Raw genomic sequence first — 72,089 nt, 5'->3', positions numbered from 1 at the left:
GGGCACATTATAGTTTGATAAATATGGTCTTAATGGGCTCTTAATATATATGTTAGAGCTTCTTGAACCTTTGAAATTCCAGTTATAGACACATGCACACACATTCCTTCTTTTTTTTTTTAAATTTAGGTATAATTTACATATGCTTAAATGCACAGATCTTAAGTATACACTGAAATCAGTTTTGATAAATCTATATATCCATGTAACCCAAGTTTCTATGCAAAGTATAAAATGCTTCCATCACCAAGCAAAGATCCCCAATCCTTCAGGTGACTGCTACACTGACTTGTATTACTGAAACTTAATGTTGACTGTTGTACTACTTCATGTATGTGAAAATCATTCACTAGGTACTAATTTGTGCTACATTTTGTTCACCCAATATAATGTTTTTGAGATTTATGCAAATGTTGCATATATGAGTAGGTTGTTCATTTCTATTGCTCAACGTTATTCCATTGTATAAATATTAACATAATTTGTTTATCCATTTACCTGCATATGAGTACCTGGGCTTTTTCCAGTTATTGGCTGCTTTAAATATTCTTGTACAGCATGCTCTGTGCATAAATGTTTTCATTTCTCTTAGGTAAGTACCTAGGAATAGAATAACTTTGTCAGTGTAGAGGTATGTTTAATGTTTTCAATATGTTTTTATGAAAATATTCAAAGAGCAAATTTTAAAGAACTTTGAAACGACCATCCATACCTATCACTTAGATTCTACTGTTAATATTTGACTGCATTTGTTTTATCACATATCTATCCATTTAGTTATTTTTCTATCCTTGTATCAATCCATTTAAATTTTTAAGTGAATTTCAAGGTAATTTTCAGACATAAGTACAGTTCTCCCTTGATAGTCTAGCATGTATATTACTAGCTAGTGTTAAGTCTTTATTTACAGTTTTTTCTTTGGAAATAAAATTTGCATACAATAAAATGTTTATGTTGGCTGCCATTTGACATATACATGTACTTATGTAATCTAACTCTTGCCAAGACACACAACATTAATATTGTCCAGAAAGTTTTCTCATGCTTTTTTTAAATCAAGTCTTTTCTGAGCCCTAGCAAAGGCAACCACGTTTATAGTTTTTTTTTTCCAGCAATAATTAGTTTTTCTAGTTCCAAAAACTCATGTAATGGCTAGAACTTCCAGTACTATGTTGAATAGAAGTGGTGAGAGCGGGTATCCTTGTCTTGTTTCAATTCTAATGGAGGATGGTTATAGCTATTGCCTATTTGGTATGATGTTGGCTGCATGTCTGTCATCAATGGCTCTTATTATTTTTAGGATGTTCCTTTAGTGTCTAGTCTGTCAAGGATTTTTATTTTTTATCATGAAGGGGTGTTGGACTTTTTTAAAAGATTTTTCTGCATCTATTTGGATAATCATATGGCTTTCCTTTTAATTTTGTTAGAGCAATCAGGCAAAAGAAAGGAATAAAAGGCATCAAAATAGGTAAAGAAGTCAAACTATCTCTCTCTGTTGACAATATAATTCTATAGCTAGAAAACCCTAAAGACTCCACCAAAATGTTACTTCAACTTATGAACAAGTTTTGTAAGATTTCAGGATACAAGGTCAATGTAAAAAAATTAATAAAATGTCTATATATCAACTATGCCCAGAGTGAGAGTCAAATCAAGAATGCAATACCATTTACAATAGCCACAAATAAAATGAGATACTTAGGAATACAGCTAACCAAGTAGGTGAAAGATCTCTACAAGGATACCTACAAAACACTGATGAAAGAAATCACAGACACCATAGACAAATGGAAAATCATTCCATGCTCATATATTGGAAGAATCAGTACTATTAAAATGGCTATACTGCCCAAAGCAATTAGGGTTTCACTGTAATTCCTATCAAACTACCATGTCATTCTTCACAGAATTAATAAAAAGATTCTAACATTCATATCAAACCAAAAAAAGAGCCTGAATAATCAAGGCAATCCCAAGCTAAAAGAACAAAGCCAGAGACATCGCACTACCCAATTTCAAACTATACTATAAAGTTATCGTAACCGAAACAGCATAGTACTGTTACGAAAACAGACACATTACCAATGGGACAGAATAGAGAACCCAGAAACAAAGCTGTACATCTGCAGCCATCTGATTTTTGACCAAGTCAACAAAAATATGAAATGGGGAGAGGACTCCCTATTCAATAAGTGGTAATGAGATACCTGGATACCCATATGCAGAAGAATGAAACTAGACCTCTATTTTCACCATATATAAAAATTAACTCAAGATGGATTAAAGATCTAAATTTAATACCTCAAATTATAAAAATTGTAGATAAAAACTTGGAAAATACACTATGCAACATAGGCCTTTGCAAAGAATTTTTGGCCAAGCCCCGGGAGCAATTGCAACAAAAACAAAAGTTGACAAGCATGAGCCAATTAAATTAATGAGTTTCTGCACAACAAATGTACTATATTCAATAGTGAGAGTGGGTATCCTTGTCTTGTTGGAGTTCTAAAGGAGAATGATTCCAGCTTTTTTGCCTGTTCAGTATGATGCTGGCTGTGAGTTTGACATAGGTGGCTCTTACTATTTTTAGGTATGTTCCCTCGATGCCTAGTTTAGTGAAGGTTTTTAACGTGAAGAGATGTTGAATTTTATTGAAAGCTTTTTTGTGTGCCTATTGAGATAATAATATGGTTTTTAGTTTTAGTTCTTCTTATGTTTTTATGTCACATTTATTAATTTCTATATGTTGAAGCAACCTTGTATCCCAGGTCTAAAGGCCACTTGATGGTGGTGGATTAGCTTTTTAATGTGCTACGGGATTCAGTTTGCTAGTATTGTATTGATGATTTTTGGTTCTAGGTTAATCAGAGATACTAGCCTGAAGTTTCCTTTTCTGTTGTGTCTCTGCTAGGTTTTAATATCAGAAGGCTTCTGACCTCATAGAATTAGGGAGGAATCTCTCCTCCTCAATTTTTTGGAGTAGTTTTCATAGGAGTGGTACCAGCTCTTCTTCATATATCTTATAGAATTTGACTATGACTCTGTTGCATCCTGAGCTTCTTCTAGTTGGTAGGCTCTTTATTATCAACTCAATTCTGTAACTCATTATTGGTCTGTTCAGGGTTTCCATTTCTTCCTGTTTCAGTCTTAGATGGTTGTATGTTTCCAGGAGTTTGTTCATTTCTTCTAGGCTTTCTTGTCTGCATGCACAGAAGTGTTCATAATGGCCTCTGAGGGTTTTTTGTATTTCTGTGGGGTCGGTGGCAAATGTCTCCTTTGTTATTTCTGTCTGTGTTTATTTGAATCTTCTCTTTCTTTCTTCATTAGTATAGCTAGGGGTCTATTGCTCTTATTTATGTTTTCAAAAACAAAAGTCTAAATTTGTTTATCTTTTGTATGGCTTTTTACATCTCAATTTCATTCAATTCAGCTGGATTCTGGTCATGTTTTGTCTTCTGCTAGCTTTTGGGTTGCTTTGCCCTTGTTTTCCTGACTCCTCTAGTTGTGATGTTAGGATGTTAATTTGAGATCTTTCTAACTTTTTAATGTGAGTGTTTAGTGCTACAAACTTTCCTCTTAATACTGTGTTAGCTGTGTCCCAGGGATTCTGGTAAGTTTCATCTTTGTCTTCATTAGTTTAAAGGAATTTCTTGCTTTCTGCCCTAATTTTGTTATTTACCAAATAGTCATTCAGGAACAGATTGTTTAATTTCAATTTAATTGCATGGTTTTGAGAGATCATCTCGGTATTGATTTTTATTTTTTTGTGTGCGGTAGTTACAAGTGTGTGTGTGTTTTTTTAATTTGCTGGGAATTGCTTTATGATTGAATGTGTGGCAAATTTTAGAGTATGTGCCATATGCAGATAAGAATGCATACTCTCTTTTTGTTGGGAGGACTGTTCTGTAAATGTCTGTTAGGTTCATTTGGTCAAGAGTCAAGTTTAGGTCCTGAATATCTTTGTTAGCATTATGCCCTGATGATCTGTTCAATACTGTCAGTGGGGGTTGACATCTCCTAGGATTATTGTGTGGTTATTCAAGCTTTCATAAGTCTCTAAGAACTTGTTTTATTATCTGGTGTTCCAGTGTTAGACGCATATACACTGAAGATAGTTAAGTCTTCTTGTTGACGTTACCTTTATGTAATGTCCTTCTTTGTTTTTTTCAATGATTTTTTGTTTAAAGTTGGTTTTGTCTAAAATAAGAACATCCACCTCTGCTCTTTTTATTTTCCATTTGTTTCATTGATCTTTCTCCATCCCTTTACTTTGAGCCCATGAGTGTCCTTCCATGTGAGATGGGTCTCTTGAAGACAGCATAAAAATTACTCTTGCTTCTTTATCTAACCTGCCTCTCCATGCCTTTTAAGTTGGTACTTGTAATCTATTTACTTTCAAGGTTAATATTGATATGTGCAGATTTGATTCTGACATCATATTGTTAGCTGTTTGCTATTTAGACTTAATTTTGTATTTGCCTTATGGCATAGATGGTATATGCACTTGAGTGTATTTTTGTGGTGGTTGGTAATGGCGTTTAATTCCCATGTTTAGCACTCCCTTAAGGACCTTTTATAAGGCAGGCCTGGTGAGAATGAATTCCCTTAGATTTACTTGTCTGAAAAGGATTTTATTTTTCCTTCATTTGTGGAGCTTAATTTGGATGAATATGAAATTCTTTGTTGCAATTTTTCTGTACCTAAGGATGCTGAACATAGGCCCCCAATCTCTTCAGCTTTGTAGTTTCTGCTAAAATGTCTGCTGTTAGCCTAATGGGGTTCCATTTTGGGTGACCTGCCCCTTCTCTTTAGCTGCCTTTAATATTTTCTCTTTCATGTTGTTCTTGGATAATCTGATGAGTATGTGTCTTGGTGGCGGTCATCTTATATAATGTCTCAAAGGTGTTCTCTGAATTTTCTAAATTTATATGCCTACCTCTCTAGCAACATTGGGGAAATTTTCAGCCACAATATTATCAAATATGTTTTCTAAGTTGCTCACTCTCTATCCCTCTCTTTCACAGTCACCAATGAGTAGTAGATTTTGTCTCTACATATTCCCATATTTCACAAGGCTTTGTTCATTTTTCTTAAATTATTTTTTTTTCTTTATTTCTGGCTGACTGAGTTAGTTAGAAGAACCTGCCTTCCAGCTGTGAGATTTTTTCCTTAGCTTGGTCTATATTGCTGAACACCTCCAATTGTGTTAAGAATTCTGGCAGTGAGTTTTTCAATTTTATCTCTTGGTTTGGTTTGTTCTTAAAATGGATAATTCAGCTTTTATCTCTTGAATCATTTTCCTGGATAACTTAGATTCCTTGGAATGTGTTTCAGCTTTCTCCTGAGTCTTGATGATTGTTGTTGCCATCCAGATACTGAATTCTATGTCTGTTATTTCAGCCATTTCCTTCAGGTTAAGAGCTGTTTGCTGGGGAGCCAGTGCAGTGTTTGGAGGAAAAGCAAAACTCTGGCTTTTTGAGTTGCCAGAGTTTTTCACCAGTTCTTTCTCATTCATGTGGGCTGATGTTCCTTTAACTATGGTATAATTTGAGGATAGTCAGTTGTCTTCATTTCTGGATGTTTTCAGAGGGCTGAAACTTTGTACAGGATCTGTATTCGTCACTGAATTTTTGTCCTTGGTTTGATGGTGGGGGAGTACATTAGCAAAATATTTTTGGCGTTAATATTTGGGCTGTGATCCCATAGATGGTGCTTAAAGTTAATGGCTGATAGGTAGGCTCTTGCTCAGCCACTTGTTTCCTCTGTATTTTCTTGCATTTGCAGCTGTGCTCTCTCTCAGTACTCTGAGAGTGTGAGCTCCTCTCCCACTCAAATCATGGGCTGCACACCACAGCCTTGGGACAAGCTCAGGGTTTATGTTTCTTCCTTATCTTGCAGGCAGCAAGGGCGGGGATCTTGGAAGTGGCCATGGCAGAGGATCTTTCACTTGTCTTTTGGTGCTCCACTCCAAAGAAACACAGTTGGAATGATCAGCCTGAGTTGGGGCAGCTGTGTTGCAGGCCCAATCCAGGGAACCCTACATTGTGATGAGCAGATGGGGGGAGATCATAGGGAAGACAGACTGGCTCTTCTCTGTAGGGCAGCTGCAGAATGCTGGAGGTGCATGTAAAGCCATCATAATCTTTGTTCTTCCCCAATCTAAGGGCAGCAAGGGTGGTACTATGGCAGTGGCAGTGGCAGATGGAATTTCAATTGCCTCTGGGAGCTCCACCCCAGAGGAGCACAGAACAACTGCCAGTAGAAATGTTCAGGCAGGGAAGGGGTGGCTACGCTGTAGGGTCAAGCTGGAGCCCTGCCCGGTAAAGAGCAGTGGGCCGGGGTCTCCCAGGAAAGAGAGGCTGGGCTCCACTTCATACAGTCACTCTGGCATGCTGGAGGAGCAAGTAAAGCAATCACTCTTTGTTCCTTCCCCGGTCTGAGGGCAGCAAGAGAAGATCTATTGCAGCCGCAATGGCAGAGTGATTGTGTGTTGTCTCTGGAAGCCACCACTGACTGAAGTGTTCAGATAGAGGCAGGGTGGTTGTGCTGGAGGCCCAGGTTGAGAGGCCCTGTACAGTAAGGAGTAACAGAAGCAAGGACACACGTGGAAAACAGTCTGGCTGCTTTTTCATAAAGCAGCCGCACTGTTCTGAAAATCCACAGTAGTCCCTAAGCTCTTCACTCCCTCCTAAGCCTTACAGCAGCAGAGGCAGGGGCTGTGGAGTGGCAAAATGGCACTCCTACCTGTTACCTCTGGGAACTCTGCCCCAAGGAAGTGCAGAGCTGCTAGTGGCCCAAGAGCCCAGGCAGATGTGGGGTCGCTGGGGTCTGACATGAAGAGGTCCCACCCAATGAGGCATAGATGGAGCAGGGATAACTATGGAAAACCGTCTCTGCTTTTCCGTAAGGCAGTTGCATGATGCTGGAGGTTAATGATAGGCCTTAAGTGCTTTGCTCCCTCCTGAGCTTCAGGGCAGCAGGGGCAGGGATTGCAGAGCTTAAAAATGGTAGGCGTGCCTATTACCCCTGGAAGCTCTGTCACAGGAACAAGCTACAACTTCTTAAGGCACCAAACAGTATAATTATTCATAAATAATTTTGTAGACATTTTTGATGCTTAGAATTGCTTTGCTTTTTTCTTTGTTCTACAGAATATTTTGTTAAAATATGCCTCATGTCAGCTCCACTGTATTAATGCATATTTGAGTACAAAGATAGCTATTCTGACCCATTCATTGCGGCAGAGAGTATGGGGATTACCTTTACTTTTGTGCTTGATGTTAGTCAAATGCTTTTTAAATGTTCAGGCCCCAGACCAATTACTGGTCTCATATTCTCTTGGCAGTGTTCATGCCCTTTTTCTTTATTTCTTTCAAAAGTGATGATAATTTTTCCACCTTCATTTGGCAAGTTTATACTCATTATTCAAATATCTCCCCTTACATAATTCAGTCCCTTAGGGACTCAGGTACAATATGTTCCTCCATGGTTCTTTTGTATTTTTTATACAACTTCTCAGTTTTTAAAATAAGTAATCTATTTACTTGTGAGTTCCTAGACAGACTCTCAACACTTTGAAAAGCAAGCCCAATCTAGTTCAATTGGCAAGGCCCAGAAACAACCAGAGTTCATGACTTAAGCAGCAGCTCACTATATATAGGTTTTGATAGTGACATTGGGTTCTGAAACTATGCATGTCAATCATGATAAGTGTGTGAGAATAATAATAAGTGCATGAGAAGTCTATCAAGAAACTGAATTGAGACACAAACTACAGTGAGGTGCTATGGAGGATGAGTTAGGATTTAAACGTCTAGATATCATCACCCTCTTTTATATCTAATGTTACAGATATGAAGGGCTAGGTGAACTGCAATACTAAAATTCTCCTTATTCTGTAAAAACTCTAGTTTTTGAAATATAACTCTAAAATTGTTTCTTCTCTTGTTTCATCAATTTTTCTAGTTAGTGGCAAGAAAAACTTCTTATTTTACTTCATGTTCTGAATATGGAATTGAATAGACAAAGGATTTTGGAATTTGGAAAGAAAATGAGATTAGATATCATTTTACCTTCACTCCATTACATTATGAATTGCTGTGTTGGAAGTAATAGAAACAGGCCTGCTATTTATAAATGTGTATTTTATGAATGGTACTTGTTAAATTTAAAATTATTATTCACAACAATATTTAAAAATAATATTTTGACAGGGATTGCAAATGCACCACCTTCTGAACTGCAGAGAATGTACTTCAATTTTCATAAATATTCTAATTAGAATTATTATAATGGATTTAAGTCCTAGAAGAATTAGAAGTGAAATCTTGCCAACACTCCATCAGTCATGATTTTAACTTTAAGCCTGTAAAGTTCCCTTTAAAATACATAACAATGAGAATTTTTAGCTCTAGGTTGAAAATGAACTCTGGCTGTTAAGTCATACAACTTAAATTAAGAAAAAAGTTTAACCATAATTAGCAAATTCTAGATTTGTTTCAAAGCTATTTTGCATGACTTAAAGAAAAAGTCATTGTGTGCTTGCTATTTTCCTACCCAGATTGATTGCATAATTATCTTAGCCTCCACTTAATTGAGTCCTTATAGTCACTAAACAATAAACAATAAACAACCTAGCTATTTTCATTATGGCCTGCTTTTTGGGGTAGAGGTGCCTGTGAAGCAATGGACAAAATAAATATCGTTATCAGGAGAATGTTAGAAAAAATCAGAAATAATAGAATACTATGTTTAAAAACCATTGCATTTTTTCCTAGACTTTAATTTCGATATTATTAAAAATTTGAGACAAGTTTTTAATTTATGTGGATGGCTTGTCTTCATAATTTAATACTATGTATTGTCACTCTAGACATTTCAAATAGAAGAAAAAAGAAATGAGACATAATTCATGCCCCACGATACATATTTCAGAGAAGGAAACTTGTAATCAAGTAAATGCAGAGCAGAATGGCATGCTCTAGAATAAGAAGGTCAAATCTGGCACCTATAAATAGAGTAGAGGTAAAAAAAATTATAACTATGAAGGTAAGCTAAGCTTTCACAAAGTGAAATGAGAATTTAAATGAACAAAATGTGTTCAATTGTTTGTGGAAGGAGAGAGGTAGAATGAACAGCCTGTAAATCTTCAGAGATTAGCGACCAGAAAAACAACTGATTATTTTATAGGAAAACTATAGATGGTAACAAAGTTTTTATTTATTTATTTATTAGTTTTAGATTAAAATACTGGGAATGATATCTCTAAAGAATATCACTTAAAATATACAGAAATATTTATCTATGTATGGGTAAGAGTAACAAGTAGCTGGGATTAAAGGCACCTGCCACCACATCCAGATAATTTTTGTATTTTTAGTAGAGACAGAGTTTTACCATGTTGGTCAGGCTGGTCTCAAACTCCTGATCTCAGATGATCCACCAGCCTCAGCCTCCCAAATTGTTGGGATTACAGGTGTGAGCCACCACACCCAGCCTAACCTTCTGATTTCAGCCTTCATATGGTAAATGACTGTAATTTTGCCATCTATTTAGAAGTGTTGTTGAAATTTTTGTGTCTTTTGTCAGTCAATTTTCTGTTTAAAATGGCCCTAAAGAGTAGGGCTGAAGTGCTGTCTAGTGTTCCAAAGTGCAAGAAGACTATGATGTGCCTTACAGAGAAAATATGAGCATTAGATAGACTTTGTTCATGCATGAAGTGCAACGTTGTTGACGTGAGTTCAGTGTCAATAAATCAACAATAGCATATACCCAGAGATAAGAAGGGGAATTTCACTGATCTTTACCTGAGAATGCTCTGAAAAGTGCTAAAATAGCATCTACAGTGCACGATGAAACTATGAAAAAGATGGAAACTTCACTATATTTATGGGAGTCAGGAGCTGATGATTGGTGAAATCAACCTAGTGGATAGCACTGTTTTTAGGCCAAAAGCCAAAGAATGTCTTGGTCCTGTTACCCAGGGTCAGTAAAGTGTGAGACCCAGTTTGACTAATGTTTCCTTGTAAATATTGCACATAATGAGTTATTTGTAATATATATGTATATTTATATATAAAACATGTCATTATATATATATATATATATATTACATTAACCAATCCATATATATAATGAAGTGTCTTTAACAGAAGCTGATTTAAAACAAAATTATGTTGGATTGGTTGATGAAAACATGATGAGAGCTTCACAGCAACCTCACCCTATATTTCCCTTAGGACTGGTGGCTCAGTATTTGCTAAACTAGTATCTAAAGCAACTTTATAGAATATAACTACAGTAAAAAAAGATAATCTATTTATATAAAATGTAGTTAAACTCTTTTGTATGGATAGAGCACTCTAGTTTCTTTGCTAACTCTCCTCTCAATAATCAATAATCAAATATGAAAGAATCAGAAGTCATGTAATAGAAAAATGCCTGGTATGACATCAAAGATTTATCCAGATCTACAATATTCCATCCATAAAAAGTTTAATGATGATATACAGTGGATTATCTTTTTTTACAGTAGTTATATTCCATAAAGTTGCTTTGGATAGTAATTTGCCAAATACTGAGCCATTTCTCCTAAGAGAAATATAGGGTGAGGTTGCCGTGATGCTCTCATCACAATATTTTCATGAGTCAATACTTGTAAAAGTAAATTTTATTGAAGAAAATGCTACTTTTTATTTAGAGAAAATATACTTTGCAAAATGTATTTTTCTGTAATGGTATTCATAGTTGGTAGATGAGAAGATTTATCTGATTTAATAGTTTATTTCCCAACTCAATTAGAAAATTGAAAGAGGAATATAGCATAAAAATGACAAAATTAACTATATAAACATAAAACTAATAGAAAGGGTGAGTATTTGGGAGGCCGAGGCTGGTGGATCATCTGAGGTCAGGAGTTTGAGATCAGCCTGGCCAACATGGTGAAATACCGTCTCTACTAAAAATACGAAAATTAGCTGGATGTGGTGGCAGGCACCAATAATCCCAGCTACTCGGAAGGCTGAGGCAGGAGAGTCACTCAAAGCCAGGAGGTGGAGTTTGCAGTGAGCCAAGATCACAGCATTGCACTCCAGCCTGGGTGACAAGAGCGAGACGATGAGAAAGAAAAGAAAATAAAAGAAAAGAAAGAAAAGAAAAGAGAGAGAAAGGAGAGGATAGGGGAGGGGAGGGAAGGGGAGGGGAAGGGAGGAGGGGAGAGGAGAGGAGAGGAGAGGAGAGGAGAGGAGAGGAGAGGAGAGGGAGAGGAAAAAATACCTGTCTTTCCTACCGCATTTTCACAACACAGAATAACTCCGTGATCTCAGATGCGTAGGGCTATTTCTCCAAACACCAAGCAATCAATCAGTCCTTCAGCAAATACCAGCTCTGTGTCCTCTAATTAAATTTAGTTCCTACACTACCTACCTGAAGATAGCATCAGATCCACAGGTTGAGGGCTCAGACCCACAAAACTACCCCCACTTTGGGTACATATCACAAGCAGCAGGTTGTCATCTATACTTCTGACCCATTTACTATAAATTAGAGTTCCCAGTACCCCTTCCTTGGGTTTGATTAATTTGCTAGAATAGCTCATGGAACTCAGGAAAACACTTATGTTTGCCAGTTTATTATAAGTGATATTACAAAGGATACAGATGAACAGCCAGATAGGAGAGATGCCTAGTGTGAAACATGGGAGAAAGAGTTTCCATGCTCTCTATGGGTGTGCCACCCTCTAGGAAGCTTCATGTGTTCAGCTACCCATAATCCCTCAGAACTTAATCCTTTTGGGTTCCATGGAAGCTTCATTACCTAAGCATGACTGGTTAAATTATTGGCTATTGGCTTAATAATTCAACTTTTATCCTCTCTCTTCTCCTAGGAGGTGGGACCAAAAGTCCCAAACTTCTAATCACATAGCTGGTTTGCCTGACAACCAACTCCTCTTTTGAGGTTATAGAGGAACTCCAGCCACACGTCATTTTATTAGCATAAAAAAGACATTCTTAGCATTAAAAAAAAGACATTCTTATCATTCCAGAAATCTCAAGGAGTTTATGAGCTATATGTCAGAAAATAATGAGGAAGGCCACATGTATATTTCACAATATCAAAGAGGGATATAAAGGAATATACCCTAAAATAACAAACTATTATTTGAAATATCTAATTTAGATTAAAATGTTGAGAAAAGAAAAATAGCTCAGAGCAGTGTGAGTTATGTGAAGTAAGCAAAATTTATCAGGCCCAGAAAGACATGAATATGGGACCTCAGTGGTGCCCCTGGCCACCATGCTTTGGAGCCATTGTTTCAAGGCACTTTATTCTTTCTTAACTTCTTTGTAGTTTCCTGACTAGATGCCTCACCCATTTTCTTCGTGTTCCTAGAATTTGTGATAAAACAACAATGTGTAACCAATCCATATAGCTTTATGTTATTTTAATGTAAATTCTGGTAAACAACTTAGGAACTATCTCCTATTTTTCCTTTTAAAAACTCACTCTGCTAATCAGAGCATAGATGCAGGGCAACTTGAATCTATCCTCCTGGCTGCAGTCTTCAAACTTGGCCCAAATAAACTCTCTACATCTATTAATTTTTCCACCATGTTTCCTTTAGGTAGACAACATATATTTGTTTCAATGCATGAAAGCAAAAGTATTAACCTCTCTGATAACATGCATGTTGTACTTTTTAATGGCTCATATTTCAATGATACGTTGCATTCAGAAAACAAAATAAATGTGCATTCAATAATTACGTATTTGAAGGCAGCCACATCTTTTCCATCCAACTAATTTTTACCAATTTTTTTTTTTTTTCAAAATTAGTTCTTTGAATTCAACTGAAGTCTTTTGCAACCAATACCAAAGCTGGCACTCCTCACTGTATGATAGCCAAGAGGTTGAGAGACACGATGTTGGGGCAAAGAAGGTGACTTTTTTTGGAGAGCCAGAAAACAATGAAGGTGGAGGACTGGTGTCCCAAAGACTCATCTTAAACTACTAGAAATTTTGAGCTCCTTTGATGTCAGGGAAAGGAGAGAGAACAAGAGGGCTGAGGCCAATAGTGACAGATGGCCACAGACATCTAGAGAGCAGTAAGGGTAAACTTCTTTGTCCTTGGTCAGGTCACAATGCTCTTATAAATTTTTAACATAACATTGTTACTTGTGTGTATCCTCCTTATCTCCTGGGGGTTAGTTTTGGGAAAGGACTATTCACATCCTTGCTATAAAGTTAATCACCACTGGTCGTTAGAGAAATGCAAATCAAAGCCACAGTGAGATATCATCTCACACCAGTTAGAATGGTGATCATTAAAAAGTCTGGAAACAACAGACGCTGGAGAGAATGTGGAGAATTAAGAATGCTTTTACACTGTTGGTGGGAGTGTAAATTAGTTCATCCATTGTGGAAGACAGTGTGGCGATTCCTCAAGGATCTAGAACCAGAATTACCATTTGACCCAGCCATCCCATTACTGAGTATATAACAAAACATTATAAATCATTCTACTATAAAGACACATGCACACGTATGTTTATTGCAGCACTATTTACAATAGCAGATACTTGAAACCAACCCAAATTTCCATCAATGATAGACTGGATAAAGAAAATGTGGCACATATACACCCAGGAATATTATACAGACTTAAAAAATGAGTTTATGTCCTTTCCAGGAACATGGATGAAGCTGGAAACCATAATTCTCAGCAAACTAACACAAGAACAGAAAACCAAACACTGCATGTTCTCACTCATAAGTGGGAGTTGAACAATGAGAATACATGGACACAGTGAGGGGAACATCGCACACTGGGGCCTGTGGGTGGGTTAGGGGGAAGGGGAGGGAGAGCATTAGGACAAATACCTAATGCATGCGGGGCTTAAAACCTAGAGGACAGGTTGATGGGTGCAGCAAACCACCATGGCACATATATACCTATGTAACAAACCTGCACATTCTGCACATGTAGCCCAGGACTCAGAGTAAAATTTAAAAAGAAAATAAATAAAGTTAAACTATCAACCAAATTACTCCCATAATTAGCTTGGCCTACCTGCAGAGGTAAGCAAATGCAGTAAACCTATAAGAGATCATTGCAGGGGCGGGGAGATTAGGAGCAAAATGAAGTCAGTCATGCTAGGCTTCTTTTTCCCTGATACACTTTTAAAATAAGTGGAAAATGTTTGCTTTATTTTCAGGGGTATTGAATGCTCATTTGTATGAAGAATGTCAATTTATTTATAACTATTTCCAAGAAAGCACAAAAACCTAGACTAAAAACATTAACAAGCAATTGGAAAATATTGTCAAATATTATTTTAGGGAATACAGTGCATTTTTCTACTCTAACTCGTAATATGTTCTTCAACATATTTCTTTGGGTTCTGTTTCTTGTATGACATCTTGTAGAGATGAATAAAGGCGAATAACTTACTTGCTTTAAAAGAGTGACTCCTTTTTAAATTTCAAAGTATAAAGTTCTTTTCACAAAAATGTATAAAAATAATTTGTCCCCAGGCAGGGGAATAAAAGTCTAGATTTATCCATTATAAAAATTTTACTTTTGAGCTACAAACCTATAAAAAACTTATAAATTCTAGAATATGACAGACTTCATAAGTGAATCACAGGTGGTGGTGGTCTAACACAGCAGCCTTTTTAGAAGGTATCATAAATTAACTTACAAATGGATGTTATTTTCAGTAAATAAAATTTTAGCAGAAACCATATTCAAAATAATATTTCCAAATAATTTAAGTAAAAGACATATAGCTGAATTTTGTCACTCTCACAAAATCCTGAAAGAATTCATATTTACAGAAGTAATATCTATGAACATATCTATTATAGACTGTCATGATACACTAAATCTGAAGTCAAGTATGTTTCAAAACTCCACATATTTTAGTAAGTACAGTGTAAAACAGTCCTACATATATATATTATATATACATATATATTTTAATTTCAACTTAAATCAAACTTATTTCTGGGTCAGTCACCATAGCTCATGCCTATAATCCCAGCACTTTGCGAGCCTGAGGTGGGTGGATCACTTGAGGTCATGAGTTTGAGAACAGTCTGGCCAACATGGTGAAAGCCTATCTCCAGTAAAAATACAAACAAACAAAAAAATTAGCCGGGCATGGTGGCGGGTGCCTATAATCCCAGCTACTTGGGAGACTGAGGCGGCAGAATCACTTGAATCTTGGAGGTGGAAGTTGCAGTGAGCCGAGATCATACCACTGCACTCCAGCCTGAGAGACAGAGCGAGCCACTCATCTCAAAAACTATTTAGTGAAGAATTTTTTTGACTCTTAGTATGGTAATAAAGCTGATTATAAAGCTCCAAGATAGAAATAGTGTATTTATCTCACCACTCATTTATTTACACACAGAAACAGCGGGGTGTGTGTGTGTGTGTGTGTGGGTGTGTGTGAGAGTGTGTGTGTGAGAGTGTGTGTGTGTGAGAGTGTGTGTGTGTGTGTGTGTGTGTGTTATCTGGTACTTGGACTGCTGAATACACCCTGTAAAAATTTTTCATAAGAATATGAGAATTTTTCAAATGACCCCATACAAGTGTTTTATTTTGGATTCTTTTTGTGGAATATTCAAATTAAATATCTGAGGAAGTTAGGAAGTGTTTATTCACACAAAGAAATGTTTTTAGAAAAGTTTCTGTTGTAATTTCTTTCATAAAATTTTTATTTCTTTTATTAAAATAGAAAAATGAGAATATAGGTTATTGCTTTTGACTTAACTATTTTTCAGATATTTATACTTGTATACATTATATAAATGTGTCAGAATTAGTTTACTACTATATATGTAAGACCCTATACATTGGTAATACTATTTTTAATTTTATTTGGAGAAAAATTACATGTAAGAGCCTTCATTGCTATTGCTATTTTAAATTTTATTGGAGTGAGATTCCTGAGTTAGTGCTCAACTATTAAAGATATATCTTATATATACTAAATATATTACTGGATTCTCTTATACTTGATCTCAGATCAGGTTGAAGTCTATAGAATGGTTTGGTTTGGAGGTACAGTATCCAGGTGTCTGTAATACTAACCTAGAAATTAAGCTGTAGACTCTCATTACTGATAACTAACATTGAGCTCTATACATTAACATAGTTTCAACATTTAGAAAAAGGCTATTGTCTTTTAATAAAGATCTTCATGCAGCAAGAAGTGAGGATATTGATCACTATACAGAAGCCAGATTCTACCACAGGTAAGTTTTTCATACAATGATTTTGCAGACTCGCTTTTAAACATGCACGTCACCCGAGACCTAACTTCATTTATCTTTTTTAATACAATTGTTTTGGTACCCATATGACAGAGAGGACTGTGTTTTCATGTAAGAAAAAATAAAAAACCCAAAAATCAAACCAATTAAAAATATCTGGAAAAGAAAGCCGTTGCTCAGAGTAATGAGAGGAGAAAATAACAGAGGATCTGAGAAATGTCAAGAAAGTGGTTAAGGCGGCCAGGCGCGGTGGCTCACGCCCGTAATCCCAGCACTTTGGGAGGCCAAGGCGGGCGCATCATGAGGTCAGGATATCGAGACCATCCTGGCTAACACAATGAAACCCCGTCTCTACTAAAAAATACAAAAAAAAAAAAAAAAAAAAAAAAAAAACCGGGCATGGTGGCTGGCCTGTAACCACTAGAATGAGGCAGGAGAAGGCATGAACCGGAGGGACAGAGCAAGACTCTGTCTCAAAAAAAAAAAAAAAAAAAAAAAAAAAAGATGGTGGTTAAGGCAATAAAACACGAGGGTATTTATTATGAGTTGAATTTCTTAATAATTAGAATGTATAATATAAAATTTTGTTGACTGTTGGGAGACTAATCTCTTCACTCTCTTTCCAGCCTGCCTACTTAGTCAAGTTTTCTTTCAATAAAATTCAAAGGCAGATCAACAAGTGTCCTGCTTAGGCAAATGTCCCACTAGGTCATGTTATACCGATAGTCATTCATATAGGCATGGCCCACTTTCAGTAAGGGACTTTTGTAAACAGTCCTTTAGCACGGATAGGGAGGATCAAATAGACATCGCTTTCTTCCTCCAGTCTGAAGACTCTATTCCATGCCATTTCTCCTTGAATTTCTCTACTTCTCTTAAATAGACTTGGAATAAGCCAGAGGACAGTAAGGAAAAAAAATCGTAAGATAAACCTGTTCAGCACTCTCCTTGTAAGGGCTGTAGTAATTCCCTTTAGGGAGTATCAGGAACAAAATAAGTATTTTTTTTTTTTTTCAGCTTTAGAGCATTAGTCTCCATTCCAAGGCAACAGCACTGCTCTACCTTGCATGCAAAAAACATTAACTGATAATTTCCCTGTCATAAAACAAATACATGCTGTCATCTCACAGTGCATTAATATTTCAGTGGAAATTAGAAAGAGTATTAAATTTCAATTAAATTTCCAAAACTTAACAAGTCTCTCCTTATTCCCTCACTCATTCCCATAGTTATTTTTCTATATGAGGTAAATATCATAGTATACTTTTTAAGTAATTGAAGATTTTGTGACAGGAAGTATTTTTACAGTCTCCCAGGAACTATGAGACTTTCAAAAGAATTAACACAGAACTTTTGCTGCTCAGTTTACTCTGCAATCCAAACACTGTGCTTCCTGTCATAGGAAAATTGCATTTGTATTCAAGAGTTTTAAGATATATTTTCCTAAGAAACTGCCTTGGGAAGTTGCTTTAAAGGCAGCTTTTAAATAAATCAAATAACATTTGTAGAAGACTTTATTTGGAGAGCTGAGCCATCAACTGTTACTGAAATTCAAAATGTTGAATGATGTGGTCCTTTTTTTAATGAGAAAAATTAAATTCAGCATTCATTATAAATAATTTCCACACAAAATCTCTGAAAACTGTTATTTGTCAATTTGTTCTTTCGGGACAAATTTAGTCTATTAATCTCTACACTACTAAACTAGAAAAAAATACAGTGTACACAATATTTTAATATGATACTTAAATTGACTAATATTTTCAGGACATTATTTTATTTTACTAATTGTCATTAAAAAGTTACATATTGATATTGTCCACTCCAGTCATATACTAACTATAGTAACAATATTCACCATAACAAAATAAACATCTCATTAAACTCTCAAAGCACTGGCACTTAAGATTGTAAAATTGCTTAGGAGAAGATTTCTCAGTATTTCTTATTCTGTTAAGTTCACATGGACTTAGGCTTTTTTATAAGTGAATCAACTCACTATATGTCAGAATCGCTGTTGAATATAAAAAATTTTCAAGAAGATCCTTCTCATTCACACAGATGAGTACACAGTAAAAATAATACAAATAATAATACCAATAGATAATTCTAATAAATATATCAAATAAATACAAATTTTCTGTTATAAAATATACTATATATACATGTATATATATATATATTTAGTATATTGCAAAACTCAAGCCAAAAACACTGTTACAGTGCTTTAGCAAAAAGTGAAGTTTTTAAATTTAAAATAAATTTGGCTTGTCATTTTTATAACTAGAATACAAACAAATTTGACTCTGAATTTATTACCAGAGCATAGCCTGCTTGTTTTCAAGTTCATGTCCCTTAGGATAAAGTGGCAGTAAATGGATAATCCATGACTTGATTTCACACAGTTAGGCATCCCAGCATGCACCGGGATAGGGCAAATGAAAGAATTGGGACATTTATAACAAAGCTTCCTACAGACATATTATTGGCAGTGCCATGAACCATTGCAAACTATAGCCCTGGAAACACAAATGCATGCTGTGGTATACCACATTCATTGAAATATACCATAATGCATTTTCTAACTCTTTATATTTAACCTTCCATTTTTAAAAGTTAGAATAGTTGAGTTTCACACGTGGACAAAATTTAATTTATTATACTTTCCTAAACGAGCCTATCTGAACTCATGTAATATACACATATTAATAATTGAAACCTTAAAAGACCCTTTTTATTCTTCATAATGCCATAATATCTGGTACTTTTAGTCTCTAAAATCACATTTAATATAACATTTAGTGTTTTATTTTAAAAAGTCAAAGTAAAATATTAGAAAAATTTATTAAATAATAAAAATTACATAAAAATGATTCCTTTTCACAAGACCGTGTGATTACTGGCAATGTACAGAAAGTTGATCTAGAACAAAAACTTCGCTCCAATCTTGTTATGATGAGCAAATAATGTACATTTAATTATTTCACACCAGGAAAAATAATCTTAAAAAAAATTGAAAAGGGTTGTGGTACCAAAATTCTACTACTCATTTTGATGCATAAAAATCATAAATATTATGGAAATAGTGCATTGGGATTGAGCATTTTACAGTGTTAATCAGAACCAATACTATCCATGGTATCAAAAATTAAAGTTCAATATGATCAAGTCAATTTATGATTGTCCCCAAAATAAATTCGGAAGTCCAGAAAAAATCAAGAACTTTATTATCATAAGAAAATATAATTCAATAGGCTAGAGTCAATTTATGAAATAATCTTATTACCAAGAGATGTCAGATAGATTGTATTTGTCTGATCTCATGCCACTAATAAAGACATACCCAATACTGGGTAATTTATAAAGAAAAAGAAGTTTAATGGACTCACAGTTTCACGTGGCTGAGGAGGCCTCACAATCATGGTGGAAAGCGAATGAGGAGCAAAGTCATGTCTTACATGTCAGTAGGCAAAAGATGGCTTGTGCAGAAGAACTCCCATTTATAAAACCATCAGATCTCATGAGCCTTATTCACTACCACAAGAACAGTATGGAGAAAATTGCCCCCATGATTCAATTGTCTCCAACTGGCCCCATCTTTGACATGTGGGGATTATTACTATTTGCGCTGATCTTTGGTTGAGGACACAGCCAAACCATATCATAGATTATAGATTGGCAAGTAGATAAAACAATGATTGAATACAGGGGAGTGTAGATAGTCCATATGCCACTTTCTATAGCTTTTTATGGACATATCTCATATTCAATTAAGATTCTGAATTCACCATTGGTAAACTCAATGTGTCTTACTCAACTTTGCACCCATAAAATGCCTTGTACACTGCCAGATATTTATTAGAGAATTAATAAATATTTGTTGATTGAAAGAATATGAGTAAAAAAACATGAATCTGAATTCAAACTATAATACTCCTTTCATTGTTTAAACCTTGTGTTAAGAAGTTTAGATTTGATCAATTGTTTTTGTCAATTTGTCCTGTAATCTGGAATGCTTATATAAATCATTTTAATGTTAGTAATAATGATATCTGATGGAAAAATAATATTTTCATTGGTAGCTATAATGTAGCAGGCACAAACTTGGTACTTTTATGTAATCAGTTCATGACAGTATAATTTGATTTACTTTTTCATACAGTTCATAGTTTATAAGCCAAAGCGTGTTTACGTGATAACTGTTTTCATTTTCAAATCATTCTGTTAAGAAGGTTTAACAGACTTATGATAAGTAAAGGACATACTGGGACATGATAACAGATGCAGAATTATTGCCTAGAAGGTATTTAGAACATTATGAATTTCACTTCATGGAAAATGTGTGAAAAAGCATTTCCAACATTGAAAACAGTCATATACACAAAAATTTTCCCAGAGTCTAGATCATCAGTTGGCAGCATATGGCAAGCCTACCAAATATAGCTGGTGAAATAATTTTTAGTAAAGACTCTGTGGATAAATGCATTTATTAATTTCAAGAAAAAATATGTCAGCAAGCAATGCTGGATTTTGATGGCTTCTCTCAATTTCAACTAGTTATGTTCATTTTCTTTGTGTTCTTTTAGAGTCGTGTTTTTCTGACCTCTCTGCTTACACCTAGACATACTCTTAATCAGTTACCTTCTCTGAAATCCCTTCTAAGACTAAGCAGTAGCTAAGAATTCATCCTATTGATAAGCTATCTAGATTTAATCCATTCTAGGAGTGATAACTTTAAGATAAACTTTACTTAATTTTTATATGTTCAAAATATGTTGTATATTAAAAATGTACAAAGGATTAGGAACTAGATTTTACAATCTATTGCAATATATATATATATACTAAATATTTGCACATAAAGAAAATATATATGTATGCACATGTGTAATATATATACACACATATACTATAAATATATATATATTATTTCATAATGTCTTGATGGAATAAAAGTTTATTGGAATCCATTACAGAACAAGTTAAAATATCTTCTGATGGCCGGGCGCGGTGGCTCACGCCTGTAATCCCAGCACTTTGGGAGGCCGAGGCAGGCGGATCACGAGGTCAGGAGATCGAGACCATCCTGGCTAACACGATGAAACCCCGTCTCTACTAAAAAATAATAATAAAAAAATAGCCGGGCGTGGTGGCGGGTGCCTGTAATCCCAGCTAGGAAGCCGAGGCAGGAGAATGGCGTGAACCCCGGAAGCGGAGCTTGCAGTGAGCCGAGATTGCGCCACTGCACTCCAGCCTGGGGGACAGAGAGAGACTCTGTCTCAAAAAAAAAAAAAAAATCTTCTGATGGGGAGGAAAAACTGATTGGATTCTCCAACTTTACCTTTAATTTTCAAATGTAATGTTTGGTAGAATTATCATGTCTCCTGCAATCCTCCATTTAAGATTATATCTTTCCAGAAGAGGAAAGAGCCCCAGTAACATGAAGCTGTGTAGGTAAATAGTAAGCCACCTCTGTCAAGACAAAAGGTTGAAAAGTTTGTCTTGGCTAACTCCAAGATTTTCTTCAGAAAACGTCTGTGAATCCTTAAACTAAAGGGGAAGAAAATAGGCTATTTCATTTTTAAAAGATAGCCACAATACTTTTGGCATCAAAACTTTTTATGTTGTCCATGTGAGACACTTTGTATATCTCGTAGTTTATGATAAATGCTTAATTTCCTAATATTTTCTATACTATCAACACTTCATTCTGCCTAGGGTATTATTATTTAATTTGCATTTTGACTATCAATTTGCATGATTTTATATATCCTATGCAATCTTGACCTTTTTCAGAAAAATAGAATTAGAGAGATGTATACACTTTATAAAGAGCCATAGGGCACATGAAGCCATATTGGTAAGTTTCCTCACTAGATTTGTGTTTTTTACATTTATTGTATGTCTCATAGAAAAGATTTTGTGATTTCAGGGCAATAGGACATAAGTTTATTCTTTGAACATGTTACAATAATAAAAAGGAAGAATTAAAAAGTCCAAGTGAAACTAGAAATCTTTGCATACATAAGAAAATAAACACAAATGAAATGCACTGATCATGGAATTTAACAGTGTACCCTATAGGCTCTAGGCCAGAGCAGACATGACCTATCAGAATTGATTCCTACAAAGCACTCCAAGTAAGTTCGAAGACTAGGCTGGAGGCTGGACTGGACTGGGACCGCTTGCAGTATACCGCTCAATAGCCAAACATGTCTAATTGCTACTCTATCAGACCTCACAGCTACACAGAACTAAAAATTTCTAAAGAATTACTACCAAGAACAATGAGGATGAACCCAAAAAAGGTAGTTGAGTATAAGAAGCCAGAATCAAGAGAACTAACTCTGTATAATTATGTTTTTATGCATTTCAAAAAATGTCTTAGGTATTTTTACCTGTATGTCACTTAGCTGACATAATACATACAGCCCAATGCTATGATGCACCAGAGATAAAGTATATAATCGTGTGTGCACTGAAAGCTTTCCAATTCAAGCTTTCTGTTTTCCTGCCTGAAACTGACCAATTTCCAAAAAGGTAAAACTCATTATATAGTGATAGAAATCAGAATGTTAGCTATTTTAGGGGATAGAGCTAGATTAGGGGCTTCAGTGTTGCTAACAGATTTTATTTATTAATTTGGATGGTAATTACCATATTTTAATTTGTTGTGTAATAGATTCTAAAAAACTTTTATTCCATCAAGACATTCTAAATGAATTACAGTCATTTATATATGGGTGGAAATTACCATCCATATATAAAATGAGTGTGTTTACTTAGTGATAACCATTTTGTTGTGTATCTATGAGAGATGTAATTTGAAACGTGTAAGTTACAATTCAACTTTTAAAAGAAACAAGAAAAAGAAGCAGTTCCTCCATGAAATAAATATTTCTTGGAGGAATAACAATAGATTATTGGATGTATTTGACTACATAGGGATAAGTAGCATTAGGAATATAGTTGAGAAGAATTTTCAGGAAGAAGGGAGAAAGTGGCAAAATCATAGACTAATCATGATTAAGTCCAGAAGAAATGAGTTTTTTTTTTTAAATCGCAAGAAATGAAATGGGAATATATATTCACTACTTAGATAGTAGTTACAATTATAGTGATTCAAATAATAAATATTAACTTAACAAAAATGTGTAATATGGTCAGGTGGGGTGACTGACCCCTCTGATCCCAGCACTTTGGGGCTGAGGTGGGTGGATCACATGAGGTCAGGAGTTCCAGGCCAGCCTGACCTATATGGTGAAACCCTGTCTCTACTAAAAATACAAAAATTAGCCAGGCATGGTGGTGGGCACCTGTAATCCCAGCTACTCAGAAGGCTGAGGCAGGAGAATTGCTTGAACCCAAGAGGTAGAGCTTGTAGTTAGCCAAGATCGCACCACTGCACTCCAGAGCCAGACTCCGTCTCAAAAAAAAAAAACCACTGTGATATATATATATATCTGTATATATATATGTATTTTGGAAGAAAGAATATCATGGAAGGTTTAATAATAATAATTAAAATATTTTAAAAATAAATTTATGTATTATAACATTATATAATAAGTAAATGTAAATATTTGTTTAAATTAAAAGTATAATCATAATTATTATAATTAATACTTGATAATAGAGCATTTATCACATACTGTCCTGATTTTACATTTTGCTGTTACAAGTCTTCTAAACCAAAAATAAAATTCTAAGCTCCCTGACTGGCTGAATGGACCCGATTTTTCACTAAAGTAAATCAGAAAAACTAATGTAGGACATGACTGGAAGTAGAAATTGAACATGCCACATTATACCATCTTCCCTTTGAAATTCAGGCACAACTGACCAACATTAATATTAAAACAGAGATCTTTAGACTGACAAAACAGACTCTTTGTAGCAATAAGATAGCAGATTCCAGCCTGACTCTAGCATAGCATCACATGACAGATAGCAGGCACTGAAAGAAATTGAAGTATTTTGCAACAAAATATATTTCTTTGACATATTTGAAACGTCCCTGAAAAGCTGTCTCTTGTGGGGAATAGCTACATTCCATAGAGAATCTCCTTCCAATTGCTAAATCAAGTTTAGCTTAAAGCTCCCTCCTTACATATTTTAAGTTCGGCCTAAAGGTTTCTCTGTAGTCAACTGTAACAAGTGGAGGTTCAAACAGACCACAGCCTACTCTTGTGCAAATCATAGAGTTTTGGCAAACCAAATGTGGCCAACTGTTCTAACCCTGTTCAAATAAGACAAATGCCAAGCTATAAACAACACAGCTGTTTCTGTATCTCACTTCCGTTTTCCCTTCGTCACTTTCCTTTCTCTGTCCATAAATTTTCTTCCACCACGGTACTGCACTGGAGACTCAGCCTATTCTGCCTGGGAAGGCTGCCTGATTCATGAATTGTTCTTTGCTCAGTTAAACTCTTTTAAATCTAATTCAGCTGAAATTTTCACTTTTAACACCTTTGCAGGTCTTTTCCTGATCCAGGAGAGATTAAACTATGAGTTCGGCCATTTTACCATCTGTTCTCTTTGAAGTCTGCTACCTGGAGGCTTCATTTGCATAGTAAGAATTTTGATCTCCACAATCCCTTATCTTAACCCAAATATTCCTTTGTCATGATTCTGGGTCTTTAGATAATAACTCTTTCAACCAATTGCCAGTCACAAAATCTTTGAATCCACCTGTGACCTAGAAGCCTCCAGCTTCAAGTTGTCCCACCCTCCCACATCAAACCAATGTACACCTTATGTGTATTGATTGATGTCTACCTATAACTTCTGTTCCCTTAAATTGTGTAAACTCAAGTTGCAACTCAACTATCTTGGGCATATGTCATCAGAACCTCCTGGAGCTGCATGATGGGCCTTGGCCACTTATATATGCCTCAGATTAGACCTCTTAAAAATGTGTTTTTTTGTTTGTTTGTCTTTCAGATGCAGTGTCACTCTGTTAACCCAGGCTGGAGTGCAGTGGTGCAATCTCGGCTCACTGCAACCTCCAGCTCCCAAAGTGCTGGGATTATAGGCATGAGCCCCCTGCGCCTGGTCTCTCTTTAAATATTTTTTAGAGTTCGTCTCTTTTCATTGACAGTCTAATGTTACATTACTTCCAGAAGTCCAGTGTCTTCTTTAATATTTCATTATTCAGAGGATTATGTGTTTTTTCAAGAGAAGCAATAAAAACGTGAAATTTACCAATTTTAAATCAATGCTTGGGAGAAAAAATAAAGATATGTCTGTGAAGATAATATACCCTTTTTCATGCCAGTTTTTGCTCCTTGTATAAAATTTTGAGAAATATGTAGCATCATATAGTCACTTAGTGGATGGGGGTCACTCAGGAGAAGGAGGTGGGGAAGTTTCTGGAGAAATCTACAAAGCTCAGGAAAAAGATATGTGAGATGTAAAAATCCAATAATGATCTGTTTATAAGTAGTTTTTAAAGTTCTACTCTTACATCCAGGTCATCTGAGACAATTTCATTGAGTTTGTTAAGTATCTGACTTCATGAAGGGAAGAGTTAACATAGCAAGGATATCATGTGCCATGACACACAGGCTCACACCCCTGCCGTGGCTTCCCAGTTTATTTCAAGTTCTAAACAACCTACCAGGAATTCCTTGCAGGATTCCCTCCCCTTCTGCCTTACCTCTGTCTGACCTTATCTCCCATTCCTCTGTCCCTCTCCCTGCTCTGGCCATGCTGGCATCGTTTTGCTTCTGGAATATACCAAGTATGCTGGACCTTAAAGTCTTCAAACTTGCCTCTCTCTGCTGGAATGTAGTGCCCCATAAGCTCATGCTCTTCAAATTTGTACTCGTGTGTCTCTTAGATTGCATAATCCCTGCACCCCAACACTGTGATGAGATAAAGTAGATGATCATCTGCTCACTGAATGCTTTCCACTTCAAGCTGTTTTTTCTGCCTGAAATATGTACCTCTATAGCCTTCTATCTCAGTTGTATGATTGAGACAAATTCATTAGTTGAAAAATTTCCATTTCCATTAGAAAATTTTCCAATTTCCATTGTAAATACTGATGAAAATGATTGCTCATTATCTTCTGCGTATTTCTGCATCCTTAGTTACCCTATTGGTTACAAACACTGCATCCCAATTCAACCAGCTTTTAAGTTCCTTGAGGGCAAGGAACACGACCATTTTTTTTTTCTTGCATGTACACGTAATCCACCTATTACCTTCTCTGTGATGGGACTCCAATACTTACCTGTGTGTATGTACGTTGAGTAGCCCAGTGCTTCTGGAGTCTTTTGGAAAGGTTATGTTTATTGAAAAGATTTCTGTTTAAAGTAAAGTTCTCAGCTCGAAAAGAATACTATGTAACATACAAAAGTGTAGGTCATATAGCTGTTAGTAAAGGCTTTAAGATTTCCTTATTTGATTAATATTTCTTTCGAAGTTTGCACATAAATATGTGGAGACAGAACCTTTGATTAAAGCTTGACTGCCCAAACTACTTTGTTTTAATCTGAAATCACTTGAGCATAGCTTTTATGCCTTTTAAAATTTTAGGTGCAATATACACAAAGAAGAAAATAAAAAGAACTCTGTACAGTTTTACATGAAAATGAAGTCAACTTAGGTGATCACTGATTAACTCAGATTCTGGTGAAATGAAGCACACTAGTATCCTAACAGAACTACTAAGACTTAATGCAAAGTATGTTTTTTGTTCAGAATTCAAAGACATTACATAAAAATGATATTTAAGCTGAGTTTTCTTCAGAAGTGTTAAAAAAAAAAAACAGATGCCAACATTCACTTTAAAAGGAATACATACACAAAAAACTAGGAAGCTTTGTCGTTCAGAATGACCTATTTTCAAAGAGTCTTGCTGCTTTAAGTACTATTCGTAACTTTTTGATAGGTGCTTCTTTTTTTCAGTATCTGTTTCTACAACATGGGAAAGAATCCCTCACATGTTTCTACCCTCATATCATAATCTTCATTGAAGGAGAGAATATTTCAAATACCTATGGCCTGGGCTGAGTAGAATAATCCTTAGTCGACTGTGTAATTGGGGATCTTCTAAGACCATCTCATTTTAAAATACGTAGTATCTGGTATGTTACAGAAACTCAAAATTGCTGAGACCTTAAAGATGAATAACATTGATGTCTCTCCTCTAGAGAATTCACCATACCAAAAAAGTTCACACTCATAAATAATGACAGCCTATAAAATATTAAGCTCTACCGTTGCACAAATGAGACAATGGCTGGAGGAGTCACTGGCATTCATGCAGAGGAGGAAATTCAAGAGGTGGATATTGAAGAATGAGTTTCCAGAAAAACAAAAGAAGAGCCGTCTTAGGCATAGGAAACAACAACAAGACTGCTAGATAATTCACTAGATGTATTATCTGTCATTGGCAGGTGTTACTTTCAGAATATTTTTTAAGTTACTGAATGCACAATATCTATAACATGTCTTAAAAGTCTTATTTTTTTATTTAATTCATAGCCATTTCCTTCTACCTCCTGAGAGGTGTTACAATTATCTTAAGCCATATCTGCATTTAATAAATAATCATGTAAATAGCAATACATAGTAAACAAAGAGATTAATTTTAAATTACTAGTTAATTTTATTTTCAAATTATTTCAAAAACTTTCAAAACACTGTTATGAAGGCAGCAACTATTTCCCCATGAATATTTTACAGATAAGAATATACTTTCAAAGCAGTTGATTTCAAGGTGAAATATATGATGGGCCCTTGCTAAAATTTAGATTTTGCTGCTTTAAACTATTAAGAAACTCCTAAAATCTCCTGGAAAGAACAATTAAAAATAAAGGAAGGACATTGATATACATTGAATATTTGATGCCCCTAAATAGAACTAGAGTTCTTGCTCTATTAGTTTACGCCGAAGCTGGTAGTTTAAAAGAGTGTGGCCTCTCCCTCTTCTATCTCTTGCTCTCCCCCTTCTCTCTCTCTTGCTCTCCCCCTTCTCTCTCTCTTGCTCTCCCCCTTCTCTCTCTCTTGCTCTCCCCTTTGCCATGTGACACACCAGCTCCCCTTGCCTTCTGCTATGACAAAAAGCTTCCTGAGGCTTCACCATGGTGCCAAGCTGGCACCATACTTCTTGCCCAGCATGCACAGCCATGAGCCAAATCAACCTCCTTTCGTTATAAACAACCCATTCTCAGTTACTCCTTTACAGCAACACAAAGCAGACTAACACTGCCCTGTTTGTTTTGTTTCTATTAGCCTCCTTTCCATTTTACTGGCAACGCAAGAATTAACTGGTAGACTGGAACATCCACAAACAAACCATATGACCTACCAAAATGTTTGGTTTAAAGATTCTTTTTGATCCTCTCCTTACTCTACATATGTACAGAAAAGTAACACAACAGAGGATAATATTTTGACAGAGTATGTATACAGTCATAACTTCTAAGGCGATGTCATTAATATGATTCATTAGAATTTTTGTTTGTTTGTTTTTTGTTTTTGTTTAAGACAGAGTCTCGCTCTGTAGCCCAGGCTGGAGTGCAGTGATGCGATCTCGGCTCACTGCAAGCTCTGCCTCCCAGGTTCGCCATTCTCCTGCCCCAGCCTCCCGAGTAGCTGGGACTACAGGCACCCGCCACAACACCCGGCTATTTTTTTTTGTATTTTTAGTAGAGACGGGGTTTCACCGTGTTAGCCAGGATGGTCTCGATCTCCTGACCTCCTGATCCGCCCACCTCAGCCTCCCAAAGTGCTGGGATTACAGGCGTGAGTCACCGTGCCCAGTGCCCAGCCAATGCATTAGAATGTTCTTAAAAAACTATATCTTCTATTTATTTTGAATAAATTGAAAATTCTTATAAAAATAGTTTTGTTGATAGGCAGGCATTGTCAGAAAAATAGAGGCAACTTCTATCTTTAAAAAATTTAGACTTTCAGGCGGGCGCAGTGGCTCACGCCTGTAATCCCTGCACTTTGGGAATCCCGGGAGGTGGAGGTTGCAGTGAGCCGAGATCGCGCCACTACACTGCAGCCTGGGCAACAAGAGCAAAACTCCATCTCAAAAAAAAAAAAAAAAAAAAAAAAAAGAAAAAAGAAAAAATTTAGAGTTCCAGAGGTGTTATAGAGGCTATTCTGAATTTTTTTCTAACTATGAGTTTATGTCTTCAAAGCTGGTATTTGACCATAAATAATAATTTATATTTGTTCAAAAAATGCACCATAGATAGTAATACTAGACATGAACAACTCTCAAGATAGCTGAGATGTATATCAATATTTCCACTGAATCGGCCGGGCGCGGTGGCTCACGCTTGTAATCCCAGCACTTTGGGAGGCCGAGGCGGGCGGATCCACGAGGTCAGGAGATCGAGACCACGGTGAAACCCCGTCTCTACTAAAAATACGAAAAATTAGCCGGGCGTGGTGGTGGGCGCCTGTAATCCCAGCTACTCCGAGAGGCTGAGGCAGGAGAATGGCGTGAACCCGGGAGGCGGAGCTTGCAGTGAGCCGAGATCGCGCCACTGCACTCCAGCCTGGGCGACAAGGCGAGACTCCGCCTCAAAAAAAAAAAAAAAAAAAATTTCCACTGAATCTCCCGAAGTTAGAGAAATGTATTTAAAATTCCATTAGTAATAATAAAGGGAAGGAGTGAAAGAGAGACAAGAGACGGGTGTAGTGGTTTGTCCAAATATCACCTCTTTCCCCAGTGTCAACATTTATAGCTAAATTTTGGAATGGACAACTTATCATTGTAATCATGAAACCATCAGTCAAACAGCTTTCCTGAGAGGTAACGTATCTCATTCAAACTGCTTTACAAACGTACTGACTGTTAAGAGATTTAGCTTATTAGTATAATAAATACTAGTTGTGAATACCACTTACCCTCAATTGTACCATATTTTATTTAGCAGTTTCACATTTGTTTTTCTGGGGAAATAAACCTGGCTTTTTAATTCATGCCTTCAAATTTCATAGTATCTGTGTAGAGACTTAAATGAAATGGGAGATTTTTCTTTAAGAATTCCACTGATATGAACAGTATTGATATCATCTTAGATAAATTTGATATAAATGCAGTTACTGGAATACTTGAGCTTAGATAAAACTTACCCACATTTAAAAAGATCCCCCCTTACTATCATCATAATTGTTTCTCATTCTGTCTTCATGATTATTTCTCATTTTTAGCAAAGTACAATAAAGTGCTGATTAAGTGTTTTTCTAACCATAACCATGTAGTTTAAGTAAAGAAAAAATCCTGGAGGCAAAAAAGCTATGGTGCAAACTATTAAAAGAAAGTAAGATATTTGCTCTGCACATACTAATATGATTACTATTATGAATAATAATAACAATAACAAAAACAATATTAATAATAGTGGCCAATAGCTATTGAGTTTTTATTTGTGCCAGGCATGTACATGTATTATCTCAAACAACTCTGTAAATGTGGCTGTTAAGCATGTAATAGTATTAACAAATTTTAATTGCATGAGAAAGTTAAGATAGTCAAGTGACTTGACTAAGATCATATAGCTTAGTAAGTTGGAGAGCTAGAATTCTTGTCCTATAGTTTGAATTTTAAGTGATAGAATCTTATATCCACAAATAAGACTTTCTCTCCCCCTGCAAAAGAAGACGTTAAATGTTTGTCATTTTTTTAAAAAAACTCATTTCCTGCATAGTGCTTCTCAACTACACTTGGTGATATGCCTGCATAATAAAGGTATATACAAAAGTTTCCCTAAATGACCAAATATCATTGTTGGCACATGATGTTTTGTAAAATAGCAAGTAGGTATAGATCTTTGTTTTATGGCATAGTTTCAACTTAGAAATAGCTCGCATACTCTATTTAAAGTAATCAATCTCTTACTAAGTAAATTCTTTCTTTTGTGACCAGAAATATGATTGATTTTTTTTTCTACTGCCAGGTAGACTCAATAAAATGGACAAGGACAGAACCTTACCTCTATAACTTGTTGTCTTTATACATGACATTAGAAGCTAAATTGTTATTTTGCAATCTCAAAATTTCATATTCAGTTTTGAGGTTCATTTCAAAGAATTGCCAAGATTTTTCAAATGCATTTGGAAATCTCTCCAGAGTTTCATGATTCTATTTTGGTTATGAAACAAGTCTCTTTACTGTGAGGTAGTGAACGTATTTAGATTATTAATAAATACTTTAAAATTAAATTAATACTTTAAAATTAATTAATGAATAATTTCTAACTTTATAGGCATAATCTAAGTATCCAATTTATAGATACAGTCCATGGCTATTACTTTATATTCTATTAATTTAAAAACATCTTCCCCAATTGTAAGTTCAAAATGATATGCATATATCTCATGTTTTACCCATTCGTGTAAATTAAATTGTATTATTATTTTAAGACAAATCAGATGCAATTTATAAAATCCACAGAATTGCACATATATGACTGGATGTTAAAAATATTACCAGGACTTATTTTAAGTGATTCTTGTTTATCCATTAATACGCTTAGCTATTTTTATCTCACATATTTTTATAGTAAGAAAACTATTTAAAAAATAAAAAGGGTTAAGAATTTTTCTTTTGTAAAGTAAGTAAATTGTTGTAAGGCTGTGTCTTCATATTTACATTTGATTATACAGTTTTGCCGGCTGGAGAATTTCTGTCTTCCTGCAGAGAAAAGAATAAAAAGACAGAAATAAAAAATGGCAACTTACATTATTCTTTAAAAAAATATGGGAAAACTAAAAAAAAAGATTGTCCTCAATCCCTTTGAGGAAAGCTTCCTATTCTAGAGGATGGTATAAAATAAAACATTTCTTCTTATTGACTGGTGTTCATTAGACTCTTTTTCCAATGGTTGTGATCTTCCTCACCTTATGCTATTGTAATAAAGAGAAATTGTTTTCCTTAATCCTGTTTAATCATTGCCTGGTAATACTTTAATATATATTGAAAGGCAAGAATCCACAATTGTTGTAAATAAAATTTAGAAATCCAAAGCATTTGGAAAAAGGAGTAGACTTAGGCTGAAAAAGTGGTGACACGTCTTATAAAGTGGTGGGTATGTGTGTGTAAGTAAAATTGTTGTCTTATATTATCTAAGATATCTTTGGATTTAGACAAGGTTATTTCTGTGCAAAATACTGAAAATGTGAGCTACTTGCTCTTTATCCCATATATTTAAGTACTCCAAAAAAAAAAAAAAAAGGAAGGAGAGATGAGCTTAGAAAAGAAGTAGGGAGGTTTACTGTTTTTTAACTTTTATTTTAGGTCCAGGGGTACATGTGAAGGTTTCTTATATAGGTAAATTTCATGTCGTGGGGGTTTGGCGTACAGATTATTTTGACACCCAGGTAACAAACGTAATATCTGACAAGGAGTTTTTCAGTTTTCACCCTGCTGTCATCCTCCACCCTCAAGCGTACATATCCTAGTGTCTATATTTCCCTTCTTTGTGTCTCTCTGTGTATTCAGTATTCAGCTCCCACTCATAAGTAAGAATATGTGGTATGTGGTTTTCTGTTCTTGCGTTAGTTCTTTTAGGATAATGGCATCCACCTCCACTTGTGTTGCTGCAAATGACATGATCTCACTCTTTTCTATGGCTGTGTAGTATTCCATGGGGTATATGTACATTTATCCAGTCTACCACTGATGAGCAGTTAGGTTGATTCCATGTCTTTGCTATTGTGAATAATGCTGTGATGAACGTGTGTGTGCATGTCTTCATGATGGAATAATTTACATGTTTTTGTTTATATACCCAACAACAGTATTGCTGGGTCAAATGGTAGTTCTGTTTTAAATTGTTTGAGAAATCACTAAACGGCTTTCTACAATGGCTGAACTAATTTACATTACCACCAGCAGTGTATAAGCATTCCCTTTTCTCTGCAACCATGCCAGCAGCTGCTTTTTTACTTTCTAATAATAGCCATTCTTACTAGGGTGAGATGGTATCTCATTGTGATTTTGATTTGTACTTCTCTAATGATTAGTGATGTTTTCATACGCTTGTTGGCTGCATGTACGTCTTCTTTTGAAAATTGTCTGTTCATGTCTTTTGCTCATTTTCTAATGGGGTTGTTTATTTTTTTCTTGTTAATTCGTGTAATTTCCTTATAGATTCTGGATATTAGACCTTTGTTGGATGAATGGTTTGCGAATATTTTCTCCTATTATTTAGGTTGTCTGTTTACTCTCTTGATAATTTCTTTTGTTATGTAGAAGCTCTTTAGTTTAATTAAGTCCCACTAGTCAATTTTTATTTTTTTGTAATTGGTATTGGCATCTTTGTCATGAAATATTTGCTAGGTCCTACATCCAGGATGGTATCTTCTATGTTGTATTCTAGGGTTCATCAGGAATACTGGCTTGAAGTTTTTGTTGTTGTTGTTGTTGTTGTATCTCTTCCAGGTTTTGGTATCAGAATGATGCTGGCTTCATAGGCTGAGTGAAAGAGGAATCCCTCCTCAATTTTTTGGAATAGTTAAAATAGGCATAGTACTAGGTCTTCTTTATGCATCTGGTAGAATTCAGCTGTGAATCTTTCTGATTTGGGGCTTTTTCTAGTTGGTAGGCTTTTTATTACTGATTCAATTTTAGAACTCTTTATTGGTTTGTTCAGGGTTTCAATTTCTTTCAGTTTGGTTCAATCTTAAGTGGTTGCATGTTTCTAGGAATTTTTCCTTTTGTTCTACATTTTATTTTCTTGTTTGTATGCATAGAGGTGTTCATAATAGTCTCTGAGGGGTTTTCTGTATTCCTGTGGGGTCAATGGTAGTGTTCTCTTTGTCATTTCTGATTGTATTTATCTGGATCTTCTCTTTTTTTTCTTTATTAGTACAGCTAACAATCTATCAATCTTATTTATTCTTTCAAAGAAACTTTTCCTCGATTCATTGATTTTCTGTACTTTTTTTTGCATCTCTATTTCATTCAGTTCATTGCTGATTCTGGTTATTTCTTGTCTTCTGCTAGCATTGTCATTGGTTTGCTCTTGTTTTTCAAGTTCCTTTAGGTGTGATGTTAGGGTGTTAATTTGAGATCTTTCTAACTTTTTGATGTGTTTCACACTATAAATTTCCTCTTAATACTGCTTTAGCTATGTCCCAGAGATTCTGGTATGTTGTATCTTTGTTTTCATTAGTTTCAAATAATTTCTTGCTTTCTGCCTTAATTTCATTGTTTACTTAAAAGTCAATAAGGAGCAAATTGTTTAATTTTTATTTAATTGTAAGGTTTTTTATTATTATACTTTAAGTTTCAGGGTACATGTGCACAACGTGCAGGTTAGTTACATATGTATACATGTGCCATGTTGGTGTGCTGCACCCATTAACTCGTCATTTAACATTAGGTATATCTCCTAATGCTATCCCTCCCCCATCCCCCCACCCCACAACAGGCCCCGGTGTGTGATGTTCCCCTTCCTGTGTCCTTGTGTTCTCATTGTTCAGTTCCCACCTAGGAGTGAGAACATGCGGTGTTTGGTTTTTTGTTCTTGCGATAGTTTGCTGAGAATGATGGTTTCCAGCTTCATCCATGTCCCTACAAAGGACATGAACTCATCGTTTTTTATGGCTGCATAGTATTCCATGGTGTATATGAGCCACATTTTCTTAATCCAGTCTATCATTGTTGGACATTTGACTTGATTTCAAGTCTTTGTTATTGTGAGTAGTGCTGCAATAAACATACATGTGCATGTGTCTTTATAGCAGCATGATTTATAGTCCTTTGAGTATATACCCAGTAATGGGATGGCTGGGTCAAATGGTATTTCTAGTTCTAGATCCCTGAGGAATCACCACACTGACTTCCACAATGGTTGAACTAGTTTACAGTCCCACCAACAGTGTAAAAGTGTTCTTATTTCTCCACATCCTCTCCAGCACCTGTTGTTTCCTGACTTTTTGATGATCGCCATTCTAACTGGTGTGAGATGGTATCTCATTGTGGTTTTGATTTGCATTTCTCTGATGGCTAGTGATGATGAGCATTTTTTCATGTGTCTTTTGGCTGCATAAATGTCTTCTTTTGAGAAGTATCTGTTCATATCCTTTGCCCAATTTTTGATGGGGTTGTTTGATTTTTTCTTGTAAATTTGTTTGAGTTCATTGTAGATTCTGGATATTAGCCCTTTGTCAGATAAGTAGATTGCAAAAATTTTCTCCCATTCTGTAGGTTGCCTGTTCACTCTGATGGTAGTTTCTTTTGCTGTGCAGAAGCTCTTTAGTTTAATTAGAAACCCCATCGTCTCAGCCCAAAATCTCCTTAAGCTGATAGGCAACTTCAGCAAAGTCTCAGGATACAAAATCAATGTGAAAAAATCACAAGCGTTCTTATACACCAATAACAGACAGAGAGCCAAATCATGAGTGAACTCCCATTCACAATTGCTTCACAGAGAATAAAATACCTGGGAATCCAACTTACAAGGGATGTGAAGCACCTCTTCAAGGAGAACTACAAACCACTGCTCAATGAAATAAAAGAGGATACAAACAAATAGAAAAACATTCCATGCTCATGGGTAGGAAGAATCAATATCGTGAAAATGGTCATACTGCCCAAGGTAATTTATAGATTCAATGCCATACCCGTCAAGCTACCAATGACTTTCTTCACAGAATTGGAAAAAACTACTTTAAAGTTCATATGGAACCAAAAAAGAGCCCTCACTGCCAAGTCAATCCTAAGCCAAAAGAACAAAGCTGGAGGTATCACGCTACCTTATTTCAAACTATACTACAAGGCTACAGTAACCCAAACAGCATGGTACTGGTACCAAAACAGATACATAGACCAATGGAATAGAACAGAGCCCTCAGAAATAATGCCGCATATCTGCAACCATCTGATATTTGACAAACCTGACAAAAACAAGAAATGGGGAAGGATTCCCTATTTAATAAATGGTGCTGGGAAAACTGGCTAGCCATATGTAGAAAGCTGAAACTGGATCCCTTCCTTACACCTTATACAAAAATTAATTCAAGATGGATTAAAGACTTACATGTTAGACCTAAAACCATAAAAACTCTGGAAGAAAACCTAGGCAATACCATTCAGGACATAGGCATGGGCAAGGGCTTCATGTCTAAAACACGAAAAGCAATGGCAGTTGTAAGGTTTTGAGAAATATTCTTGGTATTGATTTCTATTTTTATTGCACTGTGGTCTGACAGGATAGTTGGTATTATTTTGATTTTCTTGAAGTTATTGAGAATTGTTTTATGACCAGTTGTATTGTCAATTTTAGAGTATATGACATGTGCAGATGGAAAGAATGTATATTCTGTTGGTTTGGGGTGCAGAGCTCTGTAGATGTCTGTTAGGTCCATTTGGTCAACTGTTGAGTTCAGGTCCCAAATATCTTTGTTAGTATTCTGCATTGATGAGCTGTCTAATACTGTTAATGGACTGTTGAAGTCTCCTACTGTTATGCTGTGGTTATTTAAGTATCTCTGTAGGATCTTTTGTAAGGACTTGTTTTGCAAATCTGGATGCTTCTGTGTTGGGTGCCTATATATTTATGAAAATTAGGTCTTTTTGTTGAATTGAACCATTTATCGTCATATAATGCTCTTCTTTGCCTTTTTTGATCATTGTTTTTTTAAAGTCTGTTTTGTGTGAAATTAAAATAACAACCTTTATCTTTTCTATTTTCCATTTGCTTGGTGAATTTTTCTCCATTGCTTTACTTTGAACATGTGATTGTCTTTGCATGTGAGATGGATTGCTGGAAGACAGTGAAAAATTTGGATCTTTATTTGACCTGCCACTCTGTGCCTTTTAATTGGGGGAATTTAACTCACTTACATTCAAGGTTAATATTGATATATGTGGTTTTGAATCTGTCATCATATTGTTAACTGGTTATTTTGCAGAAGTGATGGTATAGTTGCTTTATAGTGTCAGTGGTCTTTGTAGTTAGTTGTGTTTTTGTGGTGGCTGGTAATAGTTATTCATTTCCATATTTACTACAACCTTAAAGTCCTCCTGTAAGGTAGGTATAGTGGTAGCAAACTCCCTTAACATTATTTTGACTGAAAAAGATCTTATTTCTCCTTTGCTTATGAAGCTTAATTTGGCTGAATATGAAAAAGCTTAATTTGGCTGGATATGAAATTCTTGTAAAATATTTATTTATTTAAGGATGCTGAATATAGGCCCATAATCTCTTCTGGCTTGCAGAGTTTCTGCTGAAAGGTCCACTGTTAGCCCAATAGAGTTCCCTTTGTAGGTGACCTGCTGCTTCTGTCTAGATGCCCTTAATATTTTTAATTTCATGTCAACCTTGGAGAATTTGCTAATTGTGTGTCTTAGGGGTAGTTATCTCGTATAGTATCTCATAGGGGTTCTATGTATTTCCTGAATTTGAATGTTGGTCTCTCTAGCAAGGTCGGGGTGATTTTCATTAATGATATTCTCAAATATGTTTTCCAAGTTGCTTGCTTTCTCTCTCTCTCTTTCATGGATGCACATGAGTTGTAGATTTGGTCTCTTTACGTAATCTCATATTTCTCGGAGATTTTATTATTCTTTTCTATTTTTTTTTTGCTTTATTTCTTTCTGACTGAGTTTATTTGGAGAACCAGTCTTCAGGCTCTGAGATTCTTCCCTCAGCCTGTTCAATTTTGCTGTTAATAATTTTGATCGCATTAGGATATTTTTGTAGTGAGCTTTTAAGCTCCATTGGATCACTTTGGCTCTTTCTTAAAATGGTCATTTCATCTTTCAGCTCCTGTATCATTTTATGGTACTCCTTAGATTCCTTAGATTGGGTTTCTACTTTGGTGATCTTTATTCCTATCCATATTCTGAATTCTGTGTCTGTTGTTTCAGTCATTTTGGCCTGGTTAAGAACCATTGCTGGGATCTAGTGTAGTCATTTGGTGGTAAGAAGATACTCTGGCTTTTTGAGTTGCCAGAGTTCTTGCACTGTCTCTTTCTCATCTGTGTCAGCTGACATTCCTTTAATCTTTGAAGTTGCTGTGGTTTGGATGGGTTTTTTTTTTTAATTTTTCATTGATAAACTTTAGGTTTAATTGGGTCCTAAAGTGGTCTCAGTCAACTGGTTCATTTTGGAAGGTTTTAGGGGGCCACAGCTCAGCTTAGCACTCCTGGGCTACATGTTTTATCTCTGGGGTGTTGGTACGGAGCCCCCAGGTTTATTCTCCGGCCCTTTGAGGTTAGGAACCTGTTCTTCAGGAGGGGTTGCACCACTGGCAGTGGTGGGACGGTGGGCTGCACACGCACACATATGCTGTTTGGGAGGGGAGTCAAGGTCCGTCACATGCATGTGCTGGTAAAGCAGTGGTGGGAGGCGCTGTGGTTGAAGGCATCCCGGGAAAGCAGCAGTAGGAGGCTGTGGTGGGGGAAGCTGCAAGTGGGCTGGGGCATGTTAATGTGGGCTGGTATATAGGAGTTCTCTGAAGATCACGCATGGTCCGCTGGCAAAGGAGCTATTATGAAGTCCCCCAGTAAGCACCCTATTTGAGATCTGAGTCTGTGATGCAAGTGGGCACAGCCAGGTTAGGGTATCAGGAAGGTACAGCAGACAGGGATCTTTCAGATCAGACTGTCCCCATCCCATGGGCATGAATGCCCTGCTCTGTCCAGGTGTGACAGTCACCTATAGGGTAAATCTTCCTAGAGGAGCAAGGCCAGCCTTGGAGAATGGGCCTGCGTGGCTGTGCTCACTGTAGCCATTCCTGCATCAAATCCTCTGGGCTTCACACAAGCTAGAGTCCTTCCTCTGCCACCTCTTTAAGCAGCTCTACTTATCAGCTCAACTGTCCATGGGAGTTTCCCACTGCTAAGATTCTTGAGGTTCCTGTTGAGAGCGGGCCACTTCTCACCTGTTAAACTCACTCCTTCCCCAGGAGTTGCTGGAGGCCAAGAATGAGTCTTGGTGCTCCACAGCCCCGTGCAGCATTCCCAGCTTCCCCTCCCTTCAGCCCAGCATCTGTATCTTCCTTCTATCCATTTACAATGCCTTCGCTTCGAAGATTTGCTCAGAATATTCCTGTCTTCCCAATGTCCCAGTCTTTCGGTGGGGTTATTCCTCCTGGCTGTGTTTAATCAGCCATCTTGGCTCACGTCTCTGAACTGGGGAATTTGTATTCAGAATTAGAGAGTTAGAACTTTCTAGGTGAGCCTTATTTAAACAGAAAATAAAGCTATTTTTTAATCTCCATTTTCTCCAGGCAACAATAGATTCTTGATTTAGGATACAACTCAAGGCTAAACCAAAATCTAGGTATGACATGGCTTCAGAATAAAGATCAAATATGTGATAAGGCTGTAACACCCTTTGTTAAGACCTCAGAAAGAAATATGGTCATGTGATCTAATAAAACCTTTAAGTTAGAAAAGTGTGATACAAAGCTAAAGGTAAAATACACATTGGTAACATAATATGCCCTAATAACCAGTAATTAAACATAGAAATTGGAGAATGTCTTAAATATGATTGGGGGTGTGTCTGGCTTTTAGCAGAGGGAGTTGCTATAGATGGGAATCAAATACATAGAAAGTCCACAAAATGAGAAAGTAGTATAAAATTGCAGGAAACTCAGACTATCCATAAAAAGACTTCGAGGTCACCAACTTTCCCAAGAGAGAAAATAAACAATGAGATTTGATCAGCTGCCAAAAATGCTGTGCAGCCTAATGCCCTTTTCTGAAATGGTCAGCTTAAATTGTGGAAGAAGAAGGTGGTACCACCACGTGGAACCAACAGCTGTGCAAACTATGAACTGGGGAACCACTCCCAGTGAGCAGAACCAGGACCCATTCAAATAAAAGTCTACTTGACAAGAAAATCTTTGCTACATTATCTATCCTCAAAGGAAAATGCAAGCCATCAATAAAATATTCTGACAAAATAATTGTAATAATCCTAAGAGGCTCATGTCATAGGTGTTATCCTGGCGGTAATATCTCTGCAATATATTCCTGATAGGAAAACTTCATTTCATTATCTTTGAAAAGGATTACCCAGAATCCTTTTCTCTCAAGAAAATAGGTATTATTCCTCCCATGAAAACATTTCCATTTCAGTGCCCTGAAAGAAGCATCATTTTTAACCTGGAATAGAAAGAACATGAATGAAGGATGGCTTGTCCCTCTGACTGCTGGAGACATTTTCCATATTTACCTAAAAAAAATTCAATCAAACCACAAACTCAGCTTGACATTTTGTAATATTATTGTTATATTAAAATATGAAATAAGCACACAAAATGAGAACTATATATATCTACCACTTTCAAGAGCTCAATCTGGTTTTGTATGGTAACATTCTAGATTTGTGGCCATATTTTACAAATATCATGTTTTGACAAGAAAGAAGATTCAGAATGGAAAGGGGATTAAGTGGAGGCAGGCGTACAATTTTCGTTTGCTACTGGAGTTTCATATGTACTGTCAAACACTTTTCTGTATAAATGCTAACATTATGTAATATTGTGACATAGCCCATGATCAGAAATCAATTAGACAAGATTCTAATTCTGGCTAAGCCTCATAATAACTGTGTGATTTTTGAAAAGTTAACTAAGAGATATGAATTAAATTTGTAAATTGAGTATAAGCAAACCCTTTCCCAGGAATCGATGAAAAATATCTCTAGATATCTCTAGATCAAAATACACATATTTGATCAACTATACACATATGTATAGTTCCGATCAAAAGCCTGATATTTAGTAGTATTTCTCAAAAAGTAGACACATTGTTAGTTTCCCTTAATATAGATTTATAAAATTAATGTGGAATCATATAAGAGAGCATGATGTGACATCTCCCAGACTCCCAACCTAATCCAACAGGAAATCTAAAAATCATATCAAAACTTCAGATGGCAGTGAAGAAAATCAAGTATTCTTTAATTTTTGTAGGGTATTTGGGCAGAATAACAAAAACATACACTAATCATATTCTATCTCATGTACCCAAATAGTATTTAGCTAAGAAAAATATTTTGAAACATCATGGGTTTCTGTTTTATCTTTGGGTTGATAGTTAGGGATAGTACTTCCCCAAAATCTAATAGGTCAAATAAATAATATAAATTTCTTTCAGAAGCAATGAGACCTGTGGTTTCTCTCTCAAATGCATTGACCCTGTTTTCTATTCTTTGTAAGTTTTGAACAATATATCCTCATTTAAAGGATATCCCACTGCACTTGGTCCTGGGAGACAGAACTAGACTGTCTCAATAAATAAATACATTAATTAATTAAATAAATAAATGTGTAGATTTTTTAAAACTCTAGGAAGGTAAATAGGGTTATTTCAATACATCAAATATATATATTAATACTATGATATATATGAATGTTATCACATATATATGTACTCCTTTAATAATTAAAAAATAAAAATAATGGGAAACATAATTACATTTATTTTAGAAAAAAATGTGTGTGGATAAATGATACATATGTAGATATTAAGATATAATAATTTATTAACAGGAATTTTTGCTTGAACAAATCATGCAATCATACTACTGGTAAGACATTTGAATGCTACAAAGAGAATCAATTAAAAATATCCATTGCCCATAGGATAATACGATAATAAATAGAATAAGAGCCTGACATTTCAAATGAATACATTACTCAGAAATATCAAGCCAAATGCTTAGTTTTTTTGTGTGTGTGTTTTCATATTTGGCTTAAGTTTTTTTTTATTTTCTTTTTACTTTCTTCTTTGACCCATTGGTTATTCAGGAGAGGGTTGATTAATTTCCACATATTTGTAACTTGCCCAATTTTCCTCAGAATCACTGTAGTTAGAAAATATGCTTGATATGATTTTAATCTTTTTAAATTTATTAAGTCTTGTGTTTTACCTAACATATATGATTTATCCTGGAGAAAGTCTCATGCGTACTTGAGAAAAATGTGTATTCTGTCGCTATCAGATGGAATGTTCTGTATAGGACTGTTAGGCCCATCTATTTGATCTATATTGTTGTTCAGGTTTGCTGTTTTCTTATTGATTTTCTGTCTGCATGGTCTATAGATTGCTGAAACTGGGCTATTGAAGTTTCCTACCATTATTGTTTTGCTATCTATTTCTTCCTTCAGTTCTTTTAATATTTATAGATTTAGCTGCTCCAAAGTTGGTGCATGTATGTTTACAATTAGTATATCTTCTTGATGAATTAACCCTTTATCATTATATAATGACTTTCTTTGTCTCTGTCATATTTTTTGACTTTCAATCTATTTTGTCTCCTGTGAGTATAGCCATCCCTGCTCTCTGTGGTTTACTATTGGCATGGAATATCTTTAACTATCCTTTCACTTTCATAGCCAATGTGTATCCTTAAAGCTAAAGTTAATCTCCTATAGGCAGCATAGAGTTGGGTCTTGTTTTTGAAAATCCATTCAAATAATCTGTCTTTTGATGGTCTGGAGGGCAGCAAAAGCATTTCTAACAGAGAATTGTATAGTGATAACTGCCTATATCTAGAATAAAGAAAGATCCTAACTTTACATCTCAAGGAACTAGCAAAAAAGCAACAAAATAAGCCCAAAGTTAGCAGAAGGAAAGAAATAATAAAGATCAAAATAGAAATAAGTGAAGCAGAACTTCTTAAAAAATAGAGAAGATACATGAAACTAAGAGTTTGTTTTCTAAAAAGATAAACAAAAATAGCAAACTCTTAGAAAGATTACCTGAAAAAAAGGGAGAAGACACAAATAAAATTGCAAATCAAAGAGGGGACATTAAAGCTGATACCACAGAAATACAAAGGATTATAAGAGACTATTATGAACAACTATATACCAACCAATTGGATAATCTAGAAAAAAACTGATAAACTTCTAAAATAAGAACCTCACCAAGACTGAATTATAAAGAAATAGAAAATCTGAACAGATCAATAACAGTAATCAAAAACCTCCCAGCAAATACCAGTCCCAGGATCAAATGGCTTCACTGGTGAATTCTACCAAATATTTAAAGAAGTAGTAGCAATCCTTTTCAAAATCTTCCAAAAGAAAAAAATAAATAAAAACAAGGAAACTCTTCCAAACTCATTTTACAAAACCAGTGTTACCTTAAAGCCAAAAGATAATCATTGTTCTCAATAATGTGGAGAAAAGAGAACCCTTGTTCACTGATGGTGGGAATGTAAATTAGCACAGCCATTATGGTAAACACTATGAAGATTCTGCAGAGTTGAAAATAGAACTACCATATGATCTAGCAATCCCACTGCTAGGTATATATCCAAAGGAAATGAAATTAACATCTCAAAGAGATATCTTTATCCTTATGTTTATTGTAGCATTATTCAAAATAGACAAGATATGAAATCAATCTAAGTATCTATTGTTGGAGGAATGGATAATGAAACTGTGATATACATACATAGATAGATGGATGGATAGCTAGATAGATTAGATAGATTGATAGATGATAGATAGATGAGTAGATAGATACACACAAAATGGAATATTATTCAGCATTAAATAAATTTAAAAATCCTATCATTTGTGACAATGTAGATGAATCTGGAGGACATTATGCTAAGTGAAATGAGTCAGAGAAAAAAATTGAAGGATCTCACTTATTTGAAGAATCCAACAAAGTGAAACTCATAGAAGCAGATGGTAGACTGGTAGTTGTGAGGGGCTGCAGATTGGGGAAAAAAATGGAAGAATACTGGTCAAAGTGTATGAATTTCCAGTTATACAGGATTAATAAGTTCTGGAGATCTAACATACAGCATGGTGACTGTAGTTGATAATACTGTATTGTATACTTGAAATTTGCTATGACAATAGATTTTAAATATTCTCTCCACAAACACATTAAAAAATGGTAACTATGTGAGGTGATGGATATTGTACTTAGCTTGATAATGCTAATCATTTCACAATGTATACATATAATAAAACATAATGTTGTGTACCTTATCTGTAAGCAATTTTTATTGATACATTTGTAAAGCTGGAAAAAATTAAAAATAAAAATTAAATTACAAATTATTTTTATTAAGCAACCTATATATATATTTCCTTTTCAATGTAGTGGTTTAAAAATATATAAGAGAAAGCAGGACATCCTTAAGAAATCATTAATTTTTTTTGTCTAGTAAACTATCTTGAAAACTAGTATTTTGCTATTCCATTAATGGCCTCAGTAATATTGAAAATATCCTTGAAGCAAAGGAAATAGAGTATCTGTCCTTTCATAAATCACAATAGACTCAAAGGCTAAAAACTATATCCTGAGCAATATTATTGAATTTTTTTGTTTTTGGCAAGTTTAATCATATTTAAGGAATGGATTTTTTCAGTAATATCATCTTCTCTTAAACTAAAACTGTCTAAGCATGGAAAATTTCAGGCTAAGTACCATGTTTCTGGCATTAGGAGGCCTCCATTTGGAAAACAATGTCATAGGCTTCATGTAGACAGATGGATAAATGAACAAAAGCAAAATAACATCTTAAGTTTTCTTCTTCTTCTTCTTCTTCCTGCTTAGTCTTCTGCCAAGTGGAGCTATAATTCTGTAGAAAACTGAAAAAAATATATACTCTAGCACAAATTTAACTCTTCCTATGTCAATTTTCTCTCTGAATTTTATCTTCCCTGCCATATCTCCATTTTATAGAATTAATATATTAGCAACTTGCTCAGAGAGAATATTTAAACAAGTTCCCTCAGTATATAAATTATTCCTTGGAAGAAAGTTACATCTATATTTAACTACTTAATTGTCTGTTGTTGTGGGCTGAATTGGGTCTTCCTGAATTCATATATTAAAGTCCTAACCTCCAGTATCTTAGAATCTGGAGACAGATATATTAAAGAGGTAACTGAGTTAAAATGTGGTCATTAGAGCAGATCTTAATCAAATATGAGTGTTGTCCTTCTTACACAATAAATGAAAAATAAAACGAGGGAAATATTATCATTAGAATTTCTTACTAGTACATTCACTATACAAAAGCCAGGAAAAATGGACTAGAAGGGGATAATACCAAAATCTGAATGTATAACAAAGACAATATTCTTAATAAAAAGTTAGTTATAAAGGGAAGAATATTATTATTATGTCTAGGGAACAATCAAGATACTTGACTTCCTAGACTGAAAACCACATGTTGGATACCATTAGAACCTTTTGATTAGATAGTTAGAGTTTAGATTATGGAGGCAGAAGTAGAAGGATATAGAAATGATAGAGGAGAAAACATGAAGGCTTCAGTGAAGAGAAATAGCATGATCAAAGTAGTGCCTAGAAAAAATTCACCAATGCAGGCTATGCATTTCCTCTGTATTTTAGTTTTATGCTTGTAAATCAAGGATAATGAAATATGATTTACGGGGAAATTGGGAGGATTAATTATACAAACTAATGTTTGTAAAAAGCTTTAAGAAATGCTCAATTTAATGCCTTCTTGAATCAAAGCTCAGAGCATTTGCATTCATTCTCTGATACATTTCTATTCACATTTTCTCAATTTACTTTAGATCGAGCTCTAATGAAAGTGGTTTCTGAGAACATTTTCTGAAAGTGAAGCACCTGAGGAGAGCAACCAGCAGAGCCAGACCATCTCAGAGGTATAAGAAAAGACAAATTCCAATGATGCAAGGTCACTAGTTTTGTTTCTTTTCTTTTTCTTTTTCTTTTTCTTTTTTTTTTTTTTTTCACAGAGTTTCCCTCTTGTTGCCCAGGCTGGAGTGCAGTGGCGCGATCTCTGCTCACCACAACCTCTGCCTCCCAGGTTCAAGTGATTCTCCTGCCTCAGCCTCCTAAGTAGCTGGGATTACAGGCGTGTGCCACCACACCCAGCTAATTTAGTATTTTTATTAGAGACTGGGCTTCTCCATGTTGGTCCGGCTGGTCTCGAACTCCCAACCTCGGTGATCCACCCGCCTTCGCCTCCTCAAGTGCTGGGATTACAGGTGTCAGCCACCACGCCTGGCCACTAGGAAGAGTTTCTAAGAGAAATAGAGATCCCCCAACTATTTTTCTCACCAGGTGTTCAGCCGCTCATGTTTTCATTCTCAGATTCCAGAGTAATAGTTCAAGTCACCCCATATGAAAATTAACAGTCATAGGGTTAATCCAAAACTGATTAAGAGATTAAAACTATTAAATTTTTTCTATAAATTTGATTATAATTAAAATTACACATTATTTTGGAATAACCAAAAAAGGTTTAAAAGGCAAGTTAGAAATGTGAGATTAAGCTGTCTACATATACAAGCTATCCACATGTAAAATTCTTCTTATACAAAATATATTAGACCCTAGAAAATTACTACTTACTTTTCCATAGATTTTTGTTTCACTGTCATGGATCATATTTGCCTAAAAAATGTCCTCACAGAGTACACAAACCTTTAATACCTGCTATGATACGGTTTAAAATAATTATTCATTTATGGCACTTGTTGCAATTGGTAGTGAAGACTTTATTCTTTGAGGGAAAAATCAAAATAGGTTTGGGTACTACTGTCCTGGACTGTTGCAGTGCGGAAGGGAAATTGGGTTCAACTTCAAATACAGCAAGTAAAAGTGGGGATTTATAGCCAAGAAACATGGTGGAGGTCAATGGGTGAGAAACTACTAAGAACAAACATGAAGCGTAAAGGGGAATTCTGGCTAAACTGACCAACGATGATTCTTGCTAAAGGCAGGCAAGGATGATCAGGCATCACCGGAGGATGGTGGAGTATGAGGAGCCTTATCAGATAATGAGGATAATGTGATATCAAGGATGGCCAAACTGACTTAGCAGGATTCTTACTAATAGTGGACAACACAGAAATGAACACAAAAGTCTAAAAGTCAGGACCAACCTGAAAAAGGTTTTAGGGGAAATTGGCTAGAGTTTGGTCAAAGAATCCTTGCTACCATTTAGTCACAGTTATAATACTACTACCAGTAATACAATGCTTTTATTCAACAAATAAGTATTTGTTTATATATTTGAGATATAGTATTTTCCAGGTACTCCTCTGAGTATCTCTGATTGACAATGAGTAAGTGGGACTAAAATGGAGGTTTTTTTCAAGATTTTGTTTATACATATCTATTTTTTAATAAGTGGATATTACATATATGACAAAAGGTATTAAATACTATTATCCTTGTTCGTAAGCTATTTTTCTCAGCAATATTGCCTTCTATTCTCATCTTGGGCTCTTCCAATTAAACCATATATTCAGTCTCTTAACAATGCTTGCCTTTTCATCATTAGCAAGTATTAGAAATTTACCCTTTGTATTCTATCCCTACCCTCACTATTGTAATCAAGCCTCTAAATTATATGGTCTGAAACTGTATTAAATGGCTCTCTGATAGAGCTTCCAAATCTACTTTTTCTTCTTTTCTCCCTCATCTTATTCAGTCTGTGTCGCTGTGCTGTTTGCTAAATATAAAGAACAATGGCATGGGTGTCTGGAGATTTGGTTCCAAGTTTCATTTCTATCATTATTTCATCACCTTGTTAGTGTCACTTAAAGCACTAGATCTTATTGCATTAACTTGAATGGATGGAGATAGTACCAGGATATTGCTGTCTTCTCTACTTTCGGTAAACATTTTTGATGCTGATACTTTTAACTATCTAGTTGACTATTTCCTCATTCTCTGCTACCTAATATTTTAGTTTTTCATCTCTATCATCCCAATTTTATGTGTTTTGCTTTAAATAGGTTAACACACTACAAAAGCTTCTTCTTCAGTCTTTCTTCTATTTCCCTAATTAAACCTATTTTTAACCTTAAGATCCAATATAATTATTTTCTTTCTTATAGTCTTCTACAACTATTCAGACCACTCCCCTTTTCCTCATTTTAGCTGCAATAGCCACTATAATTAGTTCTGAAAACTCCTATAATTTCATCTTTTAGTTGCTTTATGTGAATCATTAATAGAGAATTTGGTTTTAGTTTTTTCTTTCAATAACATGTAGTTCAACATCAGACATACAGTGGAGGCTTATTAATAATTATGGATTATAAGAAAAGATAATTGAAAATTAACAGTTTTGCACGCTTGGTGGAATACTTGGCATAAAAAATTGAGGACTATTTATTTTCTCTTATTGTTCTGAGATGGTAGTTGGAGCTTTGTCTTCTGGGGGATTGGATTTTCTGCCTTTTATTCTGTCTGCCTACCAAATTCAGGTTCACAGAAACTAGGAAATGACATTAGGGATTAATGGATAACTGGCAGTGGGTTTAGGCTCTGGATGAGGTTCAGAGATATCTGCAGAATGTATATCGTTTTTGTTATTGCCAAATAGAGCATATTTAGCTTTACTTCTTTTGTGATAATTAGTGTCCCTTTATAAACTTACTTTATTTTTTTCTTGTAAGAAATGTATGTAGATACCACACAAATCAGCAAAACAAAACGGAAGCAACTTGTGTGAGGTATATGTGTTGAATTTAAACATTAAACCAAAGCAATGAGGCACACCAGAATAAACAAAAAAGATATTTTTCTTCTCCCCCATAGCTCACCATATTATGTCATGTTTCAGTTGCCTATCTCAAAATGTTAGAAAATGTAACTAAAAGTGGCTTAAACAGTAAATGGATTCATAAGCTCAGACCTTCTCACAATCTGAAAGTTTGTCAGTTTAAGTCTATTCATTCAGCAACTTGAAATGGTCAGAAATCAAGGAAGTTCCCACATGCAGATCTGACTCATGACAATTTGGCCTTGGTCATCATGCTTCCCCCTCATTATTATAAGATTGATCATGAACTCCAAATATCATCTACTTGACCCCAATAATGTTAGAAGACACAAGCCAGAATAAGCTGTGTTTGTGTGATCCTTTTTAAGTGCAATAATTTCTTCTTCAAATCTCCCGTTAGAAATCAACCAGTAATCAAAATTGTGTTATATTCTCATTTCAAAACTACTAAGACAAAGAATGGAATCATTTTGCTGTCAATACTTAGCTTGATTCACTACATGAGGCAAAGGAGAGACACAGATTCACAAAAGCACAGGACTATTTGGTACCTCAAAAGCAAGTCAGATTCTCTACCAAGGATGAAGTTGAGAGGGTTTAGAAGTGAAATAATATATTATGTTTAACACGTTCCCAAACTCTTTATCAACAACTTTGAAAGATAGAAGAGGAGAAATATAATTTATATTGGCATAATTGCTTAGTGAAAATAGAATTGGGCTGGATCGTGAAGTAATAGAATTTTGTTTCTGACTCATTTTGTAATTCCTGTCTGTGATATTATTGTATTTCATTTGAAGTCAGTTTCTTCATGTATTAATTAAAGTTTTGCAGAAACGATTTAGTAAACCACAGGTTTCTAGTTAGGGCATTTCTATGGGAATACCTAGGACTCATAGCTTTGGAGGTTTTATATAATACCATATATATATATTTTTATTTTTTTCTTTTCTTTTTTTTTTTTTTGAGACGGAGTCTCGCCCTGTCGCCCAGGCTGGACTGCAGTGGCGTGATCTCGGCTCACTGGAAGCTCTGCCTCCCGGGTTCCTGCCATTCTCCTGCCTCAGCCTCCCGAGTAGCTGGGACTACTGGCGCCCACCACAACACCCGGCTATTTTTTTGTGTGTATTTTCAGTAGAGACAGGGTTTCACCGTGTGAGCCAGGATGGTCTCTATCTCCTGACCTCATGATCCACCTGCCTCGTCCTCCAAAAATGCTGGGGTTACAGGTGTGAGCCACCGTGCCCAGCCCAATCCCATATTTCTCAAAGCTTAGTTTACTGTTTTTATTATTTATTTATTTTGTTATTTTTGTTTGATGTGGTTAATTTGAAAGACCTGTCTTCGAGCTCTGATATTCTTCCTTCTGCCTGGTCTAGTTGTTAAAACTTTAGTCTATATTTCATAATTCCTTCAATGATTTTTTCATTTCCAGAAGTTTTGTTTAATACTTATCTCTTTAGTGAATTTTCATTCATATTCTAGATTGTTTTTCTGATTTGTGTGTGTGTGTTTGTTTTCAACTTTCTCTTGGATCTCACTGAGCATCTTTAACATCAATATTTTAAATTCTTTATCTGATATTTCAAATATTTAATTTTGATTAGCATTTATTGCTGGAGTTAATACCATCCTTTGGGAGTGTAATAACACTTTTTTTTTCATATTACCATAACTGTTTCTCTAGTTCCTTCTCATCTGACTAAACTATCTTTTCTTCTTATTTTTGAATTTACTTTCATGTGGATGAGTTTTTTGTTTTTGTTTTTGTTTTTTTCCTTTGAGGATGTGACTATTGTGTACGTTGTGTATCGTTGTTTGGTTTCAGTCCTGGGTGCTTTCAGTGGCAATGACTCCACATTTGTTCCTTGGTTATAAATGGCCTTTGTGCAGTGGCTTTCTTAAATGCTGATTGTAATAGCGATGTATGGGATGTGTGATCAGGCTCATATATCTTATTTATTAACAACAAAGTAAAGTATTTCATACATTTAAATCTCACAGCTCTCATTTTGGGGCAATTAAAATTTAATAAAACAAATATTGAAGTACATTACAACTCAGGAGAAGATATATTTGAATATCTTATTTATATTTTGGAAGGATAATACATGCTCCTGTATTATATTGTTTAAAATTTTGATTCTTGGTTTATATGATTATGAATTAGTGTTTACCCTTTTTCTTATATAAAAAAAGAATGAAATAGTATAATGTTTGAGGTGTGATATTCAAGATGAATACTACTCCTTGGTTCATTTTATTAGTTAAAAAAATTTTTCAATGATAAATTACAGTTACTTTTTCTTAGAGTATGTTATTCAAATTCACAGAAACTTCTCTGATTTCTACCTTGTTTTTCACTGGTATTTTCATATATGCATTAAATTTTAATTTTCCCTAATTAATCTGTTATTTGAAATTCCTAATCACTTATGTTGCTTATTGCTTCATCCAATTAGTCATCAATCTTCTGATATTTCTTATCAATGTGTTATCTAAAGTGGTGAATTTTTAGGAAAAAATATAGAAAGGTGTGAAAATGAGTTTAAGTTTCTGCCATATAATTTTGTTGATTTATTTATTCTTATAAATGTGTAAATTCTTTGTAAGTGTGTAAACTTTTTTTTACTAATTTAAAAGAAATATGTTCCAATTCCTATTCCTATTTAAATTGTAGAACCATTGATATTCTTTGAAACATTAATTCTGATAACATTGGAATTTTCAAAAAATATTTTTAAACAATTCCTATTCTTATTTAAATTGTAGAATCACTGATATTCTTTAAAACATTAATTCTGATAACATTGGGATTTTCAAAAAAAATTAAACAATTTCTAGTCCTATTTAAATTGTAGAACCATTGATATTCTTTAAAATATTAATTCTGGTAACATTGGAATTTTCAAATTTTTTAAAAATTTACTAACATAACATAAAATGAGAGCAATAAAACACACAATTATGTGCAAAAGGCTTAAAATTATTATGTACGGAGCTTATAAAAGAAAAATTGATGTCACATGTGAAAGTAAATAGCAGAATTAACAAGTTTCATCACAAATATAAAAAAGAATCTCCATATTAGAATCTCACGGTCTCCTAGTGAAAACATGCCACTAGTTCTGTCTCTGCTGAGAGACTGCTTGTAATGGGATGCTCATTGCCTCTCCTTCCCACTTTTCTGTGACCACATTTGAAGAAAATTTTTCATGGAGCAGGGCTGTCAAAAGTCGAGAAGCTGACTTTTACCTCTCAGCATCAGTTATTAATTAGCAAATGTACCTGACAACATCCCTTCACTGGATAAAGCTTTTAAGTGACATTTTTCTGCCAGCCACTTCTTATTGTCTGTTTCTTATAGTTGCCCATTCTCATCACTCCTCATTTATTTCTCTTGAAACAGTGATTTAAATCCTGTAAAAGAAACTTTGAGTTGTAAAATGCCTCTTTCACTTCAGCTGATTATTTTCCGAAATGGATCCCAGACCATATTAGGCTAGGTTAACTACGCTATCATACATACCAGGATGACAACCATACACATAGTTTGATATGATTGTGCACAAATATCAACTGTTATAGAAAAGCCTTATTGAAAACATTTTCTAACCAACTGCCAGAAAGATTTTACAAGGATAATCTTGTAAAAATCTTTAGTGAGATCCTTTGTTATTTTTAAACTCTCCAAATTAATCTAACAAAGTTACTTTTCCCTTGCTTTTATCTATCTCAACTTCCAATTATTTGTGACAAATCCTGAAGGTATTTGACTTACTCTAACTTTTAACAGATCATTTTATCTTTTTAAATACATGGACTACAAAGAAAATATTCAGGAGAAAGTACGTTTGCTAATGAATTCATTTAGCTAATTTCCCAGCATCAATATTTCCAGGAATTATTGGGTTTTCTTCTCATAATGTGGTTCGGTCATTGCACATCTAAATTGTCTGAAAATGTAATTCTATCTGATGAATGGTAATGCTAAAATTAAAAAATATGTATTTTTGCATGGAATTATGATCTTGAAATATTTTTAGTGAATATCAAGTGTCTGTCTGGTTTACTGAACATAAATGTGTAGGAGTTTGTTGAAGATGACCCTGAAATACGATAACTGAAAACAACTGTTAAAAGGATGTGTTGTGGATATGGTGAGAGGAATAGAAGAGGAAAGGGAAGAACTAGATGGATTCAGTCACAAGGCGCAATTAACACATCTCTAGTTGTCTTGTGGAAATGTGACTTACTGTGGAGGAGAGGTGATAACCTGAATAATTGTCTTACTTTACGTTACTTGCTTTAATGACCACGCTGTATATAACCTGCTAATTCCCACGCCTAAACAAAGGTCGTGATGAGGCAAAGGTTTCTATAACACACTTCTAACTAGAAAACATAACTGAAAACAGAACTGTTAGTAAGAGAGCAAAATATCAGACAAATGCTTTATTTTAAATACCTTCGATCTCTTCTCTAATATTTCTACGACTTATATTTATCCAAGGAAAGTGAGAACAAAGAAATCTATATTTTCAATATGATTACATCTTAATTGTTGGCTAAAAAAATACTATTACTATGATACGGATGAAAGGAAAACATTTTCTGAAGAAAACAATTAAAATTAGTTTTGTATAAAGGAATCTAAATATATATTTGATTTAAAATTATATTTATTTAATAATCCAATAGAAAATATTTTCTTAGATCAATAGTTACAAAAAGTGGATTTTATCTAAGGTTATTCTGAACACACCAGAAATATAAACAAACTAGAAGTCATTTTGAATTATGTTTTGATTGGACTAGATGTAGTGATAAAAGTTAAAATATGAGCTTTCCATTTATTTTTAACTGAGATGTTAAATATGCTCTATTTCTTACATTCCAAATAAAATTTGTCAGTTGGGTTGAATACTTTATTTGAAAGACTATAATCATAAAAATAATTAGACATATTGGTAGAAGCTTAAATAATATTATAATTATAGATTATATTGCCACATCTATCCAGTGCAATCCTGTTTCATAGTAAATCATGCATTTAATAGGTTTTATTTATAATTAAAAGTTTTACATTTGAAATTTAATATTCATAATTATTTGTATTTTTACTTTATTTGCAATACCCTACATAAGTTTTTTACGGACTGAACTGTATTCTCCCCAAATGTATATGTTGAAACCCTAAACGCCAGTGTGACTGTTTTAGGGCCTTTATACATGTTAAATAGGTCAGAAGGGTTGGGCCCTAATCCAATATGAATGGTGTGCTTATAAGAAGAGGAAGAGATAAATACAGGGATGGGCATACACAGAGGAAAGGCCGGGTGAGGACACAGTGAGAAGGCAGCTATATGCAAGCTGAGGAGAAAGGCCTCACAATAAATCAAATCTGCCAACGTCTTGATCTTGAACTTACAGTCTCCAGAATTGTGAGAAAATACATTTATGTAGTTAAAGCCACTCAATCTTTGGTATTTTCTTATGGCATCCGTAGCAAACTAATAAAAAATCCTAAAACCTAGTTGGCAACTTTCCTTTTTTAGGACAAGGAAAATGCTACATATAGAAATCTATGATTTATTACTTTTGCTTAAAAATTCAAAATACATATATACCTGAAACCAAAAAGGTATTGAGTTTTAATCTCAGACAAATAGCTGCCTAAGACAGGACAGCCAGATGTTTTAGTTTCTTGTCTAAAAATAAAGCACAATAAGATATAGGAAATCTTGGGCAACCATAGATTTCTACACACTGTCAGGGTTTGAAACTAGAATGCAAGAAAACCTAAAATCATGTGCAGTTTGATGTATGTACACTCCTATTAGGAAAATGGCTGGTTGTATATAAAGAGTATATCTGATCTTTGAAAATGTATGCAGCTAAGCAGGCTATTAGTAGTTTAGATAAACAATTCAGAACAGGATTTTAGAACTACATGTGCACTGGAGGAATTTCAAGAAGCTGTGCTGGATATAGTCCATTGAGCTGATCCACTTCCACCACCTCCTCAAGGCACTTTTCTGTATGGCGAGGGCAGAAAATTAAAGACTTCATTTCATAGATTCCCTTGCAGTACTGGATGTGAAGGAGGTTCTATCAATTAGATAGGTTCATACGAGAGTTTTGAAGGGAAAATTTGGGAGGCAGCCCTTTTTAAATTTTACAGACTTTTTGGCTGATGGCAAGCAAGTTATGAAAATGCGATTATTGTGTGTGTGGGTATGTTGGAAAGTTCAGTTTCCAGCTTCACTGGTATTTGTGTATAGTTCTGGGGCATCAGCTACCTTCTGATTCATTAAGAACAGTATGCCAAACTCAGAGGTCCAGTGGTAGCCCCCAGAGGATTTTCCACTCCCTTATTGGGTCAGAGGCTGTAGCTCCTTTGGCTGGTCAATTTGATATATGGTATTCTAAAGTGTAGTTCAAAGCCTACTTTTCCAATAATGCTTTGTTTTGAATCTCCTACTGCTCATAGTATTTAGTGTAATATCTGACTGTAAGAAAAACCAAGAAGGAAATTTCAATTTTCTGTATAAAATGAAGTCTATTGGCTTGTGGAAAAGCAACATATTATACATATTCTGACTTTTATTTAATATAAAATGCATACAAGTATAACCCAATATATCTCCAAATGTATACATGAGTAGATAAATATAACTTTTCCACAGACATGAATATGATCCTAATTTCACATGTAGAGTTTCTTTTTTCCTTAATCTACAGATACGTTCTTATTCTACCCCTCATATGTGACATACGTCTACTTAATTGATGATCATATCAGCAAAGAGATATCCCTGGTTTCATTGTCAGTCACGAATTTGTAACACAACATATCTATACACATATACAAAAGGTATTAAACATAATCTTCCCAGGACCAGTGACAACAGAAAACGTTTATGAAAGGAAAAAAAAATTACATTATTATTTCAGTCTTTTCTTCAATTCAATCACTTTCCCTCCTAGTTCAGAGACTAAAACTGCATTGAGGTACAAAACTGTTCTTTCGTTGCCCTAAGAATATTTATTTGTTAAACCTGAAGGAAGCTTTTAACAGAATTTTAAAAAATTATTTTAATGAAAAAGATATTTTACAAGGAGGGGTAAAAGCATGAATTCCTATGTTTGTGCAGCCATTAACTAGAAAAGAGCACTTCATTAAATTCTGCTGGGACTTAAGTTCCACTACAATTAAAAATAAGAGGTGACCTAAATGATCTCTTCAAGTGCTTCTAGTTCTAGAATCCCAGGCTCGTCTTCTGGCTCCACTGTACTATGAAGGAATATTTACAGAGAGTATTTGAAATGATCTGTTAGCTTACGGAAAGAAAATGCTAAATTAGAACCCATTAATTAAACATGCACAGAAATAAGGGAGGAAATAAGACATTTTCCAGAAGAAAATCCAGCCTGGGCGACAGAGCGAGACTCCATCTCAAAAGAAAAAAAAAAAAGAAAATCCATATACTAATGCAGATTTTTATTAAAATAATATCACAAATTATCAATAAATATTTTAAAACTCTCTCCATACTGCTTTCTACCTTGGACACGTCTCGCTACAGTCCTGTGGGAGAAATGCCAGTGCCTATCTCTATAAACATTTAAAATATACTTATCCGCAAAGTTATGTGCATTTGTTTTTCTGTCTTAAAAAAATGAAAATACCTTGAAGTCGTTATTTTGAAGGTTATTATTAGAGAAGCACAATAGTGAGGAAATTCTGGCTGTTCAAAAAGTGTGATATGATAGCAATTTACCCAGGACATATACTTTTATTAAGACCTGCGGTTTCACTTTCTTAATATCTTTAGGGCTGAAATTGTTTAGATATTAGGAGGAGATAGCAGTGGCAGCAACATTTTGGAATTTATCATGAGTCTATCTAAAGTAGTTTTCTTGAGTTTATTGCCTACATAAAAAAGATAAAGGCCTCTGAAAAAAGCTTTAGAGTGCAGATTTTATAATAAAATTTACAAATTATGGCAGGCACAGTGGCTCATGCCTGCAATCCCCGCACTTTGGGAGGCCAAGGTATGGGTGGGTCACCAGAGATCAGGGGTTTCAGACCAGCCCGGCCAACATGGCAAAAACTTTGTCTCTACTAAAAATACAAAAATTAGCTGAATGTGGTGGCACGTGCCTGTAATCCCAGCTACTCCAGAGGCTGAGGCAAGAGAATCCCTTGAACCCGGGAGGCGGAAGTTGCAGTGAGCTGAGATCGTGCCACTGCATTCCAACCTGGGGGATAGAGCCAGACTCTGTTTCCAAAAATAAAATAAAATAAAATAAAATAAAAATTTTAAAAAGAATTTACAAATTAGTTGAGTTACCAAAATCCATTCAATACTATAAATTGGTTCTCTCAAGTGCATGGTAAAGTGCATCGCCAATGGGCTATGTGCAATATTTTCCATGGGCTGGGTTATACACAAATTTTTCAATTATCAGAAAAGTTCTAGTAAGTTAAAATGTATTTGTAAGTCTCCAGAATTTGAGAAAAAATAGTCCTTTTAACAGTGTTTACATTAAACAATCAGTTTGGCCATTTGCCTTATCATACTGGTCAGCTTGGACATCAAATATAGCTGATTAATGCAGTGAATTGCCCAGCTGTGTGACTGAACTAACCAAAGAAGCTATCCATTTAATGTGAAATATGTGCAGTTTAACTGTCATGTAATTCATTAGTTCCATTATTTTGTTTATGCCCTGGGAGCTCTCTGACCTTCTCTGCTCTGAGAGATAGCACACTCGACAACTAAATAAGCTGGAGGCATCACGATTATAGAAGGCTTTAATACATAAATTCATTGTCAAAGCAAACAGGTAATTACAGAAAATCCAAGTTGGTTTTCTTTCTTTCTTTCTTTCTTTCTTTCTTTCTTTCTTTCTTTCTTTCTTTCTTTCTTTCTTTCTTTTTTCTTTCTTTCTTTCTTTCTTTCTTTCTTTCTTTCTTTCTTTCTTTTTCTTTTTCTTTCTTTCTTTTCTTTTCTTTCTTTCGTCCTTTTTTTAAAACTTTCTCCATTGGAAGCAGGCAAATAGCTTATGGTGTTAATGATTCAGGTTACTAATTTTCTTTGGGCAAATATTGTTGACATAAAATAGTACTTTTGAATATTGGAGGGCAGAAAGACAGTTTCCAAGCCAAAAAGTTTTTTATATACAAGGCTTATGGATATGACACTAGATAGCCTCGTTAGTACTGGCCTTGTACTCAGATAGGCACATGAACACTGCAGAAAAATAGGAAAAAAAACCATAGGCTTTGAGTCTGACAGAGCTAGTCCTCACATTTTAACCTATTTTATTTTATTTGACTCTAAACAAATGCTGTGAAGTGTAAAGGTAAGGTGTCTTTCTCACATGAGATAAGGAAACTCATATTCAGAATGAATACGTGGCTTGCTAATAATCATATAAATAATAAATATCAAAGCCATGACTAGTACCCAGATGTTTTTATTATTAATTTATTGCTCTTTCCTTCCACTAAACAATAAGAAATCTTTCATAATTCACTTGCAAATGATCAAAGTGTCAATTTAAACAAAAGTAATCCCAGTGCCCAAATAGTTGGTAAGTAGGAGGTTGACTGGTTTTATGTAATCAGGAAGTAGAAGTGACTTCTGGTATTGTTGGATCCAGAAATTCAAACAATAAGCAACTGGTTATGCAATCTTTTCCTCTTCCATCATACTTGTTTACTAGCACTTCCTCCTTTCCCTGTTTATCTCCATATGTTGGCCTCATTCTTTATTATTTCTGACAAATGCTTCTTACCTGGCAACAATTATGACAATTTCAAATCAATATTCTTTCCAGGCTTATGCCCCTATTCACTGCTGCTTCCTCACCCCTTTTTCTTTTTCCTCCTCCTTTGTCTCCAATTCCTGGCTTAGATCACAGGTCAATCTGCAGATTCACCAAGTATCCCAGGGCTCAAAGGTACCATCATTTTTCAGACTTGAGTCACATTTAATACCTTAGCCAAAGAAAATTTGACCAGAAATCTTAGGAAAATCACATGAAGAAGCATGGGGATTCTGTCCAGACACAAACATAAAATATTTCTCAATTATATCATGTTATCCAATAAAGAATAGTCGTAAGAACGTTCATGAAATTAACATGGCATACCAGTGCATCAAATGCTGGCACTCTAACAGAGGGGAATAAATTGGGACTAAAAAGACCCTGATATATATATTTGACATCTAAAAAGAATAGTTGCTAACTAATTTCAATCACACCTGCAAGTGAATCTGGAGCAATTTAACCAATACATGCTGTCAAGGACAAGGAAATGTGTTTTTTTTTTTTTTTTTTTTTTTTTTTTCTGGTTAAAAGGAGCTTCGGGTAAAGCATGGTCCTTTAAATACAGATTCTCACACTCAGAGTAACAGCAGAATTCCATTCGTAGCTTCACACTACAAGTAAAGTTATCAAAAGAAAGGTGGTATTTTGAGTTTGGTCTGCCTTCGTTCTGTCTTCTTGATTTAAAACTGGAACAGGAAAATAGAGCTCTGTTATTCATTAGGCTCCTGTAAATCCCCAAGAAGATCATTGACTCTTGTCTTTCAAATTTAAAATTATTAAGTCACAACTGGATTGAGATATACTAGTTTCTCACATTACTGGGTAGTTTTTCTTGCTTTTTCTTTTTAAGTTCAAAAGTGATTTTGAAAGCTTCCTTCTACAAAGAAACTACAATTGTCGTCTCAGTATTTTCCTTATGCACTTGAAAGAGAGGCCTCTAAGAAGGAAAAGTAAGCAGGAAAGACATACCATGTCATCCTAAGCAACCATCCATCAAAGCTGCTCTTAGTTTTACAGGCTTGTTCTCCCAAGGTAGAATGATGGTTAAGATTATAATTGTGCAGTGTCCCTGAAGACACAGCCTGAATAAATTAAGTTTTCAAGCATAAAGAAGATATTTTATTCTCCCAAAGGACACAGGCTTTTCACCACTCCCAAGAGAAATCTAGCTGTTAACTACAGTGCTCACAAATTACTTAAATAAACGAGTCTTCCTTAGTAACCAAAGTTAAGTCCTAGCAACATTCATATTTACAGGCAAACCATTAACAAAAACAGATTCGCAGATATTATTAATTTTATAAGAGCATTTATACTATCTTTGGATTGGTATAGCTTCATTCCTGTTCAGGAAATAAGCGGTGATATTGCCAGGAGAAACAATACATTTTAAAAGAAAATAAATTCTTTCTTTATGCATACATTTTATGTTTTCACAAAGTGCCACTGACATAATGATCTTTGATAAGCACTAAACAAAAAACACTGAAAATAATAAATAATGGATTCTTGCTACAGATTAGCTTACTTATATTGATAAAATTTGCCAGTAGTTTTAAAAACTAGCCAGAGACTTCTTTCACATATGGTGCTAAATGCTAAGGGAAAAGACAGTTATTGAAAGACATCTGCTTTAAATAAAAACAAATTTGAGCCCTAAATATTACTTTAGGGAAAATTTTAGTCATCGGTAAGTTTACATTGCTTTAAGGAAAAATCTGGGTAAAACTTGCCACATTTTATATTGCACATTTTAAAATGCTTGGCTTTAATATTGCTAAAATAAAATCTTGAATTCTTATTTCCAACAACATTTTTTCTTGCGTTCACAAATGCATATATGTTATTTTACAATTACAATACAGTACTCAGGTGTTGCAAATAAAACTGTTTTTTCTCGAACTTTATTCAAATGAACCGAACATATAAGCCTTCATTTCTTCCTATAGAGAAAAATCTCTAAAACTTTATCTTGCCAAGGTCATGCAAGCAATTCTAATTCTAAGTGTGATCAATTCAGACATCAAATTGATTCAACTCAAGTTTATTCATTTTTAATTTCTCCTGGCTTCCTTGGGGTTTTCTAAGTCTGTGGCCAGAGGAGGTACATATGTATTATTCTGGCATTAAAGAGTTGTACAGTTGTACCACGACTGAGTCTTATCCACTGACCTCTACCATAGTGCATTTTTGTTTTATCTGCTCTGATTTATTAGGCAGTATGACAACTGTGGTTTGTGTCCATGGATTGACCAGTGGCCATCAGCTTCAAAGTCAGCCACACACTCTGAATCCTTGTCTCAAATGATACCTTCCGGATCTACCAGCTCACAGCATCTTTCATTTACTCCTTCTCACCCCGTAGGGGTATATGAGACTCTGAGCTTTGCCTGACACACATCTACCTACATACCTTTCACAGGTTGAAAAAGGGAGTGTCAATATTCAGCTTGCATTATCCTGAGCTGTACTCAGAGTAACTAGTCACAAATAGAACTGTTTCAGATTGCCTAATTAACCTGTCTACGGACATAGACTCTCCTTGATCAAACATTAGCTCTCTGAGCCCTCTGTTTCACTAGCCCTCAACCTTGACCCTCATTCTGTCTTTGGCCTGCCCAGCTCAGTCTTAACAAAGAATCCCAATTATTCATACCCTGACCCCACTCTTGATATCTTATAAAGTTCTTCATCCCCTACCTTTGATGTCTAAGTCTTTGGCCTGGCTTTAGCAAGAATCTTGTTAGACAAGTTTAGCAAAAATTACGCTACCCTTAATGTCTCTTCTCTGTAATTTTTTATCCACTGACCATCCTCTCAGTCTTTGGCTACATACGTCCCTATTTGTCCTTGCCTTTTTCAGAGTTGAACCCAATCTCCTGTTTATTGCAGTAGAGTTGACCCCTATTGTAATCATTTTGAATAAAGCTTTCTTTACCATTTTAACAAGTGTACGAATATTTTTCCTTTAACATCATCCTACCCACTCTCCCCACCAGCCCCACAGCAACCTTAAGTAATAGGTCTTCAATGCATTTCTGTTTAAAACAGATGTCTTTCAATAGCTCTCTTTTTCTATAAATTTTGCTTCTGTTTACCTCTCTTATTACACAGTCTTCCAGGGTAAAGGCAGGACTTTGAACTTCAGTCTACATGCTTTGTGAAACTATTGGTATTAGTGTTGGCTTGATGAAACCTCTATGTTCAGTATGCTACACTGGCTCATTTGTGGTAGATGATTTGAGTGAGACCAAGAGACAAAAAAAGGGAGTACTTTGTACCTTCTACTGAAGAGTAGAGTGACTATAGTTAACACAAACGTATATTTCAAAGTAGCCAGAAGAGAGAACTTGAATTGTTCCCAACACATAGAAATGATAAATACTCAAAGTGATGAACACCTCAACTACCCTTGACCATTACAGATTCTATGAGTGTAACTAATTATCATATGTCCCCTATGAATATGTAAATTGTGTCTTTTTTTTTTTTTTTTATAGAGAAAGAGTAGTTTGAAAGGGAGAGCTCTACTCAGATAGTTACCGAAATACTCCAGGCAAGAAAGGATAGTTACATGAACTAGAGAAGTAGCATTGGGGTAGATAAACAAGGTCAAAGTCAAGATTTTTTAAATGCAGAAACAATAATATTTATTGGGAGATTGGATGAGGGGCATGAACAGATTTTGGAGTTTAATGTGATTCCAGGTTGTGGTCTGAATAACTCAGTGTAATGTGCCCTCACTACAATGGTGAAAACTAGAAGAGGAACACATTTTGAAAAAATGAATCAAAATTAAGAAAACACAAAAGGATAAGTTATCATCTTTCAACCACTGGTTTCATAGGCTCCTTTGTGTGAATTACAAAAAGCAACACTGGACATCTTCTATAAACATTCAGTCCTCACAATAGGGCTCTGAAAATTCTAGCAGTTGACTCATTTATCTGAGCTTCCAGAGACTCCTTTACCTGAGCTCCTTCATGGGGCACACAAACAGCACAACCACACAAAACAGAAGACCTGTGGGTTTGTAGCTAAAATTAAATAAATAAGATCTCCTATGTGATCATTATGATTAATAAAGAATGAATCTTATCCTCCTATGAGGCAAATAATAAACTTAACAGATTAATGTAGGTATAAAATGTACCTAATTGATTAAAAAATTACACATTTCAAAGCTCAGGGTGTGTGGAACACTTGATAAAAACTGCTGGTTTAGAAGGATTCTGTGCTAGTATTCTTGCCATTAATCCCTATTCTGTCCATTTTAATAACATTAAGGAGTTTGAAAAAAAAAAACTGTAACCCTTTATGTTTATTTGAACTATCACAGGACTCAAATATCTGCCTGATTCTACTTTGCTCAGTCAAATAAATTTGAGTCATGTGTAGTCACTTTGGGGGAGTATTATTTTTGTTGAAAATAAAGTTTTAAAAATGTTAAGGTCATATATAGTTAATGTAATGTTCAACTTAGAGAAATTGAAATATGCATAATATCTAGAGACAAGAAGAAAGTCCTTCTTTTGCGTCCCCAATAATAGAAATATGCTTTCCATTTGGAAAATATGTTTCCATTTGGGGTATAATAAACTACTGTAAATCAAGATTTATTTCTGTTGAAAGAACAAAAAAATTACAAAATTATATCTAATCTCAGTGTTGTTCAAATGAACATGCTTTCAGAGGCAACTTGATTCTTAAGTTTCTCTGAATCAAGATAGATGAATAGATATAAATTAGTCAAAGGCCCAGCCATTCCTCCGAAAGAAACTACTAAGCTAGGTTACTAAAAAAATACGAAAAATAAATGAATAAGAAGCTGAACTCATTTATTTTAAAGAGAAAGTTCAACCAACTTTGGACTTGGGCCTCCTGACTGAGACCCAAGGTGGATGGCACAATAGGTAAAAAGTGCTGGTCAGAAAGGATTGTGTGTGAGTATTGTTGTCATTAATCCCTACTCTGTCAATTTCAATAAATAGATTTCTTGCCAAAGGAAGTATTTGTTAATAGCTTTTCAAGTGAACTGCTCACATGGATAGAAGAGAAATCCATTTACCACATCCACTCATTGCCTTTATTTTTCCAGCCAACTCAGAAAGTACTTTCAGCAGCAAATATCAGCACATTTTGAAATACAGGCATGACTGAGTCATATTTCCAGAACTACTGGCTATAAGATCTCAGACAAATCATTTAACCTCTCTAAACCTCAATCTATGTTCCTGTAAAATTAATATACAGTTAACTCTTGAGTAACATGGGTTTAAAATGCATAGAACACTTAAATGCAGCTTTTTAATGAACATATTAGAAACTTTTTGGAGATTTGTAATAATTTGAAAATATTTGCAGGCAAACCACATAGCCTAGAAATATTTTTAAAAATTAAGAAAAGGGTATGTCACGAAGGCAGGAAATATGTATGCATAGTAGCCTATTTTATTATTTATTACCACACAAATTCATTACAAAAATTAACATTGATCAAAACTTAGACACATAAATGCAGACTGTATATGGTGCCATTTACTAGTAGAGAGAAATGTAAACAAATATAAAGATAGAGTATTAAATAATAACTGCTTTAAAATAACTATAGTACATATTATACTACTGTAATTATTTCATAGTCACCTCCTGTTGCTATTGCTGTGAGCCCAAGTATTGCAAGTATTCGCTAATCATCTTCATATGAGTAGTTCATACCTCCAGTAAATTGCATGTTGCAGTAAAAAGTGACCTCTCACAGTTCGCACATATTTTAAAATCATATTTAGTGCAATAACATAAACCTTGAATAATACAATGAGACTCATATGAAGTGCCACTACTGATGTTGGAAGTTGTTGGAGGAAGCAGAGAAAGGTCTTAACTTCACAAGAAAAAGTTGAATTGCTTGATACATACCATAGATTGAAATCTGCAGTTGCAATTGCCTGCCATTGCAAGATAAATGAATCCAGCATAAGAATTACTGTAAAAAGGTAAAAAAAAAATTTGTGAAGCCATCATTGTAGCTATATCAGTGGGTGTAAAATCCTTGTACTTCATGTGATATACCTTTTTATCTTGTATTAAAAAGCGATTTTTATATGAGTGGAAGATTGCTATAAGAAACAAATACCTATAGACTTTAATATGCTTCAAGTAAAACAGAACTATTACATGATAACTTAAAGCAAAAAATAAAGTGAAGGCTTTGAAGCTGGATAATCCAATGCCAGCAAAGGATGGTTTGATAATTTTAGAAAAAGGTTTGGCTTTAAAAATATGAAGATAACAGGAGAAGCTCTTTCTGGCAACCAAGAGGCAGCAGATGATGATTCAGATGATGTTAAGAAAATCATCGAAGAGAAAGGAGATCTACCTGAAATTTTTTTTTTTAATGTAGATGAAAGTACCGTATTCTTTGAAAAAATACCACAAAGGACATTTATTAGTAAGGAAGAAAAACAAGAACTGGGATTTAAGGCAGGAAGCCATAGGCTAACTTTACTATTTTGTGCAAATACAGTCCAGTTGATGATCAGGATTTCTCTAAGCAATAAAGCTGCTTACCCTTGAGCTAATAGTCTTTTGGTGGTACAAGAAGGCCTGGACAATGAGAAAGTTTTTTTCTGGATTGGTTACATCAATGCTTTGTCTTTAAAGTCGGGAAGTATCTTGCTAGTAAGGGACTTGCCTTTTAAAGCTCTTTTGGTATTGAACAACGCCCCTGGCAACCCAGAACTCCATGACTTCAACACCAAAGGTGTCAAAGTGGTCTACTTGCCCCCAAACACAACATCTCAAACTCAGCTTATAGAAGAGGAGCTCATACATGTTTTTACAGATCATTATATACAGTATTCTATGGAAAGGATTGCCAACCATAAGGAAGAGAACCCTGATAGATCACCATAAAAGTCTGGAAGAATTACACCATTGAGGATGTAATAAGTGTTACAAAAACATGTGAAAATCATCAAGCGTGAAACAATAAATTCCTGCTAGAGAAAACTGGGTCCAGATGTTTTGCATGTATTCACAGGATTTACAATAGAGTCAATCAAATAAATTATGAAAGAGACTGTGGATATGACAAAAAGGTTAAGGGTAGATATTAATCTTTAGAGATATTAATCCTAGAGAAATTCAACATGAATTACATACTACACTAGAGGAATTAGTAAAAGATGACTTGAGGGAAATGAGTGTTTCCTAACCAGTGCCAAACAATGAAGAAGAAGACATACAAGAAGCAGAGCTAGAAAAAGATTGATATTAGACAACCTGCCAGAAGGGTTCTGATTAGCCAAGACTGTCTTCGACTTAGTTTATGACATGGACTCGTCTATGATACAGGCACTGAATCTAAAGCAAATGGTGGAGGAAGAATTGGTATCATATGGAAACACTTTTAGAGAAATGAAAAAGCCAAAATTTCAAACAGAAATTATGACGTATTTCCATAAAGTTACATCAAGTGTGGCTGCCTTTCCCGCCTCCCCCTCCACTTTATACCTCTGCTTCCCCTGAGACAGCAAGACTGGCTCCTCCTGTTCTTCCTCCTCTTTAGCCTACTCAAGGAAATGAGGATGAAAACCTTTATGATGATCCACTAACACATAATTAATAAAAATATACTTTCTCTTCCTTATTATTTTAATAATTTTTTCTTTAGCTTACTTTATTGTAAGAATACAGTATATAATACATACAGCACAAAAAATATTTTAATACATTTTATGTTATCAGTAAGGCTTCTTGTCAACAGTAGGCTATTTGAGTTTTTGAGGAATCTAAACTTATATACAGATTTTTCAGTGTGCAAGAGGTCAGTGTCCTTAGCTTCTGCATTGTTCAGTGGTCAACTGTAACTTTATTTCTTTATTATGGCACAATAATCTACATATAGAAGATATTCCATTAATTATTAGATAAAAGACAAAAATACTATACAATAATACACTTTATTTCTATAAATTATTAAAGTAATTGATATAACACATTTGATTGTTTGCATAAATATGATATTCCCCTCCACTATTTCAGCACTTCAACATAAATGCCACTAGCATAGGATTGGGGATTAGACATACTAGAGATGAAATTGGATTCCGTTGCATACTCATCATGTGATTAGTATCAACTGCTTAATCTGCCTTATTTCCTAAAATTGAATGCAAATAATATCTGGTTCATTTCTTATTGTAGAGATTAAAGACAGTACATATTAAGTGTTTGAACTGTGTCCTGACACATAGTAAGCATTCCATAAGTTAAAGATTTTTGTTATTGTTACTAATTATAAAACACCTGTTCACCATTCTGGCATTCCAGAGACATTGTTGTAAGACTTCCAGATAAAGGATTGATGAATTAAGGATTCACTCAACGTTTCAAAATAGTAATATTTTTATAATTATAAAATTAATTCCATTCTGTGTTAATAGCTTTGTAACCAACAAGGAATTTTACTATACTAAGTGAACCACTAGTTAGTTCATCAATAATTAGCTACAGAAATTTGAATTTGTTTTCAAGTTTATTAGCCAAATCTTCCAAAACCTAAGTAGTTAATCAAGGTAGCAGTTAATCATAGGTGGGTGAATTGTTAATTCTTGATGGATTAATAGAAGGCGGTCTAATAAGTATTGTTTAATTATTAATATTTCTTCCAACTGAAAAATTTGTCAAGAGTGAATAAAATATCAAAGTAAATTTAGAGTCTCCAGGAGAGCTTACATGTTTCTTCTTTGTTCTGAAAAATTTCCCAAATGGGAAATACACATAATGCATTTTGCTGACCAGAAATGATTCTAACTTTTAAAAGTACAAATGAAACATTGGGACCCATGGGAAAATGACAATACCTGATTCAAAAATCACCACTTGATCAAGATTGTCTGGGAGCCAAGAGAAACCCCAATACAGGGAAAGGGTGAGAGACCCTCAGTGGGCTTCATTCTCACTCCTGGAATCTTAGCCACTGAAAAGCCCCTTGGCCTCATGGGCCTTGCAACGAACATAGGAAGCTACTGGAAGATTCCTTGATGGCACTGCCCCAGGGAGAAAGCTCAGCTGAGACCCTCACATTCTCTGAGACCTTAGCAGCTATATAAAAAGACCATTTTAAACTCTACAACCAAAAGACTGTGCATTATTAAAGATTCCAGTGGTACTGGGGCTGAGGTTCAAAAGAAGCGTGAGCTGCTGCCACTAAGGTTTAGATATAAACAGCCACAGGCTACCACAGCAGGGGTGGAAGCACACCACAGGCCTTTGCACCACCTTTAGGATTGAGGAATGAGTAAGGTGCCATTCTAGAGCTCTGTCCCCAACAAATAGTGCACTGTCCTCGAGCCCTGCCTCACTGGGGCTGAGGCACAAGAGAAGAGCTGGCTGCTGACTCTAGGGCTTAGGCATGAGTAAAATCAGGCTACTGCACCCAGGACTGAAGCACAAGCACCACTGGATCTGAGGTATGACTAGTGTGTGTGTTCCCTACCCACCAGTTTAGGCTGCTGTCCCTGAAGGTGGCATCACCCCTTACCCAGTGTTAGAATAGCAGCAAGACCACTGCCATCCCCAGCCTGAGCATTCTGCTGGTGGCCTGAGGATCAACTTGCCACTGCCTAAGATGGCTAGTACCTGTACATACCATTGGCGTGGATGAGGACAAGCCAGTCCAGCCTGGCTTCACCCTTCCCCAACGTGCCAGGGCACATAGTCCAGGGACCCACGTATTTCCCAGCCCAGATCAGCACCATTGGTACCTGAACACTTCTTCTGGGGACCTGAGGTTTTGCTGTTACTTCCATAGCTGGCATCTGCCTGCATGCACCACCTGAATGCCTGGAGACTGACCTGCCTAGCCCATTACAGCCACTGCCAACACAAGCATGCCTACTCAGGACTCAGAAAATCATCCTGCCACTGCCACTGTGATTGTCTATGCTACATTGACTGCTCAGGGGACAAAGGACCTGCCCACCTACTCTTCCCATAGCTACCACTATCTGAGCCACTAGAGCTCCAAGAATCAGCTTTCCTGAAACTACCAACACTGGTGACAGTGTATGACACTTGGGGCCTAAGGACAGGCACACAGCCTACAGTTGTCAACACTGGAGTTTACCTACCTGTTGTCCCAGTCCCCAATAAACCTGTACCACAGCCTTTACTAGTGACTGCACCTTAAGCCACCGAGAAAATCTCAGATACCAGTGATGCTATTTACACACAAATAAATGATCAGACACTACACTGTGGAATTCACCTAGAATCAAGACCAAAGTGCTCTACTCAACCAACACCATACATTCATCTTCAGGAAAAATCCCTTCCCTACAAAAGCAAATTCAAAAATTTTGATACTGATACATCAGATGTGCAGATATCAATCTAAGGATACAATAAACATGAAAAATATTATTACAAACAGGAACACAATAATTCTCCAGAAGCAGATCCCAATATTAAAAATTAGTAAAAACCCAGAAAAAGAATATAAATTATTGATTCCAAACAACGTCAGTGAGATATGAAAGAATTTTTAAAAACAATACAAGTAAATCAGAAAAAAATTCAGGATATGAATGAGAAATTTACCAGAGATTTACATATTATTTTAAAAAAGAACCAACGCAAAATCTGGAACTGATAATTTATTAAATAAACTGCAAAATACATTAAAAAACATGAACAACAGTCCAAATCAAGCAAAAGAAAGAATCTCAGAACCTGAAGATAGGTCTTTTGAAATAAGCCAGTCAGGTCTTCCCATGGCACATTATAGTAAAAAGGTCTTCCCATGACACATTACAGTAAAAATATCTAGAGTTAATTACAAAGAGAGAATTGTAAGAACAGCAAGAGAAAAGTGTCTAGTCATCTATAAAGGAAACATCAACGGACTCACGGTGAATTTCTCAGCAGGAAAATTACAGTCCAGGAGAAGATGCCATGATTTACTCAAAGTGCTCAAAGGAAAAATAACTGTCAGCCAAGGATACTTCATGCAGAAATATTGTACTTTATGTGATGGAGAAATAAAGTATTTCCCAGACAAGCAAAAGCTGAAGGAATTCGTCACCACTGGACCAATCCTACAAGAAATGTTCTAGGATATCCTAAACATGGAAGCAAAAAGAAAACAATCAGAATCACGAAAATACACAAAAGAATCAAACTCAATGGTTAGACAAACACACAAAAAATAAAGAGAAAGGAATAAAATGGTGCCACTATAAATAACCAAAAAACCACAATTACAAACAATAAGAGAAAAAAAAGAAACAAAAAATATACCTCCAAAACCAGAAAACAATAATATGACATAAATAAAGCCTCACATATCAATAGTAATCTCGAATATAAATTAATTCTCCACTTAAGAGATATAGATTGCCTGAATGAATTTAAAAATATGATTCAACTATATGCTGCCTATAAGAAACTGACTTCACCTGTAAAGGCATGAATAGACTGAAAGTAAAGGGAGGAGAAAATATATTCTATGCAAATGGAAATCAAAGTCAGCAAATGTAGCTATTAGGTTGGTGCAGAAGTAATAGTGGTTTTTGCCATAATATATTTACATCGGATAAAACAGACTTTAAACTAAAATCAGTAAAAAAAAAAAATAGGCAAAGAAAGTCATTATAATAATGACAAAAAATCAACCCGGTAAGAGGAGATAACAATTCTAAATATATATGTACCAACACTGGAGCACCCAGATTTATAATTCAAATATTCCAAGATCTAAAGAGAGAGACTACAATAAAATAATAGTAATAGTGGGGAATTTCCATACTCCATTCTCAGCATTAGACAGATCATCAAGACATAAAATCAAGAAGAAAACATTGGATTTGAACTAGACTATAAGCCAAATGGACCTAATAGACCTTTACAGAACATTTTACCCAACAACTGCAGAATACACGTTCTTTTCATCAGCACATAAAATATTCTGCAGGATAAATACTATATTAGGTCACAGAAAGAGTCTCAATAGTTTTTTTAAAAATCCAAATTACATCAAATATCTTCTCAGACAATAATTGAATGACACTAATAATCAATACCAAAAGGAATTTTGGGAAATACTCAAATCCACGAAAAATAAACAACATGCTCTTGAATGACTAATGGGTCAATGAAGAAATGAAGAATGACCAATGGGTCAATGAAGAAATAAAGAATGACCAATTGGTCAATGAAGAAATTAAGATTGAAAATATTCAAATACATGAAAAATAAACAGCATGTTCCTGAATGACTATTGGGTCAATGAAGACATTAAGATGGGTAAATGATGAAATACAAGATTAAGAAATTAAGAAATTTGGCCAGGCATGGTGGTTCACATTTGTAATCCCAGCACTTTGGGAGGCTGAGACAGGCAGATTGCTTCAGTCCAGGTGTTCAAGACCAGCCTTGGCAACGTGGTGAAACCCCATCTCTACCAAAAATACACAAATTAGCCAAGTGTGTTGGCATCCACTTGTAGTCCCAGCTACTCAGGAGGCTGATGTGGAAGGATAGCTTAAGCCCAGGAAGTCAAAGCTGGAGTGAGCTGAGATCGTGCCACTGCACACCAGCCTGGGTGACAAAGTGAGACCCTGTCTCAAAAAAAAAGTAATTAAGAAATTAAATTAAAAAAATTCTTAAAACAAATGAAATGGAAACAAAACATATCAAAACCTGTGGGATGCAAGAGAAGCAGTAGTAAGAAAGAAGTATATAGCAATAAATGCCTACATCAAAAGAGTGGAAAGTTTCTAATAAATAATCTAATCATGTACCTCAGAGAAAACTAGAGGCCTATATCCTTGAGAAACATAGAAGCAAAAATCTTCAGCAGAGAACTAGCAAACTGAATTCAATAGCACATCAAAAGACATTACAGCAAGATTAAGTGACATTTTTAGTAGGGATACAAGGATGATTTAACATATGCAAAACAATAAATGTGATAAATCAAATAAAGGTAATTAAAGACAAAAACTATATAATCATTTCAATCGAGGCAGGAAAAGTATTTGATAAGCACCCCTTCATAATAAAAACTCAACAAACTAGGCATATAAAGAACATATACCATAAAGGCCATATATGACAAACTGACAGCTAGCATCATATTGAATGAGAAAAAGTTGAAAGTCCTTCCTCAAAGTAACTTGGTTAGTTCTTCAATATGGTTACATTATTCATATGTAGCGCAGGTGCTTTCGTATGTGACATTTTAGCTTCCTCTCATACACTGCTTGAGTTTTCGTCCTGAGATAGTGCAGTTCATACAAATGCCAATTTATGTTTGTAGAGCAAATGGATGGATGGAAGGATGGATGGATGGATGGACGGACGGATGTAAAAATATTTTCAAGAAACCTTCTTTATCATGTCTCTCAGATCATATGCTTATTTTGGTGATTAACAGATAAGTTTTAACACAGACTTTAAAGATTATTGTGCATAAATGATCTCTCAGTA

This window comes from Hylobates moloch, unplaced genomic scaffold (assembly GCF_009828535.3).
Source record: "Hylobates moloch isolate HMO894 unplaced genomic scaffold, HMol_V3 SCAFFOLD_17, whole genome shotgun sequence".
NCBI classification, from domain to species: Eukaryota; Metazoa; Chordata; class Mammalia; order Primates; family Hylobatidae; genus Hylobates; species Hylobates moloch.
Note: the sequence above shows the minus strand (reverse complement) of the source record.